Consider the following 70665-nt stretch of genomic DNA (forward strand, 5'->3'; position numbering starts at 1 on the left):
GTACCACTTCCCATCCCAGAAAGTTCCCCACCTACAAGGCAGGCGATGATACCGAGGCCTTCTTAGAAAACTTCAAAAGGCCCTGCCTTGGGTACAGCATCCCTACAGACCAATACATGGTACAGCTGAGGCCGCAGCTCAGTGGACAATTAGCTGAGGTGGCGGCTGAAATGCCTAAAGAACACATGAACGAGTATGAACTGTTTAAATCCAAGGCGATAGTCAGAATGGGGATAACACCCAAGCATTCTCGTCGGAGGTTCAGAGCCCTAAGGTGGAAACCAGACGTGTCATTTACCCGACATGCCTACCACATTGTGAAACATTGGAATGCCTGAATATCAGGAGCAAGTGTTGAATCTCCAGTAAATTTGCCCTTCCTAATGCAAATGGAACAATTCTTAGAGGGTGTTCCTGAGGAAATAGAAAGATACATACTAGATGCGAAACCCAAAACTGTAATCGAAGCAGGTGAGATTGGAGCCAGATGGGTGGAGGTAGCAGAGAAGAAGAAAACTGGTTGCAGTTGGAGTGGAGACCAGAAGGGACAACCCCAGACCACACCCTATTACCGGGGGCCGCCCAAGGCCCCACCTACCTCCCAAAGAACCCTCCAGACACCTTATCGTCCCACCACCCCGTTCTCCAGCAACCCGCCTCACCCCAGTGACCCGTCAGCTGGACGATGTTTTAAATGTAATGAGCTGGGGCATGTAAAGGCCAACCGCCCCAAGAACCCCAACAGATTACAGTTCATTGCACCAGAATCACACCAAAGATCCGCAGGCCCAGATACCTCCCAGATACCCTTGGAGTGGAGGGAAACTGTGAGTGTGGGCGGGAAGAAGGTCACCGTGTGGAGGGACACCGGAGCACAAGTGTCAGCTATCCATGCTTCCTTAGTGGACCCCAATTTAATCAACCCAGAGATCCAAGTGACGATTCAACCCTTCAAGTCCCACTCTTTCAACTTGCCTACAGCCAAGTTCCCTGTCCAGTACCAGGGCTGGTCAGGAATGTGGACTTTTGCAGTAGATGATGATAATCCCATCCCCATGCTGTTGGGGGAAGACTTGGCCAATCATGTGAAGCGGGCCAAGAGGGTGGGAATGGTCACCCGCAGCCAGGCTAAACAAGCCGTGAGGCCTAGCTCTGTTCAGGAAACTTCTATCAGGACCCGGTCAGAGGTGATGGACCTGGACCCCAGGCCAATGTCTGCAACAACAGTAGTGGATCCAGTCCCAGAGACCCAGACGGAACCAGTCCCAGAACCGGAACCAGAGGAACAACCAGCACCACACCCATTGCCAGCACTGAATCCAGTACTTGCAACCCCAACACCAGAGGGCCCCACCGAACCTGAACCGGCAGCAGCCCTTAACCCTACACAAGAGACTCAGCCAGAGCCTGAACCCCAACATAGTGTCCCAGCGGAGAGCGGTTCACAGTCAACGGAAACAGCCCCATCCCCTACATCGCTTCCAGAGGGACCAAGCCTAGGTCCACAATCCAATGAGGAACTGTTGTCTCCAGCATCAAGGGAACAGTTCCAGACCGAACAGAAAGCGGATTAAAGCCTCCAGAGAGCTTGGACGGCGGCACCGAGCAACGCACCGCCTCTCAGCTCTTCTAATCGATCCAGATTTGTTGTAGAAAGAGGACTTTTATACAAAGAAACTCTTTCTGGTGGACACCAGGAAGACTGGCATCCTCAGAGACAGTTGGTAGGTCCAACTAAATACCGGGCCAAGCTCTTGAGCTTAGCCCATGATCACCCTAGTGGCAATGCTGGGCTGAACAGGACCAAAGACCGTTTTTGGGGGGCCATTCCACTGGGAGGGAATGGGCAAGGATGTTTCTACCTATGTCCGGTCTTGTGAAGGATGCCAAAGAGTGGGAAAACCCCAAGACCAGGTCAAAGCCCCTCTCCAACCACTCCCCATCATTGAAGTTCCATTTCAGTGAGTAGCTGTGGATATTCTGGGTCCTTTTCTGAAAAAGACACCCAGAGGGAAGCAGTACAGACGGACTTTCATGGATTTTGCCACCCGATGGCCGGAAGCAGGGGCTCTAAGCAACCCCAGGGCTAAAAGTGTGTGCCAGGCACTAGCAGACATTTTTGCCAGGGTAGATTGGCCCTCCGACATCCTCACAGGTGCAGGGACTAATTTCCTGGCAGGAACTGTGGAAAACCTCTGGGAAGCTCATGGGGTAAATCACTTAGTTGCCACTCCTTACCACCATCAAACAAACGGCATGGTGGAGAAGTTTAATGGGACTTTGGGGGCCATGATACGTAAATTCGTAAATGAGCACTCCAATGATTGGGACCTAGTGTTGCAGCAGTTGCTCTTTGCCTACAGAGCTGTACCACATCCCAGTTTAGGGTTTTCCCCATTTGAACTTGTATATGGCTGTGAAGTTAAGGGGCCATTACAGTCGGTGAAGCAGCAATGGGAGGGATTTACACCTTCTCCAGGAACTAACATTCTGGACTTTGTAACCAACCTACAAAACACCCTCCGAACCTCTTTAGCCCTTGCTAAAGAAAACTTACAGGATGCTCAAAAAGAGCAAAAAGCCTGGTGTGATAAACATGTCAGAGAGCGTTCCTTCAAAGTAGGGGACCAGGTCATGGTCTTAAAGGCGCTCCAGGCCCATAAAATGGAAGCATCATGGGAAAGGCCATTCATGGTCCAGGAGCTCCTGGGAGCTGTTAATTACCTCATAGCATTCCCCACCTCCAACCGAAAGCTAAGGTGTACCATATTAATTCTCTAAAGCCCTTTTATTCCAGAGAATTAAAGCTTTGTCAGTTTACAGCCCAGGGAGGAGACGACGCTGAGTGGCCTGAAGGTGTCTATTACGAAGGGAAAACTGTTGGTGGTGTGGAAGAGGTGAACCTCTCCATGACCCTTGGGCGTATGCAGCGACAGCAGACCAAGGAGCTGTGCACTAGCTACGCGTCGACGTTCTCATCCACCCCAGGACTGACTGAACGGGCATACCACTCCATTGACACAGGTAATGCTCACCCAATTAAAGTCCAACCTTACCGGGTGTCTCCTCAAGCTAAAACTGCTATAGACCGGGAGATCCAGGATATGTTACAGAGTGCATGGGCATCTCCAGTGGTTCTAGTTCCCAAACCAGATGGGAAGATACGTTTTTGTGTGGACTATCATAAGCTAAATGCTGTAACTCGCCCAGACAACTATCCGATGCCACGCACAGATGAACTATTAGAGAAACTGGGGCGGGCCCAGTTCATCTCTACCTTGGACTTAACCAAGGGGTACTGGCAGGTACCGCTAGATGAATCCACCAAGGAAAGCTCAGCCTTCATCACACGTCTCGGGCTGTATGAATTTAATGTCCACCCTTTCGGTCTGCAAAATGCACCCGCCACCTTCCAAAGACTTGTAGATGGTCTCCTAGCGGGATTAGGAGAATATGCAGTCGCCTACCTTGATGATGTGGCCATATTTTCGGATTCCTGGGCAGAACACCTGGAACATCTACAAAAAGTCCTTGAGTGCATAAGGGAGGCAGGACTAACTGTTAAGGCTAAGAAGTGTCAAATAGGCCTAAACAGTGTGACTTACCTTGGACACCAGGTGGGTCAAGGAACTATCAGCCCCCTACAAGCCAAAGTGGATGCGATCCAAAAATGGCCTGTCCCAAAGTCAAAGAAACAGGTTCAATCCTTCTTAGGCTTGGCTGGTTATTACAGACAATTTGTACCGCAATACAGCCAAATCGCCACCCCGCTGACAGACCTAACCAAAAAGAAACAGCCGAACGCTGTTCAGTGGACCAAAAAGTGTCAGGAGGCCTTTAACCAGCTTAAAGCGACACTCATGTCTGACCCTGTACTAAGGGCCCCAGACTTTGACAAACTGTTCCTAGTAACCACAGATGCGTCCGAGCGTGGTGTGGGAGCAGTTTTAATGCAGAAAGGACCTGATCAAGAATTCCACCCTGTAGTGTTTCTCACCAAAAAACTGTCTGAGAGGGAAAGCAACTGGTCAGTCAGTGAAAAAGAATGTTATGCCATTGTCTAAGGTAGAACAGTGTGTTTGGTGTTTCGATTTCATTAAAACCAATGGACTGTTGTATGGTTTTCCCTTCCCCGTCTGCTGTTTTAACGGAGGAACAAACATTCACCCTGAGCACAGCCCTGGGACTCACTGACCCAGCAAAGACACCCGGCGATGCTAATGAAGAACTTTAGCACCAGAAAAGTGTCGACTCCAAAGCCGGGGACCATCCTGTCCTGTCAACTCTCTTCTTCCGAATTTGATTGGTGATCGTTCACCCTTGCCACTGATGGCTTCACACCTCCATCGTGCATGCAAAAACTCTGGGCTGGCTGAAGAGATCCCATGATCCTTAACTCTTTCCTGTCCAGAGCTTGGGAAAGTTTCAATTCAGTCAGTGAACATAAGTTTTTAATTGAAAGACGAAAGAGAGAAAACCAATTGGTCCACTTTGGTATTTTCCAGAGCTTTCCTCTGGAAACATCACTTCAACCTCCAAAAGCCTTCTCCTGCCTTTGCCAGGGTCCCAGGTGGGAGGAAGGGAACATTATCCCCATCTTATAAACAGGGAAACTGAGGCAGAAAGAGGCAGTGTCAGACTCAGAGCCACGAATACAGCCAAGGAGTCAGATTTCAGAGTAGCAGCCGTGTTAGTCTGTATCCCCAGAAAGAACGGGAGTACTTGTGTCACCTTCGAGACTAACCAATTCATATGAATTGGTTAGTCTCTAAGGTGCCACAAGAACTCCTGTTCTCCTAAGCAAGGAGTCCTAATTGCTGCTGGCTTCCAGCCTATTCTAGACCCACCCCGTCCCTGACCTGGGGATAGAACCCAGGAGTCCTGGCTCCCAGAAAACAGACCATGTGAGTCAGTGCGATGGTGCAACAGTGTCCCCTCCTGGCCAAGCATGGCTCGGTCCCGGCTCACGCAGCTCAGCGCGGCCCTCACGCCAGTCCCTGTGCCCAGGAATCTGCAAACCCCTCCCGCTGCTCAGCCCTTTTCTCCCTGCGCTCGCTGGGCCAGCGTGGGGTACATACACCCCAGAAGAGACCCCCACTCCCTGCAGACAGCAGGCAGAGGGGCAGGGGCGCCCACACGGTGGCCGGGCATTTTCTGCAGTGACCAGAGCAGCGATGAAGCAGCTGGCTGTGGGTACGGCAGGCAGGTTCAGAGACTCAGAGAACCATAGAAGATCAGGGTTGGAAGAGAGCTCAGGAGGTATCTAGTCCAACCCCTGCTCCAAGCAGGACCAACCCCAAGTAATTCATCCCAGCCAGGGCTGTGGCAAGCTGGGTCTTAAACACCTCAAAGGATGGAGATTCAACCCCCTCCCTAGGAAACCCAATGCAGCGCTTCATCACACTCCTATTGAAATAGTGTTTCCTAATCTCCAGCCTAGACCTCCCCCCCAGCAACTGGAGACCATTGCTCCTCGTTCTGTCATCTGCCACCACTGAGAACAGCCGAGCTCCATCCTCTTTGGAAACCCCCTCAGGTAGTTGAAGGCTGCTATAAAATCACCCCTCACTCTTCTCTTCTGCAGACGAAAGAAGCCCAGTTCCCTCAGCCTCCCCTCCTAAGTCACGTGCCCCAGCCCCCTCATCATTTTCCTTGCCCTCCGCTGGACTCTCTCCAATTTTTCCACATCCCTTCTGTAGTGGGGGCCCAAAACTGGACCCAGTACTCCAGATGTGGCCTCACCAGTGCCGAATAGAGGGGAACAATCACTTCCCTCCATCTGCTGGCAACGCTCCTACTGATGCAGCTCAAAATGCCTTTGGCCTTCTTGGCAACAAGGCCACCCTGCTCTCTCATAGCCAGCTTCTCATCCACTGTAATCCCCAGGTCCTTCTCTGTGGAAAGGTTGCCGAATACCTGCCCCCTGGGGGATCGGCTGGGGCTGCCCCGTGACATCCTGGTTGGCCCGGAGATGGGAGATTTCACAACCCTGCATGGGACACTGGCTGATCAGATGATACCAATGTGTCTTGAGGCCAATTCCCTTGTGCATTAGTGCAGATCAGTGGTTCTCAGCCAGGGGTCCATGTACCCCAGGGGTACACACAGGTCTTCCGGGGGGAACATCAGCTCATCTTCATGTTTGCCTCGTTTTACAACCGGCCGCATTAAGGCACGAGTGAAGTCAGTACGAGCTAAACTGTCGACCCCTTGTTCATATTGCTCTATATACTCGACACTGAAATGCCAGTGCAGGATTTGTCCTGCGTTCCCACCGAGTTATTTTATAATGGCGGAAATGAGAAAGGAAGCAGCTTGTCAGCAGCAGCATGGCCGTGACACTGTGCATTTTTATGGCTGGTTTTGTGAGCAAGTCGTTTTTAAGTGAGGGGAAATTTGGGGTACCCAAGACACATCAGACTCCCGCAAGGGGTACAGCTGTCTGGAAAGGTCGAGAGCCGCTGGCCTAGATCAAAGGCATGGCGAAGGTAGAACAGTGTGTTTGGAGTTTCGATTTCATGAAAACCAATGGGCCGTGGTATGGTTTTCTCTTCCCCATCTGCTGTTTTAGCGGAGTAACAACCATTCACCCTGAGCACAGCCCTGGGACTCACTGACCCAGCAGAGATGCCGGAGGGATGCTAAGGAGGAACTTTAGCACCAGAAAAGTGCTGACCCCAAAGGCAGGGGCCATCGTGTGTGCTGACCGCCGCGTTCCTCCCTCCCCCCATCGAATGCAAAGCCCAAGTGGCTGGGGGCCCTGCCAGCTTGTTCTCTGGGAGAAGAAGCTGTAAGGATGCATTCAGGGAAGGATCCTGCCTCGCTGGGCCGGCTGGACTCTTACAGGGACCAGAACGGGATGCAAAGCGGGGAGCCCTGGAGACCGTCTGGGGGCACCTGAAAAGACTTGGGAAAATGGCAGTTTCTCCCATCACCGCCACCATTTGGAATTACAGACTGCGACTCACCTGGGTATGAATTTTACCGGCTTTAACCCCTCGTGACCCTCATTCCCTTTCCTTGGCTCATGAACCTTTAGTGAGATTCCTACAGACCTGGCTGCCAGCGTTGCCTTTGGTGTAGGATCTGGGGTCCCGTGGCTCTGGGGTAAGTGACCGGTCTCCTGGGGCAGGGGACAACCTGGGTGGGCTGGTTTGGGGTGTACGTGACCTTTCCTCACAAAGTCCAGCTTGTCTGAGAGTATCTGAGGGGACTGGCTGTGACTCCGGGGTCAGACGGGGGCAGCGATCCAGGAGTTCACGCTGGGTGAAATCTCCTCACAGATCACCACCGGCTGGGGGGATCTGCCCTGTTGCCTGACACCCTCCTTGAGCCCGGCACTCCCAGTGGAGCCGCCCCAGAGAGCGGGACGAACTGAGCCCTGCAAAATCAACCTAGAAGGACATTGCTCCCCTCCAGGGCGTTCCCGCCCGCCTGGACAGCTGGGTGAGCCACGGCCTCTCCTTCCCACAGCCCTCCTTCCCCAGGGGAGCTTAGCCCGCTGGTGCCTTTCCCCCAGCCATGGGCCTTGCCTTCCGGGAGGGGGTCTAGGCAGGACTCCTGGGTTCCATTCCCTGGCCCTGCAAGGGGAGAGGGGTCCAGTGGTTAGAGCAGGGGGCTTGGGAGCCAGGACTCCTGGACTCTATCCCTGGCTTTCAGAAGGAAGTGGGCTCTGGTGGGTTACAGGGTGGGGTACTGGGAGTCAGGACTCTCGGGTTCTCTTCCTGCTAGCATCACTTGTGCACAGATAGGGACGGGGGGGGCCGGTAGGGCGCGGTCAGGGGACAAGGAGCAAGGGGGGTGCTTTCCCCAGAACTCGCTTGATTCAGCCAATGCACAAAAGGGACCCGCAATCCCCCCGAAAGAGAAGCAGCAGCTGGTGGCTGCTGAAGGGAGGTTCACTGCAGCCCGGCACGCAGCAGAAGGGGAGGATGCCAGGCCGGGGCTCAGGGCTCCCCGATGCCCCCGCCGGCCCTGGGAGCTGGGTAGCACTTGGCCCGGATCAGCCAATCCCCCACACACTGGACGTATTTCCTCTCCCCCACTCTCTTCCTCCAAGCGCCAGGGGAGGCACATCCAGCCGCAATCTTCATCACAGTGATGCCACCTGGACAGGGGGAGAGAGACGTAATAAGGGGCTCCCACATCCCCCCTCCCCCGACCCCCATGTGGTTTCTCACACACTCCCCTCCCAGCATAACTGCACCCGGCTCTGCAGGCAGAGTGGGGTCTAGTGCTCAGAGCAGGGGCCTGGAACAACGTGAGAACATAACAGAGGAATGGCCCCCCTGGGTCACACCAAAGGTCCATCTAGCCCAGTATCCTCTGGCCAATGCCAGGTGCCCCAGAGGGAATGAACAGAACAGGGAATCATCCAGTGATCCATCCCCTGTCGCCCATTCCCAGCTCCTGGGCAAACAGAGGCTGGGGCCACCTTCTCTGCCAATCCTGGCTATAGCCACAGATGGACCTGTCCTCCAGGAACTTCTCTAGTTCCTGTTTGAACCCTGTTATAGTCTTGGCCTTCAAAACATCCTCTGGCAAGGAGTTCCACAGGTTGACTGTGCATTGTGTGAAGTTTGGTTTGTTTTAAACCTGCTGCCTGTGGTGACCCCTCGTTCTTATGTTAGGAGGAGTAAATAACACTTACTTATTTACTTCCTCCACACCCTCCAACCTTCTCTAGCCCTCGATCATATTCCCCCTTAGCCGTCTCTTTTCCAAGGTGAAACGTCCTACTCTTATTAATCTCTCTTCATATGGCAGCCGTTCCATCCCCCTCATCATTTTGGTTGGCATTTTCTGAAGCTTTTCCAATTCCAATATCTCTTTTTTGAGATGGGGCGACCACATCCGCACGCAGTGTTCAAGTTGTGGGCATCCCATGGATTTATACAGAGGCAACATGCTATTGTCTGTCTTATTCTCTGTCCCTTACTTAATGATTCCCAGCATTCTGTTCGCTTTCTTCACAGCCGCTGCACATGACTGGATGATTTCAGAGAACTCTCCACAATGACTCCAAGATCTTTCTTGAGTGGTAAATTCGACCCATCATTGTATATGTCTACCTGGGATTACATTTGCCCATGTGCATTACTTTGCATTCATCAACATTGAATTTCATCTGCCGTTTTGTTGCCCAGTCACCCTGTTCTGAGAGACCCTTTAGTACCTCTTCGCAATCTCCTTTGGACTTCACTATCTTGAGTAGGTTTGTATCTTCTGCAAATTTTGCCACCTCACTATTTACCCCTTTTTCCAGAACATTTTGGAATATGGTGAATAGGACTGGGCCCAGTGCGGATCCCTGGGGGACTCCCACTATTTATCTCTCTCCATTCTGAAAACTGACCATTTCTTCCTACCCTTTTTTCCCTATCTTTTAACCAGTTACTGAGCCATGAGAGGATTTTATCGCATGACAGCTCACTTTGCTTAAGAGCCTTTGGTGAGGGACGCTTTCTGAAAATCTAAGTACACTATATCCACGGGATCCCCCTTGTCCAAACGCTTGTTGATCCCCTCAGAGAATTCTAGTACATTGGTGAGGCGTGATTTCCCTTTACCGAAACCATGTTGACCCTTCCCCAACAAATTATGTTCATCTATGTGGCTGACAGTTCTCTTCTTTCCTCTAGTTTCAATGAGTTTGCCCTGTACTGAAGTCAGACTTATTGGCCTGTAGTTGCCGGGATCACCTCTGGAGCCCTTTTTCGAAACTGGTGTGTCATTAGCCATCCTCCAGCCAGTTCGGACAGAAGCTGATTTAAATGGTAGGTTACAAACCACAGTTAGTCATTCTATAATTTGAAATTTGAGTTCCTTCCGAACTCTTGGGCGAATCCCATCTGGTCCTGGTGACTTATTCCTGTTTAATTTATCAATTTTTTGGAAAAACTCCTGTAATGACTCCTCAATCTGGGACAGTTCCTCAGATTTGTCACCAAACAGAATGGCTCAGGTTTGGGAATCTCCCTCCCATCCCCATCTGGAGGACTTACCCACTGTTAATCGCCCAGATTCGTCAACACAATGGTCCTCGGCACCGGTGCAAGCCAACATCCCACTCCCCTGCCTGTGAAAAGGCTCCACATTGAAAAGTGTCAGGCACTGCCGGCCGTTGTGGACGGAGCTCACAGATGGCACTGAGAACAGTCAGACACACACAGTCAGCCAGGGGTGGGGAGTCACCACATATTGGGCTCGATCCCAGCTCGGGGAAGGGAGTGGGGTCTAGTGGTTAGAGCAGGGGGGCTGGGAGCCAGGACTCCTGGGTTATCTCCAGGCAGGTGTGGCCGGAGCAGGGCTCTAGGTTTGCAGCAGACACACACCTGGGATGGCCCCGGCGTTGCAGCCGTCGGTGTCACAGCAGGCGATGTTCACCCGCACGGTGACATTGTGCGCGTAGGTCAGCGAGAAGGGGCCGGGCTCACAGTTCTTGGGCTCCAGGCACGATTTACCCGTGTAGGAGAAGGAGGATCCCTCTGTGGAAGGGAAACAGAGCATCACCTCTGAGCTCCCCAATGGACCCCCAGCTGCTCCATCCTCCCCTTTTGTTCCATCCACCCCACCCCCAACTAATCTCATCTTCCTTCCGACCCCCGATAAAATCCTCTCTTCTGTCTGACCCAGGCCCCACTGTCACCCACTGCAATTCCCCATCTCATCCCATCCCCCGTCTATGACATTATCTTTCCAGACTGAGCAGTCCCTGCTCCTGGAGAGGAGTGGAGACTATTGGTTAGAGTAGGGGGAGGGGCTGGGAGCCAGGACTCCTGGGTTCGACCCCTGGCTTCAGGAGGACAATGGTGTCTACACTTAGTAGAAATCTTCTTTCACTCACCCAGCCTGATCTCTGCCACGACGGTGATGCAGGTCCCTTCCGAGGGGGCGCAGGGCTGCAGGGGGCCGGAGCACGATTGCTCTCTGGACGCACACACCTCGCATTGCAGAGCGCTCCCTGGAGGTTGGAAAAATCCCTTCTCAGTACAAACCCCGGCTCCCCACCCCTCCCCAGGCAGTGCCCGTGGGCGAAATACCACCAGGAACCAAGAGGTGGCGCTGTGGGAGTTGTTACCACCAATGCCTCCTCACTGAATGTGTGGGCAGGCAGATCTTGGAGAAATGCCACCTGCTTTTGCAGCAGTTCTGCCCAGTTCCATTTAACTCTCCGGATGGGGAAAGGCATCTTGCTAGCTGGTCATTTGTATCTGACTCAACACTGCAGACAAGTCTGTTTGCTGCCTGAGTGTCTGTGGCTAGAATACATTTTCAGCTGCTGACGTGGCTATCTGGGGTGCAGCTTGTGCCTGCGAACAAACCCCACACGTCTGTGTAGACAGAAAAACAAGACTTCGGCTGCTCTGCGGAGGGGTTTCTGCCTGGCTTTACGGTGAACCTTTCACACACACACACACACACACACCCCGCTGTCACTCTCTGCTCTCAGAGTTACGTCAGCTCAGCCACACTTGACTTCAGCCCACTTTTCATCGCTGATCCTGCCAATTCTCTTTTTCAGAATACGATTGATGCTTCTTAAGCCTTTGGATTGATGGCTGTGCACCTCCAGCTAGCGATCCCAGGAGCATCAACTCTTTCCTCTCCAGAGTGTGGGGGCCTTTAAATTCATGACGTGAGCGTCAGGTAGTTTTAAGAAAGAAAGAAAGAAAGAGAAAAATTTTCCCACTTCGGTTTTTTTAGAGCTTTCATGTGGAAACATCCATTAAACCTCAGAACGCCTTCCTCTGCCACTTCTATGTCCCTAGATGGTAGCAAAGTGATATTCTCCCCATCTAAGAAATAGGGAAACTGAGGTAGAACAAAGATGTGTTCAATTCAGGAACCAAGAAGACAGCCGAGAAGTCCTCACTCCTGACTCCCAGCCCACTCTAACCCACGAGACCCCACTCCTCTTTCAGAGCCACGGACAGAACTCGGGAGTCCTGATTTGCAACCGTCTCTGCTCAAACTCACTACACCCCAGCCCGCTTCTACAGCTGGGGAATGAGCCCAGAAGTCCTGGCTCCCAGCCCCCACCCGTTGCACCCCCATTCCCCTTTCAAACCCGGGGGATGAACCCAGGAGTCCTGGCAGGAATCTCAGCGCTGGTGGGCAGGGGAACATTTCCAAGCGGGATTATATGTGGATGGGGGTGGTGCTCCTCATCGGGATGACCCCAAGCCTGGGTGAGAGCTGGAGGAGGAACGAGAAGAAGGAAGGACGGACGGACTCTGACCCCCTGGCCAGGCACCTAGCCTGGGCTGTGGGAGTCCCAGGCTCCAATCCCTGCTCTCCCCGAGTCAGCCGGGGGACGTGGCCCTGGGTTTTCCTCTCGCTGGTTTTACCCACAAATTCCATCCTGAGCCCAGAATCCGCCATCGACAGCGGCACGTTCCCCAGGTGAATTCCGGCTCCCTGTGCCGGGGGACGGACGGGACTCACCTGTGGCCAGGAGAGCGGAGAGCAGGCAGAGGGGCAGAGCCACCCACATGGTGCCCGGGTGTTTACTGCAGTGAGCAGAACAGCGAGGAAGCATCTGGCTGTGGTTTTATCAGGCAGGTTGGCAAATACCTGCCCCCTGGGGGATCAGCTTGGGTTGCCCCATGACATCCTGGTGGACCCGGAGATGGGAGATTTCACAGCCCTGCATGTGACACTGGCTGATCAGATGATGCCAATGTGTACTGAGGCCAATTCCCTTTTGCATTAGTGGAAATCAGTGGTTCTCAGACAGGGGTCCGTATACCCCAGGGGTACACACAGGTCTTCCGGGGGTACATCAGCTCATCTAGATATTTGCCTCGATTTACAACCGGCCACATTAAGGCATGAGTGAAGTCAGTACGAGCTAAACTGTCGACCCCTTGTTCATATTGCTCTATATACTCTACACTGAAATGCAAGCACCAGGAAAGTGTCGACTCCAAAGCCCGGGACCATCCTGTCCTGTCAACTCTCTTCTTCCGAATTTGATTGGTGATCGTTCACCCTTGCCACTGATGGCTTCACACCTCCATCATGCATGCAAAAACTCTGGGCTGGCTGAAGAGATCCCATGATCGTTAACTCTTTCCTGTCCAGAGCTTGGGAGAGTTTCAATTCAGTCAGTGAACATAAGTTTTGAATTGAAGGACGAAAGAAAGAAAACCAATTGGTCCACTTTGGTTTTTTTCAGAGCTTTCCTCTGGAAACATCACTTCAACCTCCAAATACCTTCTCTTGCCTTTGCCAGGGTCCCAGGTGGGAGGAAGGGAACATTATCCCCACCTTACAAACAGGGAAACTGAGGCAGAAGGAGGCGGTGTCAGACTTGGAGTCATGAATACAGCCAAGGAGTCAGATTTCAGAGTAGCAGCCATGTTAGTCTGTATCCCCAAAAAGAACGGGAGTACTTGTGGCACCTTAGAGACTAACAAATGTAGATGAATCTCAGGAATCTCAGCGCAGGGGGCAGGGGAACATTTCCAAGCAGGATGACAAGGGTGGGGGACGCTTTTCCTGCCTCCTGAGATTTGTCTGTGATTTCCAAAGGTTTCCTGCTTCTCATCAGTGCCTAGCTCCCTGTGCCTGGGGACAGATGGGACTCCCCTGTGACCAGGAGAGCAGACAGCAGGCAGAGGGGCTGGGGCGCCCACATGGTGGTCGGGCATTTTCTGCAGGGACCAGAGCAGCCATGAAGCAGCTGGCTGTGGGTACGGCAGGCAGGTTCAGAGAATTAGAGAACCATAGAACACCTCAAAGGGTGGAGATTCCACCCCCTCCCTAGGGAACCCAATGCAGCGCTTCACCACCCTCCTAGTGAAATAGTGTTTCATGATCTCCAGCCTAGACCTCCCCCACTGCAACTGGAGACCATTGCTCCTCGTTCTGTCATCTGCCACCACTGAGAACAGCCGAGCTCCACCCTCTTTGAACCCCCCTCAGGTAGTTGAAGGCTGCTATCAAATTCCCCCTCACTCTTCTCTTCTGCAGACAAAAGAAGCCCAGTTCCCTCAGCCTCCCCTCCTAAGTCACGTGCCCCAGCCCCCTCATCATTGCCCTCCGCTGGACTCTCTCCAATTTCTCCACATCCCTTCTGTAGTGGGGGGCCCAAAACTGGACCCAGTACTCCAGATGTGGCCTCACCAGTGCCGAATAGCGGGGAATAATCACTTCCCTCCATCTGCTGGCAACGCTCCTACTGATGCAGCCCAAAATGCCGTTAGCCTTCTTGGCAACAAGGCCACCCTGCTGTCTCATAGCCAGCTTCTCATCCACTGTAATCCCCAGGTCCTTCTCTGCAGAAAGGTTGGCAAACACCTGCCCCCTGCGAGATCGGCTGGGGCTGCCCCGTGATATCCTGGTGGGCCCGGAGATGGGAGATCCTGCATGGGACACTAGCTGATCAGATGATGCCAATGTGTCTTGAGGCCAATTCCCTTGTGCCTTCGTGGAGATCTGTGGTTCTCAGCCAGGGATCCGTGTACCCCAGGGGTACACACAGGTCTTCCGGGGGTAAATCAGCTCATCTTAATGTTTATCTCGTTTTCCCACAGGACAGATAAAAAGCACTAATGAAGTCAGTACGAGCTAAAATTTCCTGACACAATGACTTGTTTGTGCAGCTCTATGTACTATCCACTGAAATGTAAGAGCAATATTTATATCCCAGTGGAGTTATTTTATAATTACACGGTGGAAATGAGAAAGGAAGCTATTTGTCAATCACAATGTGGCCGTGACACTTATGTATTTTTAGAATAACATAAGAAAGGACCTGTCATAAATATAAAGGGAAGGGGAACCACCTTTCTGTCCTCAGTGCTATAAAATCCCTCATGGCCAGAGGCAAAACACTTTTACCTGTTGTCATAAATATAAAGGGAAGGGTAAACTCCTTTACAATCCCTCCTGTCCAGAGGAAAAATCCTCTCACCTGTAAAGGGTTAAGATGCTAAAGGTAACCTCAGTAGTATGAGGGCCCTACCGTCAATCAAACACTGACCCCGCCCCTTGACCCCTTAGTCCCACCCCTTGACCCCACCGGAAGTGCCGCCCCATGGTGTATTACTTCCGGGGTCAAGGCTGCCGCAAGACCTGAAGCAAGGTGTGTCTTGTGAAACTCACCCCACCCCTTGACCCCTTAACCCCACCCCTGGACCACTGCCCCCTTCACTGGAAGTCCCGCCCCATGGGGTATTCCTTCCAGGGTCATGGCTGCCACATGACCGGAAGCAAGGTATATCATGTGACCCCTCTAACTACTCCTCCCACTTCCCTCTACCAATCAGGAGAGGTTTCGCCCCTGTAGGGCTTCCCCCAAGAGGAGATTTGACCAATCAGGGCGAGTTCCGGGGCGGGGTGTCCTCTCCACAAGTGGGTCTTGTGACCCCTCTAACAACTCCTCCTCCCACCCTCTACCAATCAGGAGGGGTTTTGTCCCGATAGGACCAAGAGGAGATTTGACCAATCAGGATGAGTTCCGGGGCGGGGTGACCCATCCGGAAATGATTTTTGTGACCCCTCTAACAACTCCTCCTCCCACCAACGTCTACCAATCAGGCCACCCCAAGAGCTGATTTGACCAAAATAGGGCAGGTTCTGGGATGGGGTGAACCACCCAGATGAGGGGTGTGTGACCCCTCTGCCAGTCAGAGCGCAGCACCATCACCCCATAAGTCCCAGCGTCGGGCAGAAGAGGCTGTCTTTTACCAAGAGCGCGTGTTTTAGAAATCATGGAAACATGGACTCCTTCACCCCCACCGTGGGAACTTCGGACTTTGTTTTAGCCCCGAGGGCCTTTGGACTTGTGTGGAGAAAGCGCTACATCAGCGAGAGTTCTGAGGAGGACCCTTTGGCCCAGCCATTGACGGACACACCGGAAACCGACCCCGAAACCCGGCTGCTTGTGAGGCACCGCGATGAGCGTGATGGCCTCTTGTTGTCCTCCCCCCTGGAGGTGGAAGGTGATCACGGCTTGGGGGAGTTACGGGCGGACAAAGTGAATGAAAAAGACGTGGCTCAGGTAAATGAATGTTTAAGAAGTGAGGGTCGGGGTGGGGGTGTGTAATGGGGGGGCTAGGAACCAGGGATTGTTTAAATCAAAAACCAAGCAGTGGGGAGCTTACGCTGTTTCTTTTTTGAAAAAATCTCTCGACAGCTCGATGGTGCCTTTCTGGAGGCCTTTGAGAACTTACACATCGGTAGCCCCGTGGGAGTAAATGTATCATGCATCAGCTGTTTTTGCTCATGTCTGAGACACAGATCTCAAGAGGAAAAGGACAAAATGGAAGAGTGAACCAGCACAGACACCCTCATGTTAGGACTCATGGCGTCCATTTTTACGGGCGGTTGTAAAAGGTTGTGTTAAACCAGGCGATTAATAAAACTTATTTAGATGTGTTCATATGAATGTTGTCCCCCACCCACACTTGTGTTAGTAAAAGATGGTACCAGGAACAGTCATGTCTCCACAGGCGGCTCTGTTAAAGAAAATATATTACACCCCCGGGGAAGCTGGGAGCTTTGGCGGGGTGAACCCTCTTTTTCAAGTGGCCAAAAAGCAGAGTAAAACTTCAAATAGAAGACAAGTAACAGCTTGGCTTTCAGACCAGGATGCTTATACTTTACACAAAGCGGCTCAAATACGTTTTACAAGAAACAAGACCATTGTTTCAGATGTGGATGCGCAATGGCAGGCAGATTTGGTGGATATGCACCAGTTCTCCAGACACAACAGCAATTTTATGTACATCTTAACAGTGGTAGACATTCTATCCAAAAATGCCTGGGCCTTAGGCCTAAGAGACAAGACGAGTGGTGAGGTATCCAAGGCCTTTCAAGCTATTTTTAGCGAAGGGTCTGTGCCTCAAAAATTACAAACCGATCGGGGGAAAGAATTTTTAAACAAACCCTTAAGCAGATTGTTAAAACGGCATGGCATTCCCCATTTTGTTGCTAATAATGAAGTCAAAGCAGGGGTTGTGGAGCGGTTTAACAGAACTTTAAAAACTAGGATGTGGAGCTATTTTATCTAAAACCAAAGGAGCTTTTGAAAAAGGTTATGAACAGACATTTACCGATGAGATAGTCATAGTGGATGAAGCCTTAACCAGGGGTCAGAGACTGTATACCGATTAAAAGACTACGAGGGTGAGACAGTTCCTGGATCTTTTTGCCCTGAAGAATTACAAAAAGTAAACACCAAACGAGACAGGATTTACAGGATTGAAAAAATTCTAGCAGAGAAAGGAAAAGGGAGAAAAAAGCAACTACTGGTGAAATGGTTGGGGTGGCCTGATAAGTTTAACAGCGGGGTGAAAGCTTCTCAACTCTGTGACCTTTAGACACAAACAACAAACAAACAACAAAAACAAACAAAAGTTATTCCTCCTACAAAGACAGAGAAGATGAGCGACAGCGGGTTTTACATTACTTTGCCCAGCAACGCCAGCTCTGCAGTTTTTCCCCAAAACACCAGCTTGAACTTTACAATACGGCTTATGAAGCCCTTGGATCTCCCGGGTTCCTGGGAGGTGGGGTTAGTGGAAATACAACACCCGCACAGCTGGAACACTATCAACGAGGACACCCCTTTTGAAGTCACCTTTGGAGATATGGCGTGGAGTTTCATCCACCCTGACATCTGGTGGTGAGGTGTGGCAAGTTGTGGAAAAAAACTTCAGGGGCCGATCTCATTTGCATAGGCACAACAACCCCACCTAAAATGAGGCCATAACTGCCCAAATGGTCACTTTGGCTGTTGTGGGATCCCCAGTGTCTCTGTTATTGGGGCAGGAAGAATAAATTGTTATTACCCTGATTATGGGAACTGTGCTTGGAACTATACTTGGCCTTTTGTTATGATGGAGGGACTCACCATCAACTAAATAGCACTCGCAAGGCAAGGGACATGGGTTCCAAAACTCTGGGAATAGAGAGAGGCTTGAGACAGGTATTAGTACCTGGTGGTGTGGGCGCATGTTTGGGAGGGAAGGCAGAGATTTTGCTGTACTGTGTGAGCTGTCGTTGGCTGTGGACCCTCTACAGGTTCTAGGCCCAATAGCAGTGGAAGATGGTGAGTGGAAGGTAGTAACTACTGGGAGCCAGCCCTCACCAGCCCTTGCCTCTGAAGTGGAGTTTTTAAAGAAAATGTCTGCCTTTTTGGGGAAAGAGGGGAAGACCTTGACTGATATGCCGGGTCTGTTTTGCCTTTACCCAGGAGTCCCACCCCGGGAGGCTGCTCCGTCACCTGATGAGTGGGTGAAGGCTTTGGGCAAGCATTAGAGAAGGTTGTGCCACCCCACCCTAAGTCAAGCCCCTATCGTAAACTGAGGTTGTTTTCTGGGGTTCACACCCCAATGCCTGGGGAAGAAGCATTTGAACCCTGGCTGGAACACACCACTGAAATGCTGCAGGAATGGGCAGTACCTGATGCTGAAAAGAGAAGGTGACTAGTAGAGTGCCTTAGGGGGCCAGCCCTAGATGTGATTCGCACACTGAAGCTCAGTAACCCTGGGGTCAAGGTAAAGGACTGCCTAGAGGCCCTTGATCATGCCTTTGGGAGAACCGAGGGCTCAGAGGATGTTTATTGCAAGTTCCTCAATGCCAGGTAACAAAAGGGAGAGAAAGTTTCTGCCTATGTACAGAGGTTGGAGAAATTATTACAGAGAGCCTTCATGAGGGGAGCAGTAGCGGTTGAGCAAATGGACCGGACTAGATTGGCTCAGATTGTGAGGGGAATTCAATATCAGAACCCAATCCTTCTCCACCTTCGATTAAGGGAGCGCCAAGACAATCCACCGGGTTACTCTCGGCTGATAAAAGAGGTCCGAGAGGAGGAAGAGAGGCAGGCAGCTGGTGAGGTTTGGGAGGTTCGGCCACCCCAGGCAACTGCCACAACATCCATACGAACGCCCAAGGCGCTGATGGTGAATCCTCAAGAGGAACTTACCCAATGAGTGCAGGTCCTGACACAGAAAGTGGCTGAACTAGAGAATACTATCGATTCAGCAAAGACTTCAGCGTACAAGGAACCCCCCGTTACCACGGTCCAGAAGACTACATTTAGAATCTCTGCCCCACCCCGGCAACACGGGAAAGGGCAATCCTTCTTCTGCTACCGGTGTGGCCAGGGTGGGCACATTGCTGCCAGGTGTCAGAATGCAGAGAATCCCCCGCTAGTATACCAAAAGCTGAGGACCACCTGGGGAAAGTCGGGAAACGGCCCCAGGGCCTGGGAAGGGAGCCGCCTAGGCCTGCAGGGTTTGTAGGCTCCCCTGCGAAGAACCATGCCACCCGAATCCCACCAGGATTGATAGGACCTCGAGCTGAGGTCACTGTAAAGGTTGAAGGGACAGAATGTAGAGCAGTGCTTGACACGGGATCCCAAGTGACTATCATATTCCAGTCTTTCTACCAGCAGATGCTTATGCATCTGCCTATACAGCCCTTGACAGGGCTCGGCCTGTGTGGTCTCAGCATGGATGAATACCCGTATCAGGGGTATGTCATTGTACACCTGGAATTCCCAGAAGAGATCGCTGGGGTAAGACAGGAGGTGGACACTGTCGCTTTAATATGCCCTGACCCTAAAGGTGTCTCTGAGGTGTCTGTGCTAATAGGGACCAACTCCAGCCTCTTTAAGGTACTTGCAGATTACTGCAGACAGCGAGCAGGGGACCAATACCTGAATACCTTGGTGATACACACACATTGTGCCGCAGTCTACAGAAAAATTGAGGACGCAAAAAGAGTGATGCCTGATTTGCCGGTGGGAGCACTGAGGTACGCAGGCCCGGTCCCCTTAGTGGTGCCTGCAATGACAGAAAAGGAGGTGATTGTCATGAGTACCTGCCTGAAAGGCAGTAAGAGAACATTAGCAGTGGTAGAGCAGCCGACCAAGGGAGGGCTCCCTGAAGGAGGGCTGGTTCTTAGTGGAGTCATAACCCTACTCCTGACGCCCAGGAAAGGGTGACTATACTGATTGCTAATGAAACAAGTCGTGATATTTTTGTGAGGCAAGGACAGAAGACAGCAGACCTCTTTGAGCCCGAGTCAATTCTAACCCCCCAGTGTGAAACTCAAGTTCCGACGATAGACCCAGCAAAGTTTGACTTTGGAGATTCACCAGTGTCCGAGGAGTGGAAAAATCGCCTGAGGAAGAAACTTTGTGAAAGATCCAAGGTGTTCTCACTGCATGAGTGGGATGTGGGATGTGCAAAAGGAGTAGAACACAATATCAGACTACATGACTCTCGACCTTTCAGGGAGAGATCTAGGAAGATTGCTCTCTCTGAGATGGAAGATGTGCAACATCATCTTCAGGAGCTCGTACTGACTTCACTAGTGCTTTTTATCTGGCCTGTTGTAAAATGAGGCAAACATCAAGATGAGCTGATGTACCACCCTGGAAGACCTGTGTGTACCCCTGGGGTACACGGACCCTTGGTTGAGAACCACTGGTCTCCACGAATGCACAAGGAAATTGGCCTCAAGACACATTGGCATCACCTGATCAGCCAGTGTCACATGCAGGGTTGGCAAATCTCCCATCTCCGGGCCCACCAGGATGTCACGGGGCAGCCCCAGCCGATCTCGCAGGGGGCAGGTGTTTGCCAACCTTTCCACAGAGCAGGACCTGGGGATTACAGTGGATGAGAAGCTGGCTGGCCTTGTTGCCAAGAAGGCTAACGGCATTTTGGGCTGCATCAGTAGGAGCGTTGCCAGCAGATGGAGGGAAGTGATTGTTCCCCTCTATTCGGCACTGGTGAGGCCACATCTGGAGTACTGGGTCCAGTTTTGGGCCCCCCACTACAGAAGGGATGTGGACAAATTGGAGAGAGTCCAGCGGAGGGCAACGAAAATGATGAGGGGGCTGGGGCACGTGACTTAGGAGGGGAGGCTGAGGGAACTGGTCTTCTTTTGTCTGCAGAAGACAAGAGTGAGGGGGAATTCGATAGCAGCCTTCAACTACCTGAGGGAGGTCCCAAAGAGGATGGAGCTCGGCTGTTCTCAGTGGTGGCAGAAGACAGAACGAGGAGCAATGGTCTCCAGTTGCAGTGGGGGAGGTCTAGGTTGGAGGTCAAGGGGAGGGACGGCATCCACGGGACAGCAACCGGGACCCCAGGGCAGGTCACAGCAGTGAGAGCTCAGCTGCCCGGCCCTGGGGAGCAGCTGGCCGCACGCTGCATGGTGGACGTCTCTTGTTCTTCCATCGGCGGCGGTTGCTACTTCAGGCTCATGGTGGCCAGCGAGAAGCCGGGAAGGCTGGGCTGTGCAGGCCCTGGGGCCCGCCCGCCTCTTCTGTCTGCAGTCCCACCCCTGTTCTGCTCCTTCCCCCGTGGCCCTGCCCCGGTTCCACCCACAGTCCTGTCCCAGTCCACCCACCCCCTTGCAGCCCCCCCACCCACGTCCCCAAGACCAGGAAAGATCTGTCCCGCCGCCAGCTGGGGGTGAGAGCTCTTCCAGTCCCCGGGCCACAGCCGCAGCTGGGATCCTGGCGCTGGGGCTTCCCCCGCCACCTGGCACTTCTGCCAGGCACCGGGCTTGGGGTGCAGGGGTGCCCATTTTCCAGGGGGCCCCCAATGGGCTGAGGCTGCTGGGCACAGGCCCTGACGGCCCATTGGCTAATCCGCCACCGCTGCACTGCGGGTAGGGGTGCGGGCTCCCCTGGCTGAGCTGCCCTGGCAGGGCGGGGCAGGTGGGGGCAGGGGGCAGGGGGCTCTGTGTGTGGACGGAGCGGGGTTTGGGTTTAAACATGGGTCAGAGCCATGTCCACAGGGAGAGGGGGAAGCCGGCTGGCTTTGGAACAGGGGAGCGTGGCTCCGAACTCGCTTGCAAAGCCACAGGGTGTGACAAGAGGCTCTGGCCCCATAGGGAGCCTGGGGCTGAGCCTTGCCCAGAGCTGGGCCAAGGGCGTAGCCAGGTAAAGCGGGAACTGCCGGGAGGCTGCGGGGGCCTGGCCCACTGGAAATCCCGGCCCCGGGCCTCCCTTTGTCCTAGTGCCGATGGGCCCGGAGAGCCGGGGCTGGAAGGAATCCGGGACAGGCGCTCACCTTCCGAGATCTGCCCGCTGATGGAAATGCACTGGCTGGCACGGCCCTCGCACTGCAGGGTCTCCGTGCTGGAACAGCTGCTCCGACCCGGGGCAATGCAGATCGGGCACCGGCCTCCCGTCTAGACGGTGTTGATGATCGGCCCTGCAAGACCCTGAAGAGAGGGTCGGTGGGGGTTGACGGGCAGGGCTGCGGACAGGTGCCTTCTCTACTTTGTTACCACTTATTTCTAGCACCGCAATAACTGAGATCAGGGACCCCCTTGTGCCAAGAGCTGCACAGACTCCCCAGAGCAGGGGCCCTGATTGCACTGGGCACTGCATAGATCCCCCCAGCCTGCTACTGGGGCCCCCCCATTGTGCCAGGCACTGCACGCCTCCCTCCCCTGAGATCAGGGTTCCCCCTATGGCACCAGGTGCTACACGGGACCCCACCCTTCTCCAGAAAAGAACCTTTTCCAAACCAGTTTGACACTCAGTCAGTGCCTATGCCACTGGGAAGAAGCAGGGAGGGACGCAGAGATGTACAGACAGGAGAGAACTGGGTATTGCAGCTGTTCGTAGAGCAGGTCCGGGTTTGAATCTTCACAAAGAAGAGGGAGATGTTCCTGGGCGTGGCGGAGGATACACAGGAGAAGGAATAGCCTGCATTTCCCTTCGCTTCTGGTTAGAAGTGTAACCCTTCTGCCCGTCAGAGTTGGCAGTAACAAGGGCCGGGTTCAATATCTAGGGGATCCATTCCAATAACACAATGCAAACCAGCTTGAGCCCCCACCCAGTGACCTGGGACAAATATATACCACCCCTGCTGAGCGCCTCCAAGAGGCAATATTCCCCTCTCGCAAGCACATAATCTGAGTATAGCAGAAGCCTTTTAATAAGAGAGAGAAACAATGTGGCATTATGTTGGGGAAACACCACCAACAGGATTCATAACACAACCCATGAGCAAAAAAAACCCACCCCAAGCAAATTGGGGCATGCCCCTTTCCCTTTGGTTCTTGAGTCCAGCAACCCCAAATCACCCAAAGTCCCAAAAGTCCAAGGACCCAAAAGTCTCTGTCCCTGGTCAGGGCAGCCCCAGAGTTTGAAAGTTTATCTGCGGAGCCTTACCCCCCAGCCTGGGTGGAGATGGGACAGGGGTAAGAGGCACCTTACATGATCTGAAGCTGACCACCCCACAGCTCCATAGGCCTTCGCTCCGCTCCTCCAGCCGCCCCACGAACTCCTTCGCTCAGCTCCGCTCCGCGGCCCACAAGCAGCTCCCGCCGTCCAACGAACTGCTCCACCAGCCGGTCCACAAACTGCTCTGCGTCCCACCAGCAGCTCCTGCTGTCCTACGAACTGCTCCACCAGCTTGTCCACAAGGCACTCCAGCCATCCTGCAAACTGCTCCACGATAGAACTTCAGGCTCCTCCACTACTTAACACAACGCTCAGTGATTTCAGCTCTTAGTCAGTTCAGCTCTTTGGTGAATTCAGCTTGTAGTAGGGGAGCCTCAGTGCTGGTGCACTATTAGCCCAAAGTGAGCTCAGCAGCCTGTAACTAGACTTCTAATGAAATCAAAAGTAGCTCTGAAATTGCACAGTAGAGGGAGAGAGAGAAAAACACAATTAACAGGTAATTCAATGGGCCCATACCACCAAGTATTAAGACTTGTCCCCAGCCTCTCTCCATTCACAGAGTTTTGGAACCCATGACCCTTGCCTAGCGAGTGCTACTTAGTTGATGGTGAGTCCCTCCATCATAACAAAAGGCCAAGTACAGTTCCAAGCACAGTTCTCATAATCAGGGTAATAACAATTTATTCTTTCTGCCCCAATAACAGAGAAACTGGGGATCCCGCAGCAGCCAAAGTGACCATTTGGGCAGCTATGGCCTCATTCTAGGCGTGGTGGGTGTGCCTATGCAAATGAGATCAGCCCCTGAAGTTCTTTTCCACAACTTGCCACACCTCACCACCAGATGTCAGGGTGGAGCTCATCCTGACACTGCTTACAGAAGCAAAACAGATACAAAAATTATTTACAGATGAAACCAGCGCCCCGAGGGCTGGTGATTCCTGGGAGCCACCTCACCCTTTTTTCTGGCGTCCCAGGCCAGAAGGGTCCATTTCCAGCATCTACTCTGACCTGCCGCATAGCCCAGGCTGGAGAAGTCCTCCCTCCACGGGGCCCGATCACGTGTGTTTGATGAAAGCATCTTCCAGGAGGACAGCCAGCCTGGCCTGGGGGATGCCGAGGGACGGCGCATCCACCGCATCCCTGGGGAGCTTGTTAACCACCCTCCCCAGCATGTCTAGCTAAATACTTATCTGGCGCCCATCACCATGGCATCTGAACCCCTCGTCATCTTTAATGCATTATCCTCACAACCACCTTGTGGGATGGGGCAGGGCTGTCAGCCCCATTGAACAGATTGGGGAAACTGAGGCACAGATCCTCAGCAGGACCTAACTCTTTGAATCTCTAGGCCTAAGAGGTGTGTCCCAGGTCACACAGGGTGGCTGGCAGAGAGGGGCCTGGAGCCCAGGTGTGCTAAGCCCTTGGCGCGCGTGTCCAAACCACAGCCGGCAAACGGTCGGTGCGGAGACCGATGGTGGAAAGTCAGCGCCACCCACCCTTGACCAGTGCGTTTGCCTCCTAGACACCGAGGCAGGTGCTGTGACCAGCGGGGCAGGGCTGTGGCTGAGCAGGGCAGTTGCTCACAGAATTTCTCCTACACTGGTAACAGGATCTGGTGAGGAGGGAAATAAAGCAGGATTTCCATTTTAATTTCTGGTGCCAGCGTCCCCCTTTTCTTGTCCGGTCCCCGAAGGCCTCGGGTTCGTGGAGGTGGCCTTGGCTGATCTCACTCCCCCTGTTAAATCTCACTCCCCCTGTTAAAGCTAGTGCCTTGGATAGGTGCTGGCAGTGGCAGGGTGCACCGGCTGGTGTCTGCAGCAGTTTGGGGCACAGAGGGATGCGACAAAGTGGAAATTGAGCTCCTATTTCTACGATGCCATGGAGTGCCTCAGTTTCCCTCTGTGCTTTGCAAGGCTGTGCAGGGCCGCCCCTCCATCCATCCCCGATAAACCTGTGAGGAAGTGGAAGCGTTCTTAATGTTTCCTCTGAATAGTGTGGGGGTGCCTCAGTTTCCCCTAGGCAGTTCTTAAGTATCTAGGTGGGATAAGGGTGTATGATCCTTGCAGAGCCCGAGAGGGCAGGTGTGTGCAGGGGTCTGGACACAGAGAATGGCCGACACCCTGTTTCCTGGCCACTGATGGCCTGGGCCCTTCCCCCCTGCAAACCTCTGTTTTACTGGCTGGCTGATAGTCCCGTCTGACTGTGGAGTTGGGGTGCAGGACCCTCTGGCTTCCCCAGGAATCCGCCTGGGCGGACTGGCTGTGGGAAGCGCATGGAATGGCAGAGGAGGCTGAATGCTCCAAGGTCAGACCCAGGAAGGTGGAAGCCGGGTGAGCTTTGTGTCCTGCAGACAGGCTGCTCCCAGAGAGGAGACTCCCCCAGAGTCCTGCCTGCCTTCGTAGGGAGCAGGTCCAGAGCATCGCCCGGGGACTCCCTGACAACACCCATCCTTCTGTCCGTCCATCCTCCTACACGTCCACCCTTCCCCCCACACACCCATCCATCCATTCCCCTAAGAGACTGTCTGTCCATCCATCCATCTGCCTTCATGCCTGTCCATCCATCCCCCTACACACCTGTCTAGGTTCCTTCCCCACTCTGAACTCTAGGGTACAGATGTGGGGACCTGCATGAAAACCTCCTAAGCTTACTTTTACCAGCTTAGGTTAAAACTTCCCCAAGGTACAAATTATTTTTGTCCTTTGCCCCTAGATTTCTACTGCCACCACCAAACTTTAACTGGGTTTACTGGGAAACGTAGTTTGGTCACGTCTTTCCCTCCCAAATCCTCCCAACCCTTGCACCCAACTTCCTGGGGAAGGTTTGGTACAAATCCTCACCAATTTGCATAGGTGACCACAGACCCAAACCCTTAGATCTTAGAACAATGAAAAAGCATTGAGTTTCCTTACAAGAAGACTTTTAATAGAAGTAGAAAAGAATCACCTCTGTAAAATCAGGAAGGCAAATACCTTACAGGGGAATTAAATTCAAAACAGAGAGAATGCCTCTAGGCAAAACCTTAAGTTACAAAAAGACACACAGACAGGAATATCCATTCTATTCAGCACAGCTATTTTCTCAGCCATGTAAAGAAATCATAATCTAACACATACCTAGCTAGATTACTTACTAAGTTCTAAGAGTCCATTTCTGTTCTGTCCCCGGCAAAAGCATCACACAGACAGACACAGACCCTTTGTTTTTCTCCCTCCTCCCAGCTTTTGAAAGCATCTTATCTCCTCATTGCTCATTTTGGTCAGGTGCCAGCGAGGTTACCTTTAGCTTCTTAACCCTTTACAGGTGAGAGGATTTTTCCTCTGGAGAGGAGGGATTATAAAGGAGTTTACCCTTCCCTTTCTATTTATGACAACAGGTGAAAGTATTTTGCCACGGGGCATGGGGGATTTTATAGCTCCGGGGACAGAAAGGTGGTTCCCCTTCCCTTTATATTTATGACAGGTCCTTTCTTATGTTATTCTAAAAATACATAAGTGTCACGGCCACATTGTGACTGACAAATAACTTCCTTTCTCAGTTCCACCGTGTAATTATAAGATAACTCCACTGGGATATAAATATTGTTCTTACAGTTCAGTGGATAGTACATAGAGCTGCACAAACAAGTCATTGTATCAGGAAATTTTAGCTCGTATTGACTTCACTAGTGCTTTATATCTGGCCTGTTGTAAAATGAGGCAAACATCAAGATAAGCTGATGTACCCCCTGAAGACCTGTGTGTACCCCTGGAGTACAGGGACCCCTGGCTGAGAACCACAGATCTCCACTAATGCACAAGGGAATTGGCCTCAAGACACATTGCATCACCTGATCAGCCAAAGTCACATGCAGGGTTGTGAAATCTCCCATCTCCGGGTCCACCAGGATGTCATGGGGCAGCCCCAACCGATCCCCCAGGGGGCAGGTATTTGCCATCCTGCCGGATAAAACCACAGCCAGATGCTTCCTCGCTGTTCTCCTCACTGCAGCTAACATCCAGGCACCATGTGGGTGGCTCTGCCCCTCTGCCTGCTGTCCGCTCTCCTGGCCACAGGTGAGTCCCGTCCGTCCCCGGGCACAGGGAGCCGGGTGATGCGGTCGGGAATTCACTTGGGGAACATGCTGCTGTCGATGGTGGATTCTGGGGTCAGGATGGAATTTGTGGGTAAAACCAGCAAGAGGAAAACCCGGAGCCACGTCCCCAGGCTGACTCGGGGAGAGCAGGGATTGGAGTCTGGGACTCCCACAGCCCACGCTAGGGGCCTGGCCAGTGGGTCTGAGTCCGTCTGTCCTTCCTTCTTCTCGTTCCTCCTCCAGCTCTCGCCCGAGCTTGGGGTCATCCGGATGAGGAGCAGCACCCCCGTCCACATGTCATCCTGCCTAGAAATGTTCCCCTGCCTGTCAGCGCTGAGATTCCTGCCAGGACTCCTGGCTTCATTCCACGGGTTTGAAAGGGGAATGCGGGTGCAACGGGTAGGCGCTGGGAGCCAGGACTCCTGGGCTCATTCCCCAGCTGTGGAAGAGGGCTGGGGTGTAGTGAGTTTGAGCAGAGATGGCTGCAAATCAGGACTCCCGGGTTCTGTCCATGGCTCTGAAAGAGGAGTGGGGTCTCGTGGGTAAGAGTGGGCGGGGAGTCAGGACTTCTCGGCTGTCTTCTTGGTTCTAAGCCTGAATTGAACACATCTTTTTTCTACCTCAGTTTCCCTATTTCTTAGATGGGGAGAATATCACTTTGCTACCATCTAGGGACATAGAAGGGGCAGGGGAAGGCGTTCTGAGGTTTAATTGATGTTTCCACATGAAAGCTCTAAAAAAACCAAAGTGGGAAAATCTTTCTTTCTTTCTTTCTTTCTTAAAACTACCTTACGCTCACGTCATGAATTAAAGGCCCCCATGCTCTGGAATGGAAAGAGTTGATGCTCCTGGGATCGCTGGCTGGAGGTGCACAGCCATCAATCCAAAGGCTTAACAAGCGTCAATCGTATTCTGAAGAAGAGAATTGGCAGGATCAGCCATGAAAAGTGGGCTGAAGTCGAGTGTGGCTGAGAGGCAGAGGCCTGGAGCAGAGAGTGACAGCGGGGTGTGTGTGTGTGTGTGTGTGTGTGTGTGTGAAAGGTTCACCGCAAAGCCAGGCAGAAACCCCTCTTCAGAGCAGCCGAAGTCTTGTTTTTCTGTCTACACAGACGTGTGGGGTTTGTTCGCAGGCACAAGCTGCACCCCAGATAGCCACGTCAGCAGCTGAAAATGTATTCTAGCCACAGACACTCAGGCAGCAAACAGACTTGTCTGCAGTGTTGAGTCAGATACAAATGACCAGCTAGCAAGATGCCTTTCCCCATCCGGAGAGTTAAATGGAACTGGGCAGAACTGCTGCAAAAGCAGGTGGCATTTCTCCAAGATCTGCCTGCCCACACGTTCAGTGAGGAGGCATTGGTGGTAACAACTCCCACAGCGCCACCTCTTGGTTCCTGGTGGTATTTCGCCCACGGGCACTGCCTGGGGAGGGGTGGGGAGCCGGCGTTTGTACTGAGAAGGGATTTTTCCAACCTCCAGGGAGCGCTCTGCAATGCGAGGTGTGTGCGTCCAGAGAGCTATCGTGCTCCGGCCCCCTGCAGCCCTGCGCCCCCTTGGAAGGGACCTGCGTCACCGTCGTGGCAGAGTTCAGACTGGGTGAGTGAAAGAAGATTTCTACTAAGTGTAGACACCATTGTCCTCCTGAAGCCAGGGGTCGAACCCAGGAGTCCTGGCTCCCAGCCCCTCCCCCTACTCTAACCAATAGACTCCGCTCCTGTCCAGGAGCAGGGACTGCTCAGTCTGGAAAGATAATGTCATAGACGGGGGACGGGATGAGATGGGGAATTGCACTGGGTGGCTGTGGGGCCTCGATCAGACAGAAGACAGGATTTTATCTGGGTGAGGGGGAAGATGTGATTAGTTGGGGGTGGGGTGGATGGAACAAAAGGGGAGGATGGAGCAGCTGGGGGTCCATTTTGGAGTTCAGAGGTGATTCTCTGTTTCCCTTCCACAGAGGGATCCTCCTTGTCCTACACGGCTAAATCGTGCCTGGAGCCCAAGAACTGTGAGCCAGGCCCCTTCTCGCTGACCTATGCGTACAATGTCACCGTGTGGGCGAACATCGCCTGCTGTGACACCGACGGCTGCAACGCCGGGGCCATCCCAGGTGTGTGTCTGCTGCAAACCTAGAGCCCTGCTCTGCCCACACCTGCCTGGATAGAACCCAGGAGTCCTGGCTCCCAGCCCCCCTGCTCTAACCACTAGACCCCACTCCCTTCCCCGAGCTGGGATCGAGCCCAGCGTGTGGTGACTCCCCACCCCTGGCTGACTGTGTGTGTCTGACTGTTCTCAGTGCCAACTGTGAGCTCCGTCCCCAACGGCCGGCAGTGCCCGTCATGCTTCTACCTGTGGGGAGGAAACTGTCAGGACAACAAGCCCTTGGCCTGCACCGGAGCCGAGGACCATTGTGTTGAGGAATCTGGGATATTAACACTGGGTAAGTCCTCCAGATGTGGGAGGGGGTCTAAACACAGAGCACGAGGTGGAGCCCAGGTGTCCTGGCTCAGTCCCAGGCCCCCTTGCTCTGACCCTCTAGACTCCACTCCCGTGGCAGAGTTGCAGAGAGAACCCTGGAGTCCTACTTGCCGAGATGCCAAAGGAGCACTCAAGGAGGATAAGGCCACTGCGGAGAAACTAAATGAATTCTGTGCATCGGTCTTCACGGCTGAGGCTGGGAGGGAGATTCCCAAACCGGAACCATTCTATTTTCATGACAAATCTGAGGAACTGTCCCAGATTGAGGAGTCATTACAGGAGTTTTTGCAACAAATTGATAAATTAAACAGGAATAAGTCACCAGGACGAGATGGGTTTCGCCCAAGAGATCGGAAGGAACTCAAATGTCAAATTACAGAACGACTTATTGTGGTTTGTAAATTACCATTTAAATCAGCTTCTGTCCCAACTGGCTGGAGGATGGCTAATGACACGCCAATTTTTAAAAAGGGCTCCAGAGGTGATCCTGGCAACTACAGGCCAATAAGTCTGACTTCAGTACAGGGCAAACTCATTGAAACTACAGGAAAGAAGAGAATTGTCAGCCACATAGAGGTACATAATTTGTTGTGGAAGGATCAACATGGTTTCGGTAAAGGGAAATCACGCCTCAGCAATCTACTAGAATTCTCTGAGGGGGTCAACAAGTGTGTGAACAAGGGGAATCCAGTGGATACAGTGTACTTAGATTTTGAGAAAGCCTTTGAAAAGGTCCCTCACCAAAGGCTCTTCAGAAACGTGAGCTGTCATGGGATAAAATCCTCTCATGGCTCAGTAACTTGTTAAAAGATAGGGAAAAAAGGGTAGGAAGAAATGGTCAGTTTTCAGAACGGAGAGAGGTAAAAAGTGGGAGTCCCCCAGGGATCTGCACTGGGCTCAGTCCTATTCATAGAATCATAAAATATCAGGGTTGGAAGGGACCTCAGGAGGTCATCTAGTCCAACCCCCTGCTCAAAGCAGGACCAATCCCCAATTAAATCATCCCAGCCAGGGCTTGGTCAAGCCTGATCTTAAAACCTTCTAAGGAAGGAGATTCTACCACCTCCCTAGTTAACGCATTCCAGTGTTTCACCACCCTCTTAGTGAAAAAGTTTTTCCTAATATCCAACCTAAACCTCCCCCACTGCAACTTGAGACCATTACTCCTTGTCCTGTCATCTTTTACCACTGAGAATAGTCTAGAACCATCCTCTCTGGAACCACCTCTCAGGTAGTTGAAAGCAGCTATCAAATCCCTCCTCATTCTTCTCTTCTGCAGACTAAACAATCCCAGTTCCCTCAGCCTCTCCTCATAAGTCATGTGCTCCAGACGCCTAATCATTTTTGTTGTCCTTCGCTGGACTCTCTCCAATTTATCCACATCCTTCTTGTAGTGTGGGGCCCAAAACTGGACACAGTACTCCAGATGAGGCCTCACCAATGTCGAATAGAGGGGAACGATCACGTCCCTCGATCTGCTGGCTATGCCCCTACTTATAAATCCCAAAATGCCATTGGCCTTCTTGGCAAGAAGGGCACACTGCTGACTCATATCCAGCTTCTCGTCCACTGTCACCCCTAGGTCCTTTCCCGCAGAACTGCTGCCTAACCATTCGGTCCCTAGTCTGTAGCGGTGCCTAGGATTCTTCCGTCCTAAATGCGGGACTCTGCACTTGTCCTTGTTGAACCTCATCAGATTTCTTTTGGCCCAATCCTCTAATTTGTCTAGGTCCCTCTGTATCCTAACCCTACCTGCCACCGTATCTACCACTCTTCCTAATTTAGTATCATCTGCAAATTTGCTGAGAGTGCAATCCACACCATCCTCCAGATCATTTATGAAGATATTGAACAAAACCGGCCCCAGGACTGACCCTTGAGGCACTCCACTTGATACCGGCTGCCAACTAGACATGGAGCCATTGATCACTGCCCATTGAGCCCGACAATCTAGCCAACTTTGTATCCACCTTATAGTGCATTCATCCAGCCCATACTTCTTTAACTTGCTGACAAGAATACTGTGGGAGACCGTGTCAAAAGCTTTGCTAAAGTCAAGAAACAATACATCCACTGCTTTCCCTTCATCCACAGAACCAGTAATCTCATCATAGAAGGCAATTAGATTAGTCAGGCATGACCTTCCCTTGGTGAATCCATGCTGGCTGTTCCTGATCACTTTCCTCTCATGTAAGTGCTTCAGGATTGATTCCTTGAGGACCTGCTCCATGATTTTTCCGGGGACTGAGGTGAGGCTGACTGGCCTGTAGTTCCCAGCATCCTCCTTCTTCCCTTTTTTAAAGATGGGCACTACATTAGCCTTTTTCCAGTCATCTGGGACTTCCCCCATTCGCCACGAGTTTTCAAAGATAATGGCCAATGGCTCTGCAATCACATCCACCAACTCCTTTAGCACTCTCGGATGCAAGGCATCCGGCCCCATGGACTTGTGCATGTCCAGCTTTTCTAAATAGTCCCGAACCACCTCTTTCTCCACAGAGGGCTGGCCACCTATTCCCCATGCTGTGATGCCCAGCGCAGCAGTCTGGGAGCCGACCTTGTTCCTGAAGACAGAGTCAAAAAAGCATTGAGTACATTAGCTATTCACCATATTCCGAAATGTTCTTGAAAAAGGGGTAAATAGTGAGGTGGCAAAATTTGCAGAAGATACAAACCTACTCAAGATAGTTAAGTCCAAAGCAGACTGTGAAGAGGTACGAAAGGGTCTCTCAAAACAGGGTGAGTGGGCAACAAAACGGGAGAGGAAATTCAATGTTGATAAATGCTAAATAATGCACATGGGCAAACATAATCCCAACTAGACATACACAATGATGGGTCAAATTTACCACTCAAGAAAGATCTTGGAGTCTCTATGGAGAGTTCTCTGAAATCATCCACTCCATGTGCAGCGGCTGTGAAAACAGCGAACAGAATGCTGGGAATCATTAAGAAAGGGACAGAGAATAGGACAGAAAAAATCGTGTTGCCTCAATATAAATCATTGGGAGGCCCACAGCTGAACACTGAGTGCGGATGTGGTCGCCCTGTCTCCAAAAAGATCTACTGGAATTGGAAAAGCTTCAGAAAAGCCCAACCAAAATGACGAGGGGGATGGAACGGCTGCCATATGAGGAGAGATTAATAAGAGTGGGACTTTTCATCCTGGAAAAGAGACGGCTAAGGGGGGATAGGAAAGAGTTCTATAAAAGGTTGAAGGGTGTGAAGGAAGTGTTATTACTCTTTCTAACATATGAACTAGGGGCCACCAAATGAAATGAACGGGCAGCAGGTTTAAAAAAACCAAAGGAAGTACTGCTTCACACAACGCACAGTCAACCTGTGGAACTCATTGCCGGGAAATGTTGTGAAGGCGAAGACTACAACAGGGTTCAAACAGGAACGAGAGAAGTTCCTGGAGGACAGGTCCATCTGTGGCTATTAGCCAGGGTGGGCAGGGATGGTGGCCCTAGCCTCTGTTTGCCAGGAGCTGGGAATGGGCGACGGGGAATGGATCACCGGAAGGTTCCCTGTTCTGTTCATTCCCTCTGGGGCACCTGGCATTGGCCAGAGGATACTGGGCTAGATGGACCTTTGGTGTGACCCAGGAGGGCCGTTCCTCTGTTATGTTCTCACGTAGTTCCAGCCCCCTGCTCTGAGCACTACACCCCACTCTACCTGCAGAGCCGGGTGCAGTCCCGCTGGGAGGGGAGTGTGTGAGAGACCTTATTGGGGTCGGGGGGGGATGTGGGAGCCCCTGATTACGTCTCTCTCCCCCCGTACAGGTGACATCACCGTGATGAAGACTGCGGCTGGATGTGCCTCCCCTGGCGCTTGCATGAAGAGCGTGGGGAAGAACAAATACGCCCAGGGCATGGTGGAGATGCTGAGCCGGGCCAAGTGCTACCCAGCTCCCAGGGCCGGTGGAGGCATCGGGGAGCCCTGAGTCCCGGACTAGCGTCCTTCCCTTCTGCTGCATGCCGGGCTGCTGTGCACCTCCCTTCAGCAGCCACCGGCTGCTGCTTCTCTTTGGGGGGGATTCTGGGTTCCTTTTGTGCATTGGCTGAATAAAGCGAGTTGTGGGGAAAGCACCCCCCTTGCTCCTTGTCCCCTGACCGCCCCGTACCGGGCCCCCCCGCCCCTATCTGTGCACAAGTGATGCTGGCAGGAAGAGAACTCGGGAGTCCTGACTCCCAGTAACCCCCCCTGTAACCCACCAGAGCCCACTCCCTTCTGAAAGCCAGGGATAGAGCCCAGGAGTCCTGGCTCCCAAGCCCCCTGCTCTAACCACTGGACCCCCTCCCCTTGCAGGGCCAGGGAATGGAACCCAGGAGTCCTGCCTAGACCCCCTCCCCCAGGGGAAGGCCCGTGGCCGGGGGAAAGGCACCAGCTGGCTAAGCTCCCCTGGGGAAGGATGGCTGTGGGAAGGAGAGGCCGTGGCTCACCCAGCTGTCCAGGCGGGCGGAAACGCCCTGGAGGGGAGCAATGTCCTTCTAGGTTGATTTTGCAGGGCTCAGTTCGTCCCGCTCTCTGGGGCGGCTCCACTGGGAATGCCGGGCTCAGGGAAGGTGTCAGGAAACAGGGCAGATCCCCCCAGCCGGTGGTGCTCTGTGAGCAGATTTCACCCAGCGTGAACTCCTGGATCGCTGCCCCCGTCTGACCCCGGAGTCACAGCCAGTCCCCTCAGATACTCTCAGACAAGCCGGACTTTGGGAGGAAAGGTCACGTACACCCCAAACCAGCCCACCTAGGTTGTTCCCAGCCCCAGGAGACCGGTCACTTACCCCAGAGCCACGGGACCCCAGATCCTACACCAAAGGCAACGCTGGCAGCCAGGTCTGTAGGAAACTCGCTAAAGGTTCGTGAGCTAAGGAAAGGGAATGAGGGTCACGAGGGGTTAAAGCCGGTAAAATTCATGCCCAGGTGAGTCGCAGTCTGTAATTCCAAACGGTGGCGGTGATGGAAGAAACTGCCATTTTCCCAAGTCTTTTCAGGTGCCCCCAGACGGTCTCCAGGGATCCCCGCTTTGCATCCCGTTCTGGTCCCTGTAAGAGTCCAGCCAGCCCAGCGAGGCAGGATCCTTCCCTGAATCCATCCTTACAGCTTCTTCTCCCAGAGAACAAGCTGGCAGGGCCCCCACCCACGTGGGCTTTGCCTTCGATGGGGAGAGGGAGGAACGCGGCGGTCAGCACACGCGATGGCCCCTGCCTTTGGGGTCAGCACTTTTCTGGTGCTAAAGTTGCTCATTAGCATCCCTCCGGCGTCTCTGCTGGGTCAGTGAGTCCCAGGGCTGTGCTCAGAGTGAATGGTTGTTACTCCGTTAAAAGAGCAGACGGGGAAGGGAAAACCATACCACGGCCCATTGGTTTTCATGAAATCGAAACTCCAAACACACTCTTCTACCTGCGCCATGCCTTTGATCTAGGCCAGGGTCTCTCGACATTTCCAGACAGCTGTACCCCTTGCGGGAGTCTGATGTGTCTTGGGTACCCTAAATTTCCCCTCACTGAAAAACGACTTGCTCACAAAAGCAGCCATAAAAATGCACAATGTCATGGCCGTGCTGCTGCTGACAAGCTGCTTCCTTTCTCATTTCCGCCATTATAAAATAACTCGGTGGGAACGCAGGACAAATCCTGCACTGGCATTTCAGTGTAGAGTATATAGAACAATGTGAACAAGGGGTCGACATTTTAGCTCGTACTGACTTCACTCGTGCCTTAATGCGGCCGGTTGTAAAACGAGGCAAACATCAAGATGAGCTGATGTTCCCCCCGGAAGACCTGTGTGTACCCCTGGGGTACATGGACCCCTGGCTGAGAACCACTGATCTGCACTAATGCACAAGGGAATTGGCCTCAAGACACATTGGTATCATCTGATCAGCCAGTGTCCCATGCAGGGTTGTGAAATCTCCCATCTCCGGGCCCACCAGGATGTCACGGGGCAGCCCCAGCCGATCCCCCAGGGGGCAGGTATTTGCCAACCTTTCCACAGAGCAGGACCTGGGGATTACAGTGGATGAGAAGCTGGCTATGAGACAGCAGGGTGGCCTTGTTGCCAAGAAGGCCAATGGCGTTTTGGGCTGCATCAGTAGGAGCGTTGCCAGCAGATGGAGGGAAGTGATTATTCCCCTCTATTCGGCACTGGTGAGGCCACATCTGGAGTACTGGGTCCAGTTTTGGGCCCCCCACTACAGAAGGGATGTGGAAAAATTGGAGAGAGTCCAGCGGAGGGCAAGGAAAATGATTAGGGGGCTGGGGCACGTGACTTAGGAGGGGAGGCTGAGGGAACTGGGCTTCTTTTGTCTGCAGAAGAGAAGAGTGAGGGGGAATTTGATAGCAGCCTTCAACTACCTGAGGGGGGCTCCAAAGAGGGTGGTGCTCAGCTGTTCTCAGTGGTGGCAGATGACAGAACGAGGAGCAATGGTCTCCAGTTGCAGTGGGGGCGGTCTAGGCTGGAGATTAGGAAACACTATTTCACTAGGAGGGTGGTGAAGCGCTGCATTGGGTTCCCTAGGGAGGGGGTGGAATCTCCACCCTTTGACGTGTTTAACGCCCAGCCTGACACAGCCCTGGCTGGGATGAATTAGTTGGGGTGGGTCCTGCTTTGAGCAGGGGTTGGACTAGATGACCTCCTGAGCTCTCTTCCAACCCTGATCTTCTATGGTTCTCTGATTCTCTGAACCTGCCTGCCGTACCCACAGCCAGCTGCTTCATCACTGCTCTGGTCACTGCAGAAAATGCCCAGCCACCATGTGGGTGCCCCAGCCCTTCTGCCTGCTGTCTGCTCTCCTGGTCACAGGGGAGACCCTTCCGTCCCCAGGCACAGGGAGCCGGGCACCGATGAGGAGCAGGAAATGCTTGGAAAAAACAGAAAATTCTCAGGAGCCAGGAAAACCGTCCCCCACCCTTGTCATCCTGCTTGGAAATGTTCCCCTGCCCCCAGCACTGAGATTCCTGCCAGGACTCCTGGGTTCATTCCCCGGCTCTGGGAGGGAGTGGGGCGTCTCTTCTGAGGTGTATGTGCCCCACGCTGGCCCAGCGAGCGCAGGGAGAAAAGGGCCGAGCAGCGGGAGGGGTTTGCAGATTCCTGGGCACAGGGACTGGCGTGAGGGCCGCGCTGAGCTGCGTGAGCCGGGACCGAGCCATGCTTGGCCAGGAGGGGACACTGTTGCACCATCGCACTGACTCACATGGTCTCATTTCTGGGAGCCAGGACTCCTGGGTTCTATCCCCAGGTCAGGGACGGGGTGGGTCTAGAATAGGCTGGAAGCCAGCAGCAATTCGGACTCCTTGCTTAAAAGAACAGGAGTACTTGTGGCACCTTAGAGACTAACAAATTCATAAAAATTTGTTAGTCTCTAACATGCCACAAGTACTCCCGTCCTTTTTGGGGATTCAGACTAACACAGCTGCTACTCTGAAATCTGATTCCTTGGCTGTATTCGTGGCTCCGAGTCTGACACTGCCTCTTTCTGCCTCAGTTTCCCTGATTATAAGATGGGGGTAATGTTCCCTTCCTCCCACCTGGGACCCTGGCAAAGGCGGGAGAAGGCTTTTGGAGGTTGAAGTGATGTTTCCAGATGAAAGCTCTGAAAAAAACCAAAGTGGACCAATTGGTTTTCTTTCTTTCGTCCTTCAATTAAAAACTTACGTTCACTGACTGAATTGAAACTCTCCCAAGCTCTGGACAGGAAAGAGTTAACGATCATGGGATCTCTTCAGCCAGCCCAGAGTTTTTGCATGCATGATGGAGGTGTGAAGCCATCAGTGGCAAGGGTGAACGATCACCAATCAAATTTGGAAGAAGAGAGTTGACAGGACAGGATGGTCCCCGGCTTTGGAGTCGACACTTTTCTGGTGCTTGCATTTCAGTGTAGAGTATATAGAGCAATATGAACAAGGGGCCGACAGTTTAGCTCGTACTGACTTCACTCATGCCTTAATGTGGCCGGTTGTAAAATGAGGCAAATATCTAGATGAGCTGATGTACCCCCGGAAGACCTGTGTGTACCCCTGGGGTACACGGACCCCTGGCTGAGAACCGCTGATCTCCACTAATGCACAAGGGAATTGGCCTCAGTACACATGGGCATCACCTGATCAGCCAGTGTCACATGCAGGGCTGTGAAATCTCCCATCTCCGGGCCCACCAAGATGTCATGGGGCAGCCCCAGCCGATCCCCCAGGGGGCAGGTATTTGCCAACCTGCCTGAGAAAACCACAGCCAGATGCTTCCTCGCTGTTCTGCTCACTGCAGCAAACACCTGGGCACCATGTGGGTGGCTCTGCCCCTCTGCCTGCTGTCCGCTCTCCTGGCCACAGGTGAGTCCCGTCCGTCCCCAGGCACAGGGAGCCGGGTGGTGGGGGCGGGATTTCACCTGGGGAACGTGCCGCTGTGGATGGCGGATTCTGGGGTCAGGATGGAATTTGTGGGTAAAACCAGCGAGAGGAAAACCCGGGGCCATGTCCCCCGACTGAATTGGGGAGAGCAGGGAGTGGAGCCTGGGACTCCCACAGCCCATGCTAGGTGCCTGGCCAGTGGGTCTGAGTCCGTCTGTCCTTCCTTCTTCTCGTTCCTTCTCCAGCTCTCACCCGGGCTTGGGGTCATCCCGATGAGCAGCACCACCCCCATCCACATGTAATCCTGCTTGGAAATGTTCCCCTGCCCATCAGCGCTGAGATTCCTGCCAGGACTCCTGGGTTCATTCCCCGGGTTTCAAAGGGGAATGGGGGTGCAACAGGTTGGGGCTGGGAGCCAGGACTCCTGAGCTCATTCCCCAGCTGTAGAAGAGGGCTGGGGTGTAGTGAGTTTGAGCAGAGATGGCTGCAAATCAGGACTCCCGGGTTCTGTCCGTGGCCTGAAAGAGGAGTGGGATCTCGTGGGTTAGAGTGAGCTGGGAGTCAGGAGTGAGGAGTTCTCGACTGTCTTCTTGGTTCTAACCCTGAATTGAACACATCTTTTTTCTACCTCAGTTTCCATATTTCTTTGATAGTGATAATATAATATGATAATATAACTTTGCTACATTCTAGGGACATAGAAGGGGCAGGGGAAGGCATTCTGAGGTTTAATTGATGTTTCCACATGAAAGCTCTAAAAAAACCAAAGTGGGCAAATTTCTTTCTTTCTTTCTTTCTTTCTTTCTTTCTTTCTTTCTTTCTTTCTTTCTTTCTTTCTTTCTTTCTTTCTTTCTTTCTTTTTTTTTCTTTCTTTCTTTCTTTCTTTCTTTCTTAAAAACCTTACACGCACATCATGAATTTAAAGGCCCCCACGCTATGGAGAGGAAAGAGTTGATGCTCCAGGGATCACTGGCAGGAGGCGCACAGCCATCTATCCAAAGGCTTAACAAGCATCAATCGTATTCTGAAGAAGAGAATTGGGAGGATCAGCGATGAAAAGTGGGCTGAAGTCGAGTGTGGCTGAGCTGACGTAACTCTGAGAGGCAGAGGCCTGGAGCAGAGAGTTACGGCGGGGGTGTGTGTGTGTGTGTGTGTGTGTGTGTGTGAAAGGTTCACCGCAAAGCCAGGCAGAAACCCGTCTTCAGAGCAGCCGAATTCTTTTTTTTCTGTCTACACAGACGAGTGGGGTTTGTTCGCAGGCACAAGCTGCACCCCAGATAGCCACGTCAGCAGCTGAAAATGTATTCTAGCCACAGACACTCAGGCAGCAAACAGACTTGTCTGCAGTGTTGAGTCAGATACAAATGACCAGCTAGCAAGATGCCTTTCCCCATCCGGAGAGTTAAATGGAACTGGGCAGAACTGCTGCAAAAGCAGGTGGCATTTCTCCAAGATCTGCCTGCCCACACGTTCAGTGAGGAGGCATTGGTGGTAACAACTCCCACAGCGCCACCTCTTGGTTCCTGGTGGTATTTCGCCCACGGGCACTGCCTGGGGAGGGGTGGGGAGCCGGGGTTTGTACTGAGAAGGGATTTTTCCAACCTCCAGGGAGCGCTCTGCAATGCGAGGTGTGTGCGTCCAGAGAGCTATCGTGCTCCGGCCCCCTGCAGCCCTGCGCCCCCTCGGAAGGGACCTGTGTCACCGTCGTGGCAGAGTTCAGGCTGGGTGAGTGAAAGAAGATTCCTACTAAGTGTAGACACCATTGTCCTCCTGAAGCCAGGGGTCGAACCCAGGAGTCCTGGCTCCCACCCCCTCCTCCTACTCTAACCAATAGCCTCCGCTCCTCTCCAGGAGCAGGGACTGCTCAGTCTGGAAAGATAATGTCATAGACAGGGGATGGGATGAGATGGGGAATTGCAGTGGGTGACTGTGGGGCCTGGATCAGACAGAAGAGAGGATTTTATTGGGGGTCGGGGGAAAGATGAGATTAGTTGGGGGTGGGGTGGATGGAACAAAAAGGGAGGATGGAGCAGCTGGGGATCCATTGTGGAGCTCAGAGGTGATTCTCTGTTTCTCTTCCACAGAGGGATCCTCCTTCTCCTACACGGCTAAATCGTGCCTGGAGCCCAAGAACTGTGAGTCCGGTCCTTTCTCGCTGACCTACGCGCAGAATGTCACCATGCGGGCGAACATCGCCTGCTGTAACACCGACGGCTGCAACGCCGGGGCCATCCCAGGTGTGTGTCTGCTGCAAACCTAGAGCTCTGCTCCGGCCACACCTGCCTGGAGAGAACCCAGGAGTCCTGGCTCCCAGCCTCACCCCCCACCTCTATCCCCTAGACCCCACTTCCCTCCCACAGCTGGTGACAGAACCCAGGAGTCCTGGCTCCCAGCTCCCCTGCTCTAACCACTAGACCCCACTCCCTTCCCCGAGCTGGGATCGAGCCCAGCGTGTGGTGACTCCCCACCCCTGGCTGATTGTGTGTGTCTAACTGTTCTCAGTGCCAACTGTGAGCTCCGTCCCCAATGGCCGGCAGTGCCAGATGGTTTTCATAGTGGATCGTTTTGACAAGCAGCCGGTGGGGATCTTGGCCTGCACCGGCGCCGAGGACCATTGTGTTGAGGAATCTGGGATATTAACACTGGGTAAGTCCTCCAGATGGGGGTGGGGTCTGAACACAGAGTACGAGGTGGAGCCCAGGTGTCCTGGCTCAGTCCCAGCCCCCCTTGCTCTGACCCACTAGACTCCACTCCCCTGGCAGAGTTGCAGAGCGAACCCTGGAGTCCTACTTGCCGAGATGCCAAAGGAGCACCCAAGGAGGATAAGGCCACTGCGGAGAAACTAAATGAATTCTGTACATCGGTCTTCACGGCTGAGGCTGGGAGGGAGATTCCCAAACCTGAGCCATTCTGTTTTCATAACAAATCTGAGGAACTGTCCCAGATTGAGGAGTCATTACAGGAGTTTTTGCAACAAATTGATAAATTAAACAGTAATAAGTCACCAGGACCAGATGGGATTCGCCCAAGAGTTCGGAAGGAACTCAAATGTCAAATTACAGAACTACTAACTGTGGTTTGTAACCTACCATTTAAATCAGCTTCTGTCCCAAATGGCTGGAGGATGGCTAATGACATGCCAATTTCTAAAAAGGGCTCCAGAGGTGATCCCATGAACAACAGGCCAATAAGTCTGACTTCAGTATTGGGCAAACTCATTGAAACTATAGGAAAGAAGAGAACTGTCAGACACATAGATGAACATAATTTGTTGGGGAAGGGTCAACATGGTTTCGGTAAAGGAAAATCACGCCTCACCAATCTACTAGAATTCTCTGAGGGGGTCAACAAGCGTGTGGACAAGGGGGATCCCATGAATATAATGTACTTAGATTTTCAGAAAGCGTCCCTCACCAAAGGCTCTTAAGCAAAGTGAACTTTCATGGGATAAAATCCTCTTATGGCTCAGTAACTGGTTAAAAGATAGGGAAAAAAGGGTAGGAAAAATGGTCAGTGTTCAGAACGGAGAGAGGTAAATAGTGGGAGTCCCCAAGGGATCTGCACTGGGCCCAGTGCTATTCACCATATTCCGAAATGTTCTGGAAAAAGGGATAAATAGTGAGGTGGCAAAATTTGCAGAAGATACAAACCTACTCAAGATAGTTAAGTCCAAAGGAGACTGCGAAGAGGTACTAAAGGATCTCTCAGAACTGGGTGACTGGGCAACAAAACGGCAGATGAAATTCAATGTTGATAAATGCAAAGTAATGCACATGGGCAAACGTAATCCCAACTAGACATACACAATGATGGGTCGAATTTACCACTCAAGAAAGATCTTGGAGTCATAGTGGAGAGTTCTCTGAAATCATCCACTCCATGTGCAGCGGCCGTGAAGAAAGCGAACAGAATGCTGGGAATCATTAAGAAAGGGACAGAGAATAAGACAGACAATAGCATGTTGCCTCTATATAAATCCATGGGACGCCCACAGCTTGAACACTGCGTACGGATGTGGTCGCCCCTTCTCAAAAAAGAGATATTGGAATTGGAAAAGCTTCAGAAAAGCCCAACCAAAATGATGAGGGGGATGGAAGTGCTGCCATATGAGGAGAGATTAATAAGAGTGGGACTTTTCACCTTGGAAAAGAGACGGCTAAGGGGGCATATGATCGAGGTCTTGAGAAGATTGAAGGGTGTGGAGGAAGGAAATAAGGAAGAGTTATTTATTCCTCCTAACATAAGAACGGGGGGTCACCACAGGCAGCAGGATTAAAACAAACAAAAGGAAGTACTGCTTCACACAATGCACAGTCAACATGTGGAACTCCTTGCCAGAGGATGTTTTGAAGGCCAAGACTATAACAGGGTTCAAACAGGAACGAGAGAAGTTCCTGGAGGACAGGTCCATCTGTGGCTATTAGCCAGGGTGGGCAGGGATGGTGGCCCTAGCCTCTGTTTGCCAGGAGCTGGGAATGGGCGACAGGGGATGGATCACCGGAAGGTTCCCTGTTTTGTTCATTCCCTCTGGGGCACCTGGCATTGGCCAGAGGATACTGGGCTAGATGGACCTTTGGTGTAGCCCAGGAGGGCCGTTCCTCTGTTATGTTCTCACTTTGTTCCAGCCCCCTGCTCTGCGCACGAGACCCCACTCTGCCTGCAGAGCCGGGTGCAGTCCTGGTGGGAGGGGAGTGTGTGACAAACCACATGGGGGTCAGGGGAGGGGATGTGGGAGCCCCTGATGACGTCTCTCTCCCCCGGTCCAGGTAACATCACCGTGAAGAAGGCTGTGGCTGGATGTGCCTCCCCTGGCGCTTGCATGAAGAGAGAGGGGGAGAGGAAATACGCCCAGGGCATGGTGGAGATGCTGATCCGGGCCGAGTGCTACCCAGCTCCCAGGGCCGGTGGAGGCATCGGGGAGCCCTGAGCCCCAGTCTGGAGTCCTGCCCTTCTGCTGCATGCCGGGCTGCAGTGAACCTCCCTTCAGCAGCCACCGGCTGCTGCTTCTCTTTGGGGGGATTGCGGGTTTCTTTTCTGCATTGGCTGAATCAAGCGAGTTCTGGGGAAAGCACCCCCCTAGCTCCTTGTCCCCTGACCGCCCCGTACCGGGCCCCCCCCCGCCCCTATCTGTGCACAAGTGATGCTGGCAGGAAGAGAACCCGGGAGTCCTGACTCCCAGTAATCCCCCCAGTAACCCACCAGAGCCCACTCCCTTCTGAAAGCCAGGGATAGACCCCAGGAGTCCTGGCTCCCAAGCCCCCTGCTCTAACCACTGGACCCCTCTCCCCTTGCAGGGCCAGGGAATGGAACCCAGGAGTCCTGCCTGGACCCCCTCCCGGAAGGCAAGGCCCGTGGCCGGGGGAAAGGCACCGGCTGGCTGAGCTCCCCTGGGGAAGGAGGGCTGTGGGAAGGAGAGGCCGTGGCTCACCCAGCTGTCCAGGCGGGCGGGAACGCCCTGGAGGGGAGCAATGTCCTTCTAGGTTGATTTTGCAGGGCTCAGTTCGTCCCGCTCTCTGGGGCGGCTCCACTGGGAGTGCCGGGCTCAGGGAAGGTGTCAGGAAACAGGGCAGATCCCCCCAGCCGGTGGTGCTCTGTGAGCAGATTTCACCCAGCGTGAACTCCTGGATCGCTGCCCCCGTCTGACCCCGGAGTCACAGCCAGTCCCCTCAGATACTCTCAGACAAGCCGGACTTTGGGAGGAAACCTCACGTACACCCCAAACCAGCCCACCCAGGTTGTCCCCTGCCCCAGGAGACTGGTCACTTACCCCAGAGCCACGGGACCCCAGATCCTACACCAAAGGCAACGCTGGCAGCCAGGTCTGTAGGAAACTCGCTAAAGGTTCATGAGCTAAGGAAAGGGAATGAGGGTCACGAGGGGTTAAAGCCGGTAAAATTCATGCCCAGGTGAGTCGCAGTCTGTAATTCCAAACGGTGGCGGTGATGGAAGAAACTGCCATTTTCCCAAGTCTTTTCAGGTGCCCCCAGACGGTCTCCAGGGATCCCCGCTTTGCATCCGGTTCCGGTCCCTGTAAGAGTCCAGCCGGCCCAGTGAGGCAGGATCCTTCCTTGAATCCATCCTTACAGCTTCTTCTCCCAGAGAACAAGCTGGCAGGGCCCCCACCCACGTGGGCTTTGCCTTCGATGGGGGGAGGGAGGAACGCGGCGGTCAGCACACACGATGGCCCCTGCCTTTGGGGTCAGCACTTTTCTGGTGCTAAAGTTCCTCCTTAGCATCCCTCCGGCATCTCTGCTGGGTCAGTGAGTCCCAGGGCTGTGCTCAGGCTGAATGGTTGTTACTCCGTTAAAAGAGCAGACGGGGAAGGGAAAACCATACCACGGCCCATTGGTTTTCATGAAATCGAAACTCCAAACACACTCTTCTACCTTCGCCATGCCTTTGATCTAGGCCAGGAGCTCTCGACCTTTCCAGACAGCTGTACCCCTTGCGGGAGTCTGATGTGTCTTGGGTACCCCAAGTTTCCCCTCACTTAAAAACGACTTGCTCACAAAACCAGCCATAAAAATGCACAATGTCACAGCCATGCTGCTGCTGACAAGCTGCTTCCTTTCTCATTTCCGCCATTATAAAATAACTGGGCGGGAACGCAGGACAAATCCTGCACTGGCATTTCAGTGTAGAGTACATAGAGCAATGTGAACAAGGGGTCGACAGTTTAGCTCTTACTGACTTCACTCGTGCCTTAAAGTGGCTGATTGTAAAACGAGGCAAATATCTAGATGAGCTGATGTGCCCCCGAAAGACCTGTGCGTACCCCTGGGGTACACGGACCCCTGGCTGAGAACCGCTGATCTCCACTAATGCACAAGGGAATTGGCCTCAGTACACATTGGCATCACCTGATCAGCCAGTGTCACATGCAGGGCTGTGAAATCTCCCATCTCCGGGCGCACCAGGATGTCATGGGGCAGCCCCAGCCGATGCCCCAGGGGGCAGGTATTTGCCAACCTGCCTGAGAAAACCACAGCCAGATGCTTCCTCGCTGTTCTGCTCACTGCAGCAAACACCTGGGCACCATGTGGGTGGCTCTGCCCCTCTGCCTGCTGTCCGCTCTCCTGGCCACAGGTGAGTCCCGTCCGTCCCCAGGCACAGGGAGCCGGGTGGTGGGGGCGGGATTTCACCTGGGGAACGTGCCGCTGTGGATGGCGGATTCTGGGGTCAGGATGGAATTTGTGGGTAAAACCAGCGAGAGGAAAACCCGGGGCCATGTCCCCCGACTGAATTGGGGAGAGCAGGGATTGGAGCTTGGGACTCCCACAGCCCACGCTAGGGGCCTGGCCAGCGGGTCTGAGTCCGTCTGTCCTTCCTTCTTCTCGTTCCTCCTCCATCTCTCGCCCGGGCTTGGGGTCATCCCGATGAGGAGCACCACCCCCATCCACATGTAATCCTGCTTGGAAATGTTCCCCTGCCCGTCAGTGCTGAGATTCCTGCCAGGACTCCTGGGTTCATTCCCCGGGCTTGAAAGGGGAATGGGGGTGCAACAGGTGGGAGCTGGGAGCCAGGAAACCTTTGCTTTGAACTGACTTAGCCTGTGAAGGGAGGCATCGCTTGCCTTTGACCTTTGATTTCTTTGTACCTGTCTTGGGACGTACGCACCCCATGGTGTTCCAGAGACTGAAGGTCTAATGCGTGCCCTGCTAACCACAGCTGGGAGGAATAAAGGGGCTGGAAAGCCGTGGGGCAGAGCAGCTGCCAGAGAGGAGGGAGCGGCTGGCTGCAAGCCCCCAAAGGTGCAGGGACGCAGAGCCCCGGGGGGAGGTAGGGAGGTGCTCCGGGCTCTGGCAGGGTGGGAGCTCCTCTGAGCCCGTTTATTTCGTTGGAGGGCCCTGAGCCGGCAGTCAGAGGATTGGGCAGGCCTGGGATCCCCCCTGCCCCGGTTGGGCTACGTGAACCTTGGGGCTGTGCCACATTTGGCCAGAGGGAGGCGCCATCACACCCCTCACACAGACCGTTTCTGCCTTTTCTGGCTTGTAATCACTTAGCTCCTGCCCTTCCCTGGTTCTCAGTGTTCGATCTAAAGCAGGGTGTGTCTGGGACCTTCCCTTGGGCCGACAGGATCGGGGCGTCTCCTTTCAAGGAATCAGCAGTGGACTTTCTAGGAGCTTGTGTTGGCCCGGAGGGTGCTGGGAGTTCTGGGCAGGGGGGTTTGCTGGGCTGGGGGGTTTGCTGGGGTCGCTCTGCAGTGTTATTCTCGGGGGGTGGGGGAGGGGTCTGGCTGCAATATAACGGGGAGCGATTTGCAGGCTGGAGCAGGGGTGGGCAAACTTTTTGGCCCGAGGGCCACAATTGGGTATGGAAATTGTATGGCCGGCAATGACTGCTCAGGAAATTGGGGGTGAGGGGCTGAGGGCTCTGGCTAGGGATGAGGGGTTGGGGGTGCAGGAGGGTGCTCCGGGCTGGGACCCAGGGGTTCAGATGGAGGGAGGGGGATCAGGGCTGGGGCAGGGGGCTGGGGTGCAGGAGGGGTTCAGGGGTGCAGGCTCCGGGCGGCGCTTACCTCAAGCAGCTCCCCGAAGCAGCGGCATGTCCCCGCTCTGGCTCCTACGCCGAGGCTCTGGGCGCCACGTCGTCCGCAGGCGCCGTCCCTGCAGCTCTCATGGGCCACAGTTCCCAGCCAGTGGGCGCTGCGGGGGTCCCCACGCATAGGAGCCGGAGGGGGGACCTGCTGCTGCTTCTGGGAGCCGTGTAGAGCGGGACAAGCCCCCCACCCCACTCCTTGGCTGGAGCACCAGAGCGGGCTAAGCCCCGGACCCCACTCCTCAGTGGGAGCTCGAGGGCCGGATTAAACCATCTGGAGGGCCGGATCCGGCCCCCGGTCATAGTTTGCCCACCCCTGGGATGGAGAACTGAGGGGCCCTGGCAGGTCATGGGTCCAGGCTGTAGGCTGGGGAATGTCCCAGGGACGCCCTTTGCACAGGAGGATCAAAAGGAGAAAGAACAAAGGAGACCCCTTCCCCCTCCCCGCCTCTTTGGTCTCTGGGAGCTGAGGCTGGGATATTGGATTCAGCTCCAGCCAAGCTTAATCCAATGTCCCAGGTCCCGGAGACCGAGACCGGGGGTGTGTGTGCCCGGACACCTGGGTTCAGTGCAGATGCGGGCAGCGGTGTGGCAACTTGTCCAAACACACACACAAGCTCTGGGGAATTTCAGTTTAGGACCCAGCTTTATTCAGTGCCTTTACTTCTGGAAATAGATAGCGTTAAATCAGGGAGTGCTGGGTGTCAGGGCTCCTGGGTTCTATCCCTGGCTCTCCGAAGGGAGTGGTGTGTCGTGGTTAGAGCGGGGTGGCTGGGAGCCAGGACTCCTGGGTTCTATCCCAGCTCTGGGAGAGGAGTGGGGGCTGATGGGGTAGAGCAGTGGGGGCTGGGAGGCCAGGCTGTCCCCACGCTGTCCCCAGTTCTGTCCCCACGCTGGACTTTCAGGGGCTGCTGTGGAATACAATAAGACTCAGCGCTGTTCCACAGGACGTCACAGTCTGTCCAGAGACACACGCGCCCCCTCCTCCCACTCTGGCTGTAATGGGCTTTGCCTGGGGCCCTGACTCCCTGGATCTTTGCAAAAGCAGTTCAGCTTCATTATCCTTTGGGCTCAGATGGGGAAACTGAGGCGTGGGTGGGCGTGGGGAGAGGAGAGAGACCCACGGACTATGAGGGCATCATTCAGCTGTGGGGTGGCTCCCCCTGGCGGAGGGGGGGCAACACAGAGGGGGCGTTAGGAGAGGAATTTCACTGCCAGGAGCCCAGCCAGACTGGGCAAGATGCTGCCCAGGGCGACGGGGCCCAGCATCCGCTGAGCACTGCTGGGCGTGTGTCACGGAGTGTGGGGGAGTCCAGGCCCTGCACCCCTCTTCCTGGGATCCACTGAGACAGTAAAACAGAAGGTTTATTGGACCACAGGAACACAGTCCACAACAGAGCTTGTGGGTACAACCAGGACGCCTCAATCACGTCCTTCTGGGGGAGCAGGGAGCTTAGACCCCAGCCCTGGGGTTCCCTGTGTTCCTCCACCCAGCCCCAAACTGAAACTAAACCCCCCCAGCAGGCTCCTTCCTGCAGCCTCTGTCCACATTCCTGGGCAGAGGTGTCACCTCCCCCTCCCCCTCCCGGCTCAGGTGACAGGCTCTCAGGTCTCCCCTCCCCAGGGCACATTCCCAGGTCAACACTCCCCCCTCCCTGCTGCGTCCCATCCTCACATCTCTCCCCCCTTCTAGACTGAACTGAGCGGGGTCACTGAGACCAGTGACCTGGGGAAGTTCGGGGCCCCCTCTCCGGGACAGCGCATCCGCTATCAGGTTGGCCCTTCCCTTCACGTGGACCACGTCCATGTCGTAATCCTGCAGGAGCAGGCTCCATCTCAGGAGCTTGGTGTTGGCTCCTTTCATCTGGTGCAGCCAGGTCAGGGGAGAGGGGTCAGTGTAGACGGTGAAGTGTCGCCCGAAGAGACGGGGCTCTAGTTTCTTGAGGGCCCACACCATGGCCAGGCACTCCTTCTCGATGGCCGTGTAGTGTTGCTCCCGGGGTAGCAACTTCTTGCTCAGGTACACGATGGGGTGTCTCTCCCCCTTTCCATCCTCCTGCATTAACACCGCCCCCAGTCCCGTGTCAGAGGCGTCGGTGAACACCACAAAGGGCTTGTCAAAGTCTGGGTTTGCCAGAACTGGGCCACTGACCAGAGCCTCCTTCAGCGCCCGGAAAGCCTCCTGGCACTTTCTTGTCTGGCTTCCCCTTCTTGCATAGCTCAGTGATGGGGGTGGCTATGGCGCTAAAGTGGGGCACAAATCTTCGGTAGTATCCTGCCATCCCAATAAAGGCTTGGACCTGCTTTTTGGTGTGGGGAGCAGGCCAGTCTCTGATCACCTCCACCTTGGCTGGTTCCGGCTTTAGGCGGCCGCTCCCCACCCGATGGCCCAGGTAAGATACTTCCGCCATCCCCACCTTGCACTTCTCCGCTTTTACAGTCAGCCCAGCCCCCTGGAGTCGGTCCAGCACTTGTCTAACCTGGGACACATGGTCCTCCCAGGTCTGGCTAAAGACACAGATGTCATCAATATACGCCACGGCAAAACTCTCCATCCCCCTCAGGAGCTGGTCCACCAGGCGCTGGAAGGTGGCCGGCGCTCCCTTGAGGCCGAAAGGCAGGGTCAGGAACTCATAGAGCCCCAGAGGGGCGATAAAGGCCGATTTCAGCCGGGCATCTGCATCCAGCAGCACTTGCCAGTAGCCCTTTGTAAGGTCCATGGTGGTAAGGTACCGAGCTCCTCCCAGCTTGTCTAGGAGCTCGTCCGGCCTGGGCATGGGGTAGGCATCAGATACAGTGATGGCACTGAGCTTCTGATAGTCCACACAGAACCGGACCGACCCGTCCTTTTTGGGGACCAGCACCACCGGCGAGGCCCAAGGGCTGGCCGATGGCTGGATCACCCCCAAAGCCAGCATGTCCCGGACCTCTCTTTCCAGGTCCTGAGCAGTTTTCCCTGTGACTCGGAAGGGGGAGCATCTTATCGGTGGGTGCGACCCTGTCTGCACCCGGTGGACAGTCAGATTAGTGCGTCCAGGCTGGTTGGAAAACAGCTGTCGGGACGGATGCAGCACCCCCCTGACCTCAGCTTGCTGGGCAGGGCTTTGCTGATCCGAGAGGGGAATTGTTTCCAGGGGGAAACCAGCTCTGGTCTCAGGGAATAGATCTACTAAAGGGTCATCTCCCTGCTCTTCCCACTGTCCACACACGGCCAACACCACATTCCCCCTGGCATAATATGGCTTCATCATATTCACATGGTACACCCGGCGGTGGTGCGCCCGGTTCGACAGCTCCACCACATAGTTTACCTCATTGAGCTGCTTGACGACCTTGAAAGGGCCCTCCCAGGCGGCCTGTAGTTTGTTCTTTCTCACGGGGATGAGAACCATCACCGGATCCCCGGTGGCGAAGGCACGGGCCCGCGCCGTGCGGTCATACCAGACCTTCTGCTTCTTCTGGGCTCTGGCCAGATTCTCCCTGGCCAGGCCCATGAGTTCAGCCAGTCTCTCTCGGAAGATCAGGACATACTCCACCACTGACTCTCCATCGGGAGTGGCCTTCCCCTCCCACTCGTCTCTCATCAGGTCCAGGGGGCCCCTCACCCTCCTGCCATATAACAGTTCGAAAGGCGAAAATCCGGTAGACTCCTGGGGCACCTCCCTGTACGCGAACAGCAGGTGAGGTAAGTACTTGTCCCAATCCTGCGGGTGCTGGTTCATAAAGGTTTTCAGCATCATCTTTAGCGTCCCGTTAAACCTCTCCACCAGCCCATTGGACTGGGGGTGATAAGCTGAGGCCCAGTTGTGCTGGACCCCACATTTCTCCCACAAGCACCGGAGCAGGGCCGGCATGAAGTTGGAGCCTTGGTCTGTCAAGACTTCCTTGGGGAACCCCACTCGGCTGAAAATGGTCAGGAGCGCATCGCCCACGGTGTCTGCTTCAATGGAAGCTAAGGGCACTGCCTGGGGGTAGCGGGTGGCAAAATCTACCACCACCAGAATGTATTTCTTCCCCGACTGGGTCATCTTGCTGAGAGGCCCCACGATGTCCATGGCCACCTTCTGGAAAGGCTCCTCTGTGATGGGCAAAGGCCTCAAAGCCGCTTTCCCCTTGACCCGGGACTTCCCCACCCTCTGACAGGGGTCACAGGATCGGCAATACTGCCGGACCGTGGTAAAGACCCCGGGCCAGTAAAAGTTCTGTAGCAACCTCTGCCGGGTGCGCCGGATTCCCTGGTGCCCTGCGAGGGGGATGTCATGGGCCAGGTACAGTAGCTTGCGGCGATACTTCTGGGGGACCACCAGCTGCCTCCTGATCCCACAGGACTCTACTTCCCTTGTGGGAGCCCATTCTCGGTACAGGAACCCCTTCTCCCCTTCTCCTGGCAGCCTCTCCTCATGGTCCGTCCCACCCTGAGGTCGGCCAGGTCCCTGAGCTTCCGCAAGGAGGGATCTTTCCTCAACTCGGCCTGGAACTCAGCGGCTGGGGAAGGGATGGGGCCCGGGTCCCCCTCAGTGGCCAGGTCTGAGGCCTCAGCCTCTCTGAGCCGTGCCCCTCAGCGCTCCGTCCCCACCAGGGTAGGGTCCTGCGCCGCCGGTGTGATACCCTCCCCGAGGACAGGGTGCAGTGCCCCTCGCCGGCTCTGGCTACGGGTCACAACCAGGGCGGTCTGGGGCTTGCTTGGCCAGTCCTCTAGGTCTCCCCCCATCAAAACTTCAGTGGGCAAATGGTGGTGTACCCCCACATCCTTGGGGCCCTCCTTGACCCCCCATTTCAGGTGTACCCTTGCCACGGGCACCTTAAATGGGGTCCCGCCCACCCCTGTCAGGGTCAGGTAGGTGTTGGGCACCACCCGATCTGGGGCCACCACCTCAGGCCGGGCCAGCGTCACATCCGCGCCCGTATCCCAGTATCCATTGATCTTCCTCCCATCCACCTCCAGGGGAACAAGGCACTCTCTCCAGAGGGACAGCCCCGCGGCCACCCTGTAAACCGAGCACCCTGAGTCCAGAGCCTCCAGCCCTCTGGCGGAGCTGGCCTGGGGTACTCTTCCCTCCTGAGCAGGTGGTAAACTGGTAGGCCCCCTTTCCTGGGTCGTCTGCCCCTCGTCCAGCTGGGTCCCTACCCAGTTAACCCTGGGTAGGTTGGGTCTGCTCAGTCTGTCCCTGAGCCCGGGGCACTGGGACCGTACGTGGCCTCTCTGGCCACAGTGATAGCAGCTCAGGTCACGTTGGTCCCCCCGAGCAGGTCGGAGGGGCCCGTCGCCAGGAGTCCCCCTTGGGAGGGGGTTCTCCCTATTTCCCCGCTGGGAGGCCCCCTGGTGACTCTCCCTCTGCATCGGGGGGGGCCTGTTCTTTTGGGACTCCTCCCGGCTACCCCCTGACCGACTGTTCACAAACTCGTCGGCCAGCTGCCCTGCGTGCTGGGGGTTCTCGAGCTTTTTGTCCACCAGCCACAGCCTCAGGTCGGAAGGGCACTGTTCATACAGTTGCTCCAGTACAATTAGGTCAAGCAGGTCCTCTTTAGCTTGGGCCCCAGCTGTCCACTTGCGGACATACCCCTGCATCCGGTTGACCAGTTGTAGGTAGGTGACCTCAGGCGTTTTACGCTGACTCCGGAACCTTCTCCGGTACATCTCGGGGGTCAGCCCAAACTCACGGAGCAGGGCCTGTTTGAACAGTTCATAGTTCCCTGCCTCCGGCCCTGTCATCCGGCTGTACACCTCCACGGCTTTGGGGTCCAGTAAGGGGGTGAGGAATTGGAGCCTGTCTGCAGGGTCAACCCTGTGCAGCTCACAGGCATTCTCAAAGGCCGTCAGGAAGCTATCTATGTCCTCCCCCTCCTTACGCTGGGCCAGGAAGCACTTATCAAAGCTCCTTGCAGTCTTGGGTCCCCCCTCACTCACCGCAGCCGGGGCCCCACTGCTCCTCAGCCTGGCCAGCTCCAGTTCGTGCTGTCTTTGTTTCTCCTTCTCCTGACGTTCCCTCTCCTTCTCCTCCTGCTCATGTTGACGTTGTTTCTCCTCATGTTGACGTTGTTTCTCCTCATGTTGATGTTGTTTTTCATGATCCTCCAGCTCCCTCATTTTCATCTCCCTCTCCCATTCCAGCCACCTCAGCTCCAGGGATGGGGAGCTCCGCCGGGAGGATCCCCTGCTGGCTGCTGGGGTCAGGGTGCCCTCGGTATTCGCTGGGCTTCCCCCAACCCCTCCCCCAGACATAGGTAGGAAGGGTCTCGGGATGTCCTCGGCAGCAGTCTGACCCCTCCCAGCCCCAGGGTCCACGCTGCGTCTGCCGGGCGGCTTCCCTCAGGGACAGGGATTGGGTCATCCAAGCGATCCCTCTCCTCCAACTGGGCAATCAGCTGTTCCTTGGTGGACCTCCCGATGCGCAGCCCCCTCTGCCTGCACAGCTCCACCAGGTCGCTCTTAAGGCGTTTAGCGTACATCTCCCTGCTGGCCACTCGCAGGCCGGGCAGCTTTCCACGGTTTCCAGGAAAAGCCCTTAGTGTGCCAGTCCTTCTTGAGGTCACCACCTCTTTGCCAGGGTCGAGCTGCAGACTCCTCCGCCCCTGGGACCGCTCGCTGCAATCCCCCGGGGAACCCTGTTACTGCAAAAGTCCTTCTCTCTGGTCACACATTCCCAGGGGTTAACCGCCCCCCGAAACCGTCTCTCTCTGAATCTTCAGCACACCTGGTCCCTGTCAATTCCCCTTCGTTTTACTGTTCCCCAGTCACTTACTGCAGGAAGCGCCATTCACGGGGTGCAGTAGATCCCACCGCTAGCACCAGTTGTCACGGAGTGTGGGGGAGTCCAGGCCCTGCACCCCTCTTCCTGGGATCCACTGAGACTCTCAGCCAGCCAGTAAAACAGAAGGTTTATTGGACCACAGGAACACGGTCCACAACAGAGCTTGTGGGTATAACCAGGACCCCTCAGTCACATCCTTCTGGGGGAGCAGGGAGCTTAGACCCCAGCCCTGGGGTTCCCTGTGTTCCTCCACCCAGCCCCAAACTGAAACTAAACCCCCCCAGCAGGCTCCCTCCTGCAGCCTCCATCCACATTCCTGGGCAGAGGTGTTACCTCCCCCTCCCCCTCCTGGCTCAGGTGACAGGCTCTCAGGTCTCCCCTCCCCAGGGCACATTCCCAGGTCAACACTCCCCCCTCCCTGCTGAGTCACATCCTCACACCAGGCAAAGCCCATTACAGCCAGAGTGGGAGGAGGGGGCGCGTGTGTCTCTGGACAGACTGTGACGTCCTGTGGAACAGCGCTGGGCCTTATTGTATTCCACAGCAGCCCCTGAAAGTCCAGCGTGGGGACAGAACCCAGGAGCCTGGGCTCCCAGCCCCCACTGCTCTACCCCATCAGCCCCCACTCCACTCCCAGAGCTGGGATAGAACCCAGGAGTCCTGGCTCCCAGCCACCCCGCTCTAACCACGACACACCACTCCCTTCGGAGAGCCAGGGATAGAACCCAGGAGCCCTGACACCCAGCACTCCCTGATTTAACGCTATCTATTTCCAGAAGTAAAGGCACTGAATAAAGCTGGGTCCTAAACTGAAATTCCCCAGAGCTCGTGTGTGTGTTTGGACAAGTTGCCACACCACTGCCCGCATCTGCACTGAACCCAGGTGTCCGGGCACACACCCCCCCGGTCTTGGTCTCCGGGAGCTGGGACATTGGATTAAGCTTGGCTGGAGCTGAATCCAATATCCCAGCCTCAGCTCCCAGAGACCAAAGAGGCGGGGAGGGGGAAGGGGTCTCCTTTGTTCTTTCTCCTTTTGATCCTCCTGTGCAAAGGGCGTCCCTGGGACATTCCCCAGCCTACAGCCTGGACCCATGACCTGCCAGGGCCCCTCAGTTCTCCATCCCAGGGGTGGGCAAATTATGACCCGGGGGCCGGATCCGGCCCTCCAGATGGTTTAATCCGGCCCTCGAGCTCCCACCGAGGAGTGGGGTCCGGGGCTTAGCCCGCTCTGGTGCTCCAGCCAAGGAGTGGGGTGGGGGGCTTGTCCCGCTCTACACGGCTCCCAGAAGCAGCAGCAGGTCCCCCCTCCGGCTCCTATGCGTGGGGACCCCCGCAGCGCCCACTGGCTGGGAACTGTGGCCCATGAGAGCTGCAGGGACGGCGCCTGCGGACGACGTGGCGCCCAGAGCCTCGGCGTAGGAGCCAGAGCGGGGACATGCCGCTGCTTCGGGGAGCTGCTTGAGGTAAGCGCCGCCCGGAGCCTGCACCCCTGAACCCCTCCTGCACCCCAGCCCCCTGCCCCAGCCCTGATCCCCCTCCCTCCATCTGAACCCCTGGGTCCCAGCCCGGAGCACCCTCCTGCACCCCCAACCCCGCATCCCTAGCCAGAGCCCTCAGCCCCTCACCCCCAATTTCCTGAGCAGTCATTGCCGGCCATACAATTTCCATACCCAATTGTGGCCCTCGGGCCAAAAAGTTTGCCCACCCCTGCTCCAGCCTGCAAATCGCTCCCCGTTATATTGCAGCCAGACCCCTCCCCCACCCCCCGAGAATAACACTGCAGAGCGACCCCAGCAAACCCCCCAGCCCAGCAAACCCCCCTGCCCAGAACTCCCAGCGCCCTCCGGGCCAACACAAGCTCCTAGAAAGTCCACTGCTGATTCCTTGAAAGGAGACGCCCCGATCCTGTCGGCCCAAGGGAAGGTCCCAGACACACCCTGCTTTAGATCGAACACTGAGAACCAGGGAAGGGCAGGAGCTAAGTGATTACAAGCCAGAAAAGGCAGAAACGGTCTGTGTGAGGGGTGTGATGGCGCCTCCCTCTGGCCAAATGTGGCACAGCCCCAAGGTTCACGTAGCCCAACCGGGGCAGGGGGGATCCCAGGCCTGCCCAATCCTCTGACTGCCGGCTCAGGGCCCTCCAACGAAATAAACGGGCTCAGAGGAGCTCCCACCCTGCCAGAGCCCGGAGCACCTCCCTACCTCCCCCCGGGGCTCTGCGTCCCTGCACCTTTGGGGGCTTGCAGCCAGCCGCTCCCTCCTCTCTGGCAGCTGCTCTGCCCCACGGCTTTCCAGCCCCTTTATTCCTCCCAGCTGTGGTTAGCAGGGCACGCATTAAACCTTCAGTCTCTGGAACACCATGGGGTGCGTACGCCCCAAGACAGGTACAAAGAAATCAAAGGTCAAAGGCAAGCGATGCCTCCCTTCACAGGCTAAGTCAGTTCAAAGCAAAGGTTTCCTGGCTCCCAGCTCCCACCTGTTGCACCCCCATTCCCCTTTCAAGCCCGGGGAATGAACCCAGGAGTCCTGGCAGGAATCTCAGCGCAGATGGGCAGGGGAACATTTCCAAGCAGGATTACATGTGGACGGCGGTGGTGGTCCTCATCGGGATGACCCCAAGCCCGGCCGAGAGCTGGAGGAAGAACGAGAAGAAGGAAGGACAGACTAGCCCCTAGCGTGGGCTGTGGGAGTCCCAGGCTCCAATCCCTGCTCTCCCCGAGTCAGCCTGGGGACGTGACTCCGGGTTTTCCTCTCGCTGGTTTTACCCACAAATTCCATCCTGACCCCAGAATCCGCCATCCACAGCGGCACGTTCCCCAGGTGAATTCCGGCTCCCTATGCCTGGGGACGGACGGGATTCACCTGTGGCTAGGAGAGCGGCCAGCAGGCAGAGGGGCAGAGCCACCCACATGGTGCCGGGAGTTTGCTGCAGTGAGCAGAACAGCGAGGAAGCATCTGGCTGTGATTATGTCAGGCAGGTTGGCAAATACCTGCTCCCTGGGGGATCGGCTGGGGCTGCCCCAAAACATCCCGGTGGGCCCAGAGATGGGAGATTTCACAGCCCTGCATGGGACACTGGCTGATCAGGGGATGCCAATGTGTACTGAGGCCAATTCCCTTGTGCATTAGTGCAGATCAGTGGTTCTCAGCCAGGGGTCCATGTACCCCAGGGGTACGAACAGGTCTTCCGCGGGTACATCAGCTCATCTGGATATTTGCCTCGTTTTACAACCGGCCACATTAAGGCACGAGTGAAGTCAGTAAGAGCTAAACTGTCGACCCCTTGTTCACATTGCTCTATGTACTCTACACTGAAATGCCAGTGCAGGATTTGTCCTGCGTTCCCGCCCAGTTATTTTATAATGGCGGAAATGAGAAAGGAAGCAGCTTGTCAGCAGCAGCATGGCCGTGACATTGTGCATTTTTATGGCTGGTTTTGTGAGCAAGTCGTTTTTCAGTGAGGGGAAACTTGGGGTACCCAAGACACATCAGACTCCCGCAAGGGGTACAGCTGTCTGGAAAGGTCGAGAGCCGCTGGCCTAGATCAAAGGCATGGCGAATGTAGAAGAGTGTGTTTGGAGTTTCGATTTCATGAAAACCAATGGGCCGTGGTATGGTTTTCCCTTCCCTGTCTGCTCTTTTAACGGAGTAACAACCATTCAGCCTGAGCACAGCCCTGGGACTCACTGACCCAGCAGAGACGCCGGAGGGACGCTAATGAGGAAATTTAGCACCAGAAAAATGCTGACCCCAAAGGCAGGGGCCATCGTGTGTGCTGACCGCCGCGTTCCTCCCTCCCCGCATCGAAGGCAAAGCCCACGTGGGTGGGGGCCCTGCCAGCTTGTTCTCTGGGAGAAGAAGCTGTAAGGATGGATTCAGGGAAGGATCCTGCCTCACTGGGCCGGCTGGACTCTTACAGGGACCGGAACCGGATGCAAAGCGGGGATCCCTGGAGACTGTCTGGGGGCACCTGAAAAGACTTGGGAAAATGGCAGTTTCTTCCATCACCGCCACCGTTTGGAATTACAGACTGCGACTCACCTGGGTATGAATTTTACCGGCTTTAACCCCTCGTGACCCTCATTCCCTTTCCTTAGCTCACGAACCTTTAGCGAGTTTCCTACAGACCTGGCTGCCAGCGTTGCCTTTGGTGTAGGATCTGGGGTCCCGTGGCTCTGGGGTAAGTGACCAGTCTCCTGGGGCAGGGGACAACCTGGGTGGGCTGGTTTGGGGTGTACGTGAGGTTTCCTCCCAAAGTCCGGCTTGTCTGAGAGTATCTGAGGGGACTGGCTGTGACTCCGGGGTCAGACGGGGGCAGCGATCCAGGAGTTCACGCTGGGTGAAATCTGCTCACAGAGCACCACCGGCTGGGGGGATCTGCCCTGTTTCCTGACACCTTCCCTGAGCCCGGCACTCCCAGTGGAGCCGCCCCAGAGAGCGGGACGAACTGAGCCCTGCAAAATCAACCTAGAAGGACATTGCTCCCCTCCAGGGCGTTCCCGCCCGCCTGGACAGCTGGGTGAGCCACGGCCTCTCCTTCCCACAGCCCTCCTTCCCCAGGGGAGCTCAGCCAGCCAATGCCTTTCCCCCGGCCACGGGCCTTGCCTTCCGGGAGGGGGTCCAGGCAGGACTCCTGGGTTCCATTCCCTGGCCCTGCAAGGGGAGAGGGGTCCAGTGGCTAAAGCAGGGGGCTTGGGAGCCAGGACTCCTGGGCTCTATCCCTGGCTTTCAGAAGGGAGTGGGCCCTGTTGGGTTACAGGGTGGGGTACTGGGAGTCAGGACTCCCAGGTTCTCTTCCTGCCAGCATCACTCGTGCACAGATAGGGGCGGGGGAGGCCCGGTAGGGGGCGGTCAGGGGACAAGGAGCAAGGGGGGTGCTTTCCCCACAACTCGCTTTATTCAGCCAATGCACAAAAGGGACCCGCAATCCCCCCCAAAGAGAACCACCAGCCGGAGGCTGCTGAAGGGAGGTTCACTGCAGCCCAGTGCGCAGCACAAGGGCAGGACGCTAGTCCGGGACTCAGGGCTCCCCGATGCCCCCGCCGGCCCTGGGACCTGGGTAGCCCTTGGCCCGGATCGGCATCTTCACCACGCCCTGGGCGTATTTCTTCTCCCCCACTCTCTTCACGCAGGCGCCAGGGGAGGCACATCCAGCCGCAATCTTCGTCAGGGTGATGCCACCTGGACGGGGGAGAGAGACGTGATCGGGGGCTCCCACATCCCCTCCCCTGACCCCCATGTGGTTTCTCACACACTCCCCTCCCAGCAGGACTGCACCCGGCTCTGCAGGCAGAGTGGGGTCTCGTGCTCAGAGCAGGGGGCTGGAACTACGTGAGAACATAACTGAGGAACGGCCCCCCTGGGCCACACCAAAGGTCCATCTAGCCCAGTATCCTCTGGCCAATGCCAGGTGCCCCAGAGGGAATGAACAGAACAGGGAATCATCCAGTGATCCATCCCCTGTCGCCCATTCCCAGCTCCTGGCAAAGAGAGGCTGGGGCCACCATCACTGCCCACCCTGGCTAATAGCCACAGATGGACCTGTCCTCCAGGAACTTCTCTCGTTCCTGTTTGAACCCTGTTATAGTCTTGGCCTTCAAAACATCCTCTGGCAAGGAGTTCCACAGGTTGACTGTGCATTGTGTGAAGCAGTACTACCTTTGGTTTGTTTTAAACCTGCTGCCTGTGGTGACCCCTCGTTCTTATTTTAAGAGGAGTAAATAACACTTCCTTATTTCCTTCCTCCACACCCTTCAACCCTCTCTAGACCTCAATCATATCCCCTCTTAGCCATCTCTTGTCCAGGATGAAAAGTCCCACACTTATTAATCTCTCCTCATATGGCAGCCGTTCCATCCCCCTCATCATTTTGGTTGGGCTTTTCTGAAGATTTTCCAATTCCAATGGATCTTTTTTGAGACAGGGCGACCACATCCGCGCACAGTGTTCAAGATGTGGGCGTCCCATGGATTTATATTGAGGCAACACGATCTTTTCTGTCCTATTCTCTGTCCCTTTATGAATGATTCCCAGCATTCTGTTTGCTTTTTTACGGCCGCAGCACATGGAGTGGATGATTTCAGAGAACTCTCCACAGTGAATCACAGATCTTTCTTGAGTGGTAAATTTGACCCATCATTGTGTATGTCTAGTTGGGATAACGTTTGCCCATGTGCATTACTTTCCATTTATCAACATTGAATTTCCTCTCCCGTTTTGTTGCCCAGTCACCCAGTTCTGAGAGACCCTTTAGTACCTCCTTGCAGTCTGCTTTGGACTTCACTATCTTGAGTAGGTTTGTATCTTCTGCAAATTTTCCCACCTCACGATTTAACCCTTTTTCCAGAACATTTTGGAATATGGTGAATAGGACTGGGCCCAGTGCAGATCCCTGGGGGACTCCCACTATTTACGTCTCTCCCTTCTGAAAACTGACCATTTCTTCCTACCCTTTTTTCCCTATCTTTTAACCAGTTACTGAGCCATGAGAGGATTTTATCGCATGACAGCTCACTTTGTTTAAGAGCCTTTGGTGAGGCACACTTTCTGAAAATCTAAGTACACTATATCCACGGGATGCCCCTTGTCCACACTCTTGTTGACCCCCTCAGAGAATTCTAGTACATTGGTGAGGCGTCATTTCCCTTTACCAAAACCATGTTGACCCTTCCCCAACAAATTATGTTCATCTATGTGTCTGACAGTTCTCTTCTTTCCTCTAGTTTCAATGAGTTTGCCCAGTACTGAAGTCAGACTTATTGGCCTGTAGTTGCCGGGATCACCTCTGGAGCCCTTTTTAGAAAATTGGTGTGTCATTAGCCATCCTCCAGCCAGTTGAGACAGAAGCTGATTTAAATGGTAGGTTACAAACCACAGTTAGTAGTTCTGTAATTTGACGTTTGAGTTCCTTCCGAACTCTTGGGCGAATCCCATCTGGTCCTGGTGACTTATCACTGTTTAATTTATCAATTTGTTGCAAAAACTCCTGTAATAACTCCTCAATCTGGGACAGTTCCTCAGATTTGTCAACAAAACAGAATGGCTCAGGTTTGGGAATCTCCCTCCCAGCCTCAGCCGTGAAGACCGATGCACAGAATTCATTTACTTTCTCTGCAGTGGCCTTATCCTCCTTGGGTGCTCCTTTGGCATCTCAGCAAGTAGGACTCCAGGGTTCTCTCTGCAACTCTGCCAGGGGAGTGGAGTCTAGTGAGTCAGAGCAAGGGGGGCTGGGACTGAGCCAGGATACCTGGGCTCCACCTCGTACTCTGTGTTCAGACCCCGCCCCCATCTGGAGGACTTACCCCGTGTTAATATCCCAGATTCCCCAACAGTATGGACCTCGGCGCCGGTGCAGGCCAAGAGCTCCTTCTCCTTCTCCTGCCAGCCATCTGCCCCCATTTTCAAGAATGACGGGCACTGCCAGCCGTTGGGGACGGAGCTCACAGTTGGCACTGAGAACAGTCAGACACACACAGTCAGCCAGGGGTGGGGATTCACCACACGCTTGGCTCGATTCCACCTCGGGGAAGGGAGTGGGGTCTAGTGATTAGAGCAGGGGGGCTGGGAGCCAGGACTCCTGGGTTATCTCCAGGCAGGTGTGGCCAGAGCACGGCTCTAGGTTTGCAGCAGACACATACCTGGGATGGCCCCGGCGTTGCAGCCGTCGGTGTCACAGCAGGCGATGTTCACCCGCACGGTGACATTGTTTGCGTAGGTCAGCGAGAAGGGGCCGGGCTCACAGTTCTTGGGCTCCAGGCACGATTTACCCGTGTAGGAGAAGGAGGATCCCTCTGTGGAAGGGAAACAGAGCATCACCTCTGAGCTCCCCAATGGACCCCCAGCTGCTCCATCCTCCCCTTTTTTTTCCATCCACCCCACCCCCAACTAATCTCATCTTCCCCCCGACCCCCAATAAAATCCTCTCTTCTGTCTGATCCAGGCCCCACAGCCACCCACTGCAATTCCCATCTCATCCCATCCCCCGTCTATGACATTACCTTTCCAGACGGAGCAGTCCCTGCTCCTGGAGAGGAGTGGAGTCTATTGGTTAGAGTAGGGGGAGGGGCTGGGAGCCAGGACTCCTGGGTTCGACCCCTGGCTTCAGGAGGACAATGGTGTCTACACTTAGTAGAAATCTTCTTTCACTCACCCAGCCTCATCTCTGCCACGACGGTGACGCAGGTCCCTTCCAAGGGGGCGCAGGGCTGCAGGGGGCCGGAGCACGATAGCTCTCTGGACGCACACACCTCGCATTGCAGAGCGCTCCCTGGAGGTTGGAAAAATCCCTTCTCAGTACAAACCCCGGCTCCCCACCCCTCCCCAGGCAGTGCCCGTGGGCGAAATACCAGCAGGAACCAAGAGGTGGCGCTGTGGGAGTTGTTACCACCAATGCCTCCTCACTGAACGTGTGGGCAGGCAGATCTTGGAGAAATGCCACCTGCTTTTGCAGCAGTTCTGCCCAGTTCCATTTAACTCTCCAGATGGGGAAAGACATCTTGCTAGCTGGTCATTTGTATCTGACTCAAAACAGCAGACAAGTCTGTTTGCTGCCTGAGTGTCTGTGGCTAGAATACATTTTCAGCTGCTGACGTGGCTATCTGGGGTGCAGCTTGTGCCTGCGAACAAACCCCACTCGTCTGTGTAGACAGAAAAAAAAGAATTCGGCTGCTCTGAAGAGGTGTTTCTGCCTGGCTTTGCGGTGAACCTCTCACACACACACACCCCGCTGTCACTCTCTGCTCCAGGCCTCTGCCTCTCAGAGTTACGTCAGCTCAGCCACACTCAACTTCAGCCCACTTTTCATCGCTTCTTCAGAATACGATTGACGCTTGTTAAGCCTTTGGATAGATGGCTGTGCACCTCCAGCCAGTGATCCCAGGAGCATCAACTCTTTCCTCTCCAGAGCGTGGGGGCCTTTAATTCATTACGTGAGCGTAAGGTAGTTTTAAGAAGAAAGAAAGAAAGAAAGAAAGAAAGAAAGATTTTCCCACTTTGGTTTTTTTAGAGCTTTCATGTGGAAACATCAATTAAACCTCAGAACACCTTCCCCTGCCCTTCTATGTCCCTAGATGGTTGCAAAGTTATATTATCCCTATCAAAGAAATATGGAAACTGAGGTAGAAAAAAGATGTGTTCAGTTCAGGGTTAGAACCAAGAAGACAGCTGAGAAGTCCTCACTCCTGACTCCCAGCCCACTCTAACCCACGAGATCCCACTCCTCTTTCAGAGCCACGGACAGAACCCGGGAGTCCTGATTTGCAGCCATCTCCGCTCAAACTCACTACACCCCAGCCCGCTTCTACAGCTGGGGAATGAGCCCAGAAGTCCTGGCTCCCAGCCCCCACCTGTTGCACCCCCATTCCCCTTTCAAACCCGGGGAATGAAGCCAGGAGTCCTGGCAGGAATCTCAGCGCTGACAGGCAGGGGAACATTTCTAGGCAGGATGACATGTGGACGGGGGTGCTGCTCCTCATCGGGATGACCCCAAGCTCGGGCGAGAGCTGGAGGAGGAACGAGAAGAAGGAAGGACAGACGGACTCAGACCCGCTGGCCAGGCCCTAGCGTGGGCTGTGGGCATCCCAGGCTCCAATCCCTGCTCTCCCCGAGTCAGCCGGGGGACGTGGCTCCGGGTTTTCCTCTTGCTGGTTTTACCCACAAATTCCATCCTGACCCCAGAATCCACCATCGACAGCAGCACTTTCCCCAAGTGAATTCCCGACCGCATCACCCGGCTCCCTGTCCCCGGGGACGGACGGGACTCACCTGTGGCCAGGAGAGCGGACAGCAGGCAGAGGGGCAGAGCCACCCACATGGTGCCTGGATGTTAGCTGCAGTGAGCAGAACAGCGAGGAAGCATCTGGCTGTGGTTTTATCCGGCAGGATGGCAAATACCTGCCCCCTGGGCGATCGGCTGGGGCTGCCCCATGACATCCTGGTGGACCCGGAGATGGGAGATTTCACAACCCTGCATGTGACTTTGGCTGATCAGGTGATGCAATGTGTCTTGAGGCCAATTCCCTTGTGCGTTAGTGGAGATCTGTGGTTCTCAGCCAGGGGTCTGTGTACTCCAGGGGTACACACAGGTCTTCCAGGGGGTACATTAGCTTATCTTGATGTTTGCCTCATTTTACAACAGGCCAGATATAAAGCACTAGTGAAGTCAGTACGAGCTAAAATTTCCTGACACAATGACTTGTTTGTGCAGCTCTATGTACTATCCACTGAACTGTAAGAACAATATTTATATCCCAGTGGAGTTATCTTATCATTACACGGTGGAACTGAGAAAGGAAGCTATTTGTCAGTCACAATGTGGCCGTAACACTTATGTATTTTTTATAATAACATAAGAAAGGACCTGTCATAAATATAAAGGGAAGGGGAACCACTTTTCTGTCCCCGGTGCTATAAAATCCCCCATGGCCAGTGGCAAAACACTTTCACCTGTTGTCATAAATAGAAAGGGAAGGGTAAACTCCTTTATAATCCCTCCTCTCCAGAGGAAAAATCCTCTCACCTGTAAAGGGTTAAGAAGCTAAAGGTAACCTCGCTGGCACCTGACCAAAATGAGCAATGAGGAGATAAGATACTTTCAAAAGCTGGGAGGAAAGAGAAAAACAAAGGGTCTGTGTCTGTCTGTGTGATGCTTTTTCTGGGGACAGAACAGGAATGGACTATTAGAACTTAGTAAGTAATCTAGCTAGGTATGTGTTAGGTTATGATTTCTTTAAATGGCTGAGAAAATAGCTGTGCTGAATAGAATGGATATTCCTGTCTGTGTGTCTTTTTGTAACTTAAGGTTTTGCCAAGAGGGATTCTCTCTGTTTTGAATCTAATTCCCCTGTAAGGTATTTGCCATCCTGATTTTACAGAGGTGATTCTTTTCTACTTCTATTAAAAGTCTTCTTGTAAGGAAACTCAATGCTTTTTCATTGTTCTAAGATCCAAGGGTTTGGGTCTGTGGTCACCTATGCAAATTGGTGAGGATTTTTACCAAACCTTCCCCAGGAAGTGGGGTGCAAGGGTTGGTAGGATTTGGGGGGAAAGACGTGTCCAAACTACGTTTCCCAGTAAACCCAGTTAAAGTTTGGTGGTGGCAGTAGAAATCTAGGGGCAAAGGACAAAATTAATTTGTACCTTGGGGAAAGTAAGCTTAGGAGATTTTCATGCAGGTCCCCACATCTGTACCCTAGAGTTCAGAGTGGGGAAGGAACCTTGACATGGTGGCAGAGTGGTGGGATTAACCTGAAATCATTTTGAGATCAATTTGAGATTTTTTTGAACCAGAAAAACGGATTTTAAAAAGGAAATATTTTTTTTTCCTTTGGGGCTGCTGGAAAGGAGGTCCAACTGAAAGCAACTAGTTTTTTCTCTGCTTTGGAGCCAGAGCAGAGACAAAAGGGGATTATCTTTGTGAATTGCAGGTTTTCTTTGCCTGGAGGCAGAGTAGTTAATCTCCTGCAGGGAAATTCACAGTCTTCGAAAACCTGAGGTTTTTTCCCCCTAAAACTAAATTGGGGGGGGGTGTTCTACCCATTTGCCTGGAGACAAAAGTGGCAGGGTTTGGGGTTTTTTTTAGGATTTTGATTTCTTTTTAGAAGGAGCACAGCTTTGAACACAAAATTTTTTTTCCTTTGGGGCTGCTGATAAGCAGGTTTCCAAGTAGTTGGAGGTTTTTTGCTTTGATTTGGGGCCAGAGCAGAGACAAAGGGAATTGTCTTTTTCTGTAGGCTGACAATCACTATCAGAGAATAGGTATCCTATTCCAGCACAGCAAAATTTTACAGCCAAGTTTTGTTTGTTTGTTTATTTCCAAACCTCGGGTGTAAAGTTAGTTAAAACGGAGAGGTTTGGATGACAGAATCCACGGCTCAAGAAACGCTGGAATTAGCCAGATTTCAGGCTGAGGAAAAACAAAAGGAACATGAAAGACAGATAGAACTCATGCAGCTGGAGAAGGAGGTACAGGAGGCTGCCCACAGGAGGGAAATGGAGGCAAGGAAGCATGTGGAGGAGGAGAAGGAAAAAGAGAGGAAGCATGAACTGGAGATGGAGAAGGTAAAGACTCAGCAGAATATACCAACAAACCCTAGCAATCCTTCTCCAGGTACCACTTCCCATCCCAGAAAGTTCCCCACCTACAAGGCAGGCGATGATACCGAGGCCTTCTTAGAAAACTTCAAAAGGCCCTGCCTTGGGTACAGCATCCCTACAGACCAATACATGGTACAGCTGAGGCCGCAGCTCAGTGGACAATTAGCTGAGGTGGCGGCTGAAATGCCTAAAGAACACATGAACGAGTATGAACTGTTTAAATCCAAGGCGATAGTCAGAATGGGGATAACACCCAAGCATTCTCGTCGGAGGTTCAGAGCCCTAAGGTGGAAACCAGACGTGTCATTTACCCGACATGCCTACCACATTGTGAAACATTGGAATGCCTGAATATCAGGAGCAAGTGTTGAATCTCCAGTAAATTTGCCCTTCCTAATGCAAATGGAACAATTCTTAGAGGGTGTTCCTGAGGAAATAGAAAGATACATACTAGATGCGAAACCCAAAACTGTAATCGAAGCAGGTGAGATTGGAGCCAGATGGGTGGAGGTAGCAGAGAAGAAGAAAACTGGTTGCAGTTGGAGTGGAGACCAGAAGGGACAACCCCAGACCACACCCTATTACCGGGGGCCGCCCAAGGCCCCACCTACCTCCCAAAGAACCCTCCAGACACCTTATCGTCCCACCACCCCGTTCTCCAGCAACCCGCCTCACCCCAGTGACCCGTCAGCTGGACGATGTTTTAAATGTAATGAGCTGGGGCATGTAAAGGCCAACCGCCCCAAGAACCCCAACAGATTACAGTTCATTGCACCAGAATCACACCAAAGATCCGCAGGCCCAGATACCTCCCAGATACCCTTGGAGTGGAGGGAAACTGTGAGTGTGGGCGGGAAGAAGGTCACCGTGTGGAGGGACACCGGAGCACAAGTGTCAGCTATCCATGCTTCCTTAGTGGACCCCAATTTAATCAACCCAGAGATCCAAGTGACGATTCAACCCTTCAAGTCCCACTCTTTCAACTTGCCTACAGCCAAGTTCCCTGTCCAGTACCGGGGCTGGTCAGGAATGTGGACTTTTGCAGTAGATGATGATAATCCCATCCCCATGCTGTTGGGGGAAGACTTGGCCAATCATGTGAAGCGGGCCAAGAGGGTGGGAATGGTCACCCGCAGCCAGGCTAAACAAGCCGTGAGGCCTAGCTCTGTTCAGGAAACTTCTATCAGGACCCGGTCAGAGGTGATGGACCTGGACCCCAGGCCAATGTCTGCAACAACAGTAGTGGATCCAGTCCCAGAGACCCAGACGGAACCAGTCCCAGAACCGGAACCAGAGGAACAACCAGCACCACACCCATTGCCAGCACTGAATCCAGTACTTGCAACCCCAACACCAGAGGGCCCCACCGAACCTGAACCGGCAGCAGCCCTTAACCCTACACAAGAGACTCAGCCAGAGCCTGAACCCCAACATAGTGTCCCAGCGGAGAGCGGTTCACAGTCAACGGAAACAGCCCCATCCCCTACATCGCTTCCAGAGGGACCAAGCCTAGGTCCACAATCCAATGAGGAACTGTTGTCTCCAGCATCAAGGGAACAGTTCCAGACCGAACAGAAAGCGGATTAAAGCCTCCAGAGAGCTTGGACGGCGGCACCGAGCAACGCACCGCCTCTCAGCTCTTCTAATCGATCCAGATTTGTTGTAGAAAGAGGACTTTTATACAAAGAAACTCTTTCTGGTGGACACCAGGAAGACTGGCATCCTCAGAGACAGTTGGTAGGTCCAACTAAATACCGGGCCAAGCTCTTGAGCTTAGCCCATGATCACCCTAGTGGCAATGCTGGGCTGAACAGGACCAAAGACCGTTTTTGGGGGGCCATTCCACTGGGAGGGAATGGGCAAGGATGTTTCTACCTATGTCCGGTCTTGTGAAGGATGCCAAAGAGTGGGAAAACCCCAAGACCAGGTCAAAGCCCCTCTCCAACCACTCCCCATCATTGAAGTTCCATTTCAGTGAGTAGCTGTGGATATTCTGGGTCCTTTTCTGAAAAAGACACCCAGAGGGAAGCAGTACAGACGGACTTTCATGGATTTTGCCACCCGATGGCCGGAAGCAGGGGCTCTAAGCAACCCCAGGGCTAAAAGTGTGTGCCAGGCACTAGCAGACATTTTTGCCAGGGAAGGTTGGCCCTCCGACATCCTCACAGGTGCAGGGACTAATTTCCTGGCAGGAACTATGGAAAACCTCTGGGAAGCTCATGGGGTAAATCACTTAGTTGCCACTCCTTACCACCATCAAACAAACGGCATGGTGGAGAAGTTTAATGGGACTTTGGGGGCCATGATACGTAAATTCGTAAATGAGCACGCCAATGATTGGGACCTAGTGTTGCAGCAGTTGCTCTTTGCCTACAGAGCTGTACCACATCCCAGTTTAGGGTTTTCCCCATTTGAACTTGTATATGGCTGTGAAGTTAAGGGGCCATTACAGTCGGTGAAGCAGCAATGGGAGGGATTTACACCTTCTCCAGGAACTAACATTCTGGACTTTGTAACCAACCTACAAAACACCCTCCGAACCTCTTTAGCCCTTGCTAAAGAAAACTTACAGGATGCTCAAAAAGAGCAAAAAGCCTGGTGTGATAAACATGTCAGAGAGCGTTCCTTCAAAGTAGGGGACCAGGTCATGGTCTTAAAGGCGCTCCAGGCCCATAAAATGGAAGCATCATGGGAAAGGCCATTCATGGTCCAGGAGCTCCTGGGAGCTGTTAATTACCTCATAGCATTCCCCACCTCCAACCGAAAGCTAAGGTGTACCATATTAATTCTCTAAAGCCCTTTTATTCCAGAGAATTAAAGCTTTGTCAGTTTACAGCCCAGGGAGGAGACGACGCTGAGTGGCCTGAAGGTGTCTATTACGAAGGGAAAACTGTTGGTGGTGTGGAAGAGGTGAACCTCTCCATGACCCTTGGGCGTATGCAGCGACAGCAGACCAAGGAGCTGTGCACTAGCTACGCGTCGACGTTCTCATCCACCCCAGGACTGACTGAACGGGCATACCACTCCATTGACACAGGTAATGCTCACCCAATTAAAGTCCAACCTTACCGGGTGTCTCCTCAAGCTAAAACTGCTATAGACCGGGAGATCCAGGATATGTTACAGAGTGCATGGGCATCTCCAGTGGTTCTAGTTCCCAAACCAGATGGGAAGATACGTTTTTGTGTGGACTATCATAAGCTAAATGCTGTAACTCGCCCAGACAACTATCCGATGCCACGCACAGATGAACTATTAGAGAAACTGGGGCGGGCCCAGTTCATCTCTACCTTGGACTTAACCAAGGGGTACTGGCAGGTACCGCTAGATGAATCCACCAAGGAAAGCTCAGCCTTCATCACACGTCTCGGGCTGTATGAATTTAATGTCCACCCTTTCGGTCTGCAAAATGCACCCGCCACCTTCCAAAGACTTGTAGATGGTCTCCTAGCGGGATTAGGAGAATATGCAGTCGCCTACCTTGACGATGTGGCCATATTTTCGGATTCCTGGGCAGAACACCTGGAACATCTATAAAAAGTCCTTGAGTGCATAAGGGAGGCAGGACTAACTGTTAAGGCTAAGAAGTGTCAAATAGGCCTAAACAGTGTGACTTACCTTGGACACCAGGTGGGTCAAGGAACTATCAGCCCCCTACAAGCCAAAGTGGATGCGATCCAAAAATGGCCTGTCCCAAAGTCAAAGAAACAGGTTCAATCCTTCTTAGGCTTGGCTGGTTATTACAGACAATTTGTACCGCAATACAGCCAAATCGCCACCCCGCTGACAGACCTAACCAAAAAGAAACAGCCGAACGCTGTTCAGTGGACCAAAAAGTGTCAGGAGGCCTTTAACCAGCTTAAAGCGACACTCATGTCTGACCCTGTACTAAGGGCCCCAGACTTTGACAAACTGTTCCTAGTAACCACAGATGCGTCCGAGCGTGGTGTGGGAGCAGTTTTAATGCAGAAAGGACCTGATCAAGAATTCCACCCTGTAGTGTTTCTCACCAAAAAACTGTCTGAGAGGGAAAGCAACTGGTCAGTCAGTGAAAAAGAACGTTATGCCATTGTCTAAGGTAGAACAGTGTGTTTGGTGTTTCGATTTCATTAAAACCAATGGACTGTTGTATGGTTTTCCCTTCCCCGTCTGCTGTTTTAACGGAGGAACAAACATTCACCCTGAGCACAGCCCTGGGACTCACTGACCCAGCAAAGACACCCGGCGATGCTAATGAAGAACTTTAGCACCAGAAAAGTGTCGACTCCAAAGCCGGGGACCATCCTGTCCTGTCAACTCTCTTCTTCCGAATTTGATTGGTGATCGTTCACCCTTGCCACTGATGGCTTCACACCTCCATCGTGCATGCAAAAACTCTGGGCTGGCTGAAGAGATCCCATGATCCTTAACTCTTTCCTGTCCAGAGCTTGGGAAAGTTTCAATTCAGTCAGTGAACATAAGTTTTTAATTGAAGGACGAAAGAGAGAAAACCAATTGGTCCACTTTGGTATTTTCCAGAGCTTTCCTCTGGAAACATCACTTCAACCTCCAAAAGCCTTCTCCTGCCTTTGCCAGGGTCCCAGGTGGGAGGAAGGGAACATTATCCCCATCTTATAAACAGGGAAACTGAGGCAGAAAGAGGCAGTGTCAGACTCAGAGCCACGAATACAGCCAAGGAGTCAGATTTCAGAGTAGCAGCCGTGTTAGTCTGTATCCCCAGAAAGAACGGGAGTACTTGTGTCACCTTCGAGACTAACCAATTCATATGAATTGGTTAGTCTCTAAGGTGCCACAAGAACTCCTGTTCTCCTAAGCAAGGAGTCCTAATTGCTGCTGGCTTCCAGCCTATTCTAGACCCACCCCGTCCCTGACCTGGGGATAGAACCCAGGAGTCCTGGCTCCCAGAAAACAGACCATGTGAGTCAGTGCGATGGTGCAACAGTGTCCCCTCCTGGCCAAGCATGGCTCGGTCCCGGCTCACGCAGCTCAGCGCGGCCCTCACGCCAGTCCCTGTGCCCAGGAATCTGCAAACCCCTCCCGCTGCTCAGCCCTTTTCTCCCTGCGCTCGCTGGGCCAGCGTGGGGTACATACACCCCAGAAGAGACCCCCACTCCCTGCAGACAGCAGGCAGAGGGGCAGGGGCGCCCACACGGTGGCCGGGCATTTTCTGCAGTGACCAGAGCAGCGATGAAGCAGCTGGCTGTGGGTACGGCAGGCAGGTTC

At 54.0% G+C, this 70665-nt stretch overlaps 1 protein-coding gene and 1 pseudogene across 1 annotated transcript; both read left to right on the top strand.

The window, feature by feature from the left end:
* Window positions 1-27125: 27125 nt before the first annotated feature.
* LOC144279625 (phospholipase A2 inhibitor and Ly6/PLAUR domain-containing protein-like) lies at window positions 27126-33660 on the top strand (annotated as a pseudogene).
* A 4287-nt stretch (window positions 33661-37947) lies between these two features.
* LOC144279624 (phospholipase A2 inhibitor and Ly6/PLAUR domain-containing protein-like) lies at window positions 37948-42986 on the top strand. Its single transcript, XM_077841201.1, has 5 exons — window positions 37948-38041; window positions 39668-39784; window positions 40144-40296; window positions 40562-40705; window positions 42826-42986. The coding sequence occupies exons 1-5, from the start codon at window positions 37948-37950 to the stop codon at window positions 42984-42986; spliced, it is 669 nt and encodes a 222-aa protein (XP_077697327.1).
* Window positions 42987-70665: the final 27679 nt, after the last annotated feature.

Source organism: Eretmochelys imbricata, chromosome 24 (genome assembly GCF_965152235.1).
Source record: "Eretmochelys imbricata isolate rEreImb1 chromosome 24, rEreImb1.hap1, whole genome shotgun sequence".
NCBI classification, from domain to species: domain Eukaryota; kingdom Metazoa; phylum Chordata; order Testudines; family Cheloniidae; genus Eretmochelys; species Eretmochelys imbricata.

Excerpts from the sequence above, each read along its gene's own strand:
- LOC144279624 (XM_077841201.1), top strand. The coding sequence starts at position 37,948 with ATGCTTCCTCGCTGTTCTGCTCACTGCAGCAAACACCTGGGCACCATG. Across the intron at positions 38,042-39,667 it reads GTCCGCTCTCCTGGCCACAG|GGAGCGCTCTGCAATGCGAG; the intron begins GTGAGTCCCGTC and ends TCCAACCTCCAG. Across the intron at positions 40,297-40,561 it reads CAACGCCGGGGCCATCCCAG|TGCCAACTGTGAGCTCCGTC; the intron begins GTGTGTGTCTGC and ends AACTGTTCTCAG.